Source organism: Meleagris gallopavo, chromosome 1 (assembly GCF_000146605.3).
Source record: "Meleagris gallopavo isolate NT-WF06-2002-E0010 breed Aviagen turkey brand Nicholas breeding stock chromosome 1, Turkey_5.1, whole genome shotgun sequence".
NCBI lineage: Eukaryota > Metazoa > Chordata > Aves > Galliformes > Phasianidae > Meleagris > Meleagris gallopavo.
The window spans coordinates 183,336,600-183,398,990 of record NC_015011.2 but is presented as its reverse complement, the minus strand read 5'-3'; the positions used below and the strand labels follow the sequence as shown (position 1 = coordinate 183,398,990).

The following is a 62,391-nucleotide window of genomic DNA, read 5'->3' as shown; positions in this document are numbered from 1 at the left end:
GCTCCTTTGAGTCTGTGTAGATGCCTGGGATTCCTCCGGCCCAAGTGCAAAACCTTGCACTTTGCCGTGTTGAACCTCATCAGGTTCACCCAGGCCCACCTTTCTAGCCTCTCGAGGTCCCTCTGAATGGCATCCCTTCCTTCCACCGTGTCAACCGCACCATATTTAGAGCACTTTTCAATGAGTAAGGAAAGTTATATTGCCTTAATGAACAAGCTGGGGTCCCAAACTTCTAAAGAAGTCATAAATGGAATCACAGAACGGCTCAGAAGGGACCTTAAAGCCAATCCAGTTTCACCCCCTGCCATGGGCTGATTGCCCCCCACCGGGTCCAGCCTGGCCTTGGGCAGCTCCAGGGATGGGGCACCCACAGCTCCCTGCGCAGCAGCACCAGGGCCTCACTGCCCTTTGAGTAATGAGTTTCTACCTAACATCTAACCTAAATTTCCCCTTTTTTAGTTGAAATCCGATAACTGAAGCGCGCAGACAGCATCTCGGTTACCGTCTTCTGGAACACGTTAACCAACGCCTATTAACCACGTGCAGCACTCACAGAATTAAGGTAACACGAGATAAGCGGCCGAGGGCCCTCGGTTCGTTCGGCCCTGAGCGGAGCGGGCTGAGCCAGGCGGCTGCGGCTCCTCACAGCGCGCGGAGGGGCAGCGCTGAACTCTGCCGTCCCGTGAAGGAGGGTCGGGGGCTGCGAGGAAAGGGCTGCACCCCACACAGCTGCCCCTCAGCGCGCTCCCCGCGGCCTACTGCGATCCCCACAGCCCTCACACCCCAGCGGCCCCGCGCACCTCTCGGCGATGTAGAGCGTGCCGGCGCCCAGGCTGCGCCCCGCCAGCACCGCTTCCGTGTCGGGCTGCCGATGGCGGACACCATCAGCCGGCGGCGGGAACCGCTTGAGAAAACTCATGGCGCCGCCACCCCCTCCTCCTCCCTCCGCCTCCGGAAGCAGTGGCCGCCAGAAGCGGAAGTGCCGGCGTTAGTCGGGCCGCTCTGGATTCGACTCTATGGTGCCGGAGGACCATGCATACGCGTCGCCATCTTGTGGCCGATCCGGAGGGAGGGAGGGAAGGGGAGGGGAGGGGAGGGAAGGGAAGGGAAGGGAAGGAAGGGACCTTCAAAGATCATCTAGTCCAACGGCCTGACCACTTCAGGGCTGGCAGAAAGTTGAAGCATCTTAGTGAGGCCGTTATCCAGACACCTCTTGAATGCTGACAGACTTTTCCATCAAAATACTGAATGCTTTTCCTTCTCTGGATTTTAGTGGTCATAATTTTGGATAGCAAAATGCCCCAGCAGCATAATCTGGAAGAAGAAAATGTATGAAGAAACCAGGGGCAATGAGAACACCAGTGGTTCTTTCTGAGCATTCTGCTACTCCTACCCATTTAGGATTCTAATTAAACAAATAATTACTCTTCATACAAATAACGACCTTGACAGAAATCAAAGCAACTTCAGTTGGTAAGAAATGAGGAAGCTGAAGCTTCTCAACCATCTTCACGTGTGTCGTGCCAAGACAGTACAGAAATCCTTACCCAGAAACAGAACCGAACAATTTGTCCCTGAAACCAGACAGCAGCAGCTGGTGGGGTGAGGTGCAGGTGTATGAAATGCCCATTCACCACACTTGGTGGTCAGAAATCAGCATTTCTGCTCACTCATCCCTCGTTCCCTGACTTGACAGTCCAATCTGCCATGGAGATCTATAGCTCTTCTATTGCCAGCTGAAAATTGTCACAGATCCTTCCAATGGTTTTACATTAATCTTTCGGAATTGCTCGAGTTGAATTAAGCCCCTGTGATGGAGTGATACAGAGTTCATTTCTCCTCCTGCACACAAATGTGTTTTTCGTGTGTCACGGACCACCCTTCCAGAAGAGGACAGGTAAAAGTGTGGTTTAAGCCCAGTTTGGGAAATTGCTTTTGAGGCTAGGAGGAAAAAGCCACATTCTCCTGGTTTACAAGGTCCATCTACTTCATGCCACAGTGCCAAGTCTTGAATCTTAAGGGAGTTTAGCACGAGTAGGCAGACATTCCTCTACGTTCACAAATGAAACAGAACGGCACCATTTGAAAACTCTTTTCCTCAGCTTTAAGAGCTTACAAAGGCAACTTGGGATTCACCCCCACACTGATGAGTGAACGCTGGATGTCCAAAAGGTTTAGAGCAAGGAGGGATCAGCCAGCACCCACCCAGAGTGGCAAAGAGCCATCTTAGGACAGCACACAGGGCTCACCATGCCTGATTCTTTCCACTGCTTGCACAGCAGTTCAGCATTCAGTGCAAGATGATCATCATCACACTCAGTCCGTTGAAAACACAAATGTAAAATTTTGGTATTTCATTTCAAGGAAGAGGATGGAGCTCTCATCACTACAGGAATGTACCGTAGCCTGGCTCTGACCACACCTGCATTGGGAAAAGAAAAAGGATCAACAGGCTTCCATGGTTAACGCTGAAGAAATCACACTTCTCCCAGTTCATGCTTCTCTCCCTGATTTCTTCCAGTTAAGTTACATGCTGTTGTCAGTGTTCATTGCACAGAGCTTCTCTGCCAACATACATTTAGTCTTTATTAAATAAAGGAACCTAGCTCCTCTTCTTAGTACCACATGGAAACCTCACGGATGTCTGCTAGCAAAGCCTAGCAGAGGACTCCACTGGCCATGCCAGGAAGTACTGCCAAGTGGTGGATGTGCCCTCACCTTCAAGAGTTCACCACTGCACTCCTATAATTATGGCACTCCCCTGGCAAATAAAAAACATGTTGTAGTCTCAAGCAAATGCTGAATTCCATCCTCGCTCCTGGATTTTGTCAACTGACTGCAACATTACCCTGAAGTCAGATGTAAAAAACGTGCATTAAAAATCATTAACAACTGCGAGAATAATTCCATCAGGTCTTCCTCACTGTCAGTCAGAGCTGGTCAAGGAGAGGAAAACTTGATTTTAACAAAATTAATGCCAAACATGAATTCTCCATTCCCATGGCAGCCATTGAGCCACTGGTGGAAAATCACAACAGCCATTTCTTGGTGCGTATGTTGAAAGAAATCCCTCCTGCATGGGCACAGGTGACCACCATTAAAGAGCACTCGTTGCTTCAATACACATTATACTTTGTACATCAAGTTCTTTCTTTTTTTTTTTTTTTATTATGACAATTTACATGTCATATTTATATGAAAGAAATGACAGTAGATATTATAACAAAAACATTATGAAAGAAAAGTTACACAATTAGGCCTACAAGCTATAAAATGGCTTCAGGCCCAGCTTATACACAAAGAGTTCTGACCAGACTGTAGTGAGACAACGCTGAACAATTCATTAACAAAAATATTGGCACCAGCCTTAACATTTTTTTTTTTTACTTCATTTACAAGGAATACAGTATTTAAACAGTTGTGTACTGCAAATCTAAAAACATGAGCTGTTATTAAACTGCAGTTAACCCTTTGAGCACTGAGGCCACCATGACTTCCGTTTTAAAAGGTTTTAATGCATCGTGTTTCACATGCATGTGGTATTTCTGGCGAGGGGGGAAGGACAGTGAAAGCACCACCCAATTTATGTGCAACAATGACAATTCCAGTTTTTTCAACATCTCTCTCCCCACCTCCCACACACACAGTGTGCGTCCCCTCGGTCCTTTCCCTTTGATATTGTAGCAAGTCACGATGGAAGAGATTTAAAAATCAAGGTTCAGGACTCTGAAATGCACTGGTTAAGCTCTGCAAAGAGCTCGGCTTGCAGGACTTCTAGAGAAAGAAAAGAAAAACGAGGCCGAGTGTGAACGAGACTGATGTTAAGGAACTCCAGCTTTCTTTGTGAACATACAAACAGCACACAGGAGTAAGACAAGACTGTATTTCGTGTAAGCATATCTGAGATTTTAACCCATCCGGCAACTTCGATCTAATTGTCACAGAAATTGGAGGACAGCCATTCTGCTAGCAATTACCTGGTCTGTGCTGTCTGGGACAGTGAATACACCCAGTGCTTGTCTAGCATCCGCCTAAAACTCTGCTCCTATTTGAGAACCATCATGCATACTGACAACGGTGACATTAAGCGTTTGAATCAGTTGAATGCCATCTCATGGCTGCTGATTCTATCTATGAAGCAGGGCTAGCAACTAGCAACCTGACTGGCATGAAAAACAAATCATGTTAATGCGGGTTAGGGGGAGGAGTACCATTTTAATGAATATAGCATAGGCATAAGATACTGTACAAGATTTTAGAGTCCATATAATGAGTATGAAATGGAAAACTAAACAAGGTATATAGCTGTATGGTTTGATTTCCTTTTCTACCACTAACTTGAGTAGCAGATCTGTTAGGGACTTTTAACTAACAAATGGTGCACTGGTAATGAGGCCTATTGCATGTTTTAGTAAAAGGACTTTATCCCCTCAGGATCATTTAAGTCAAGTTCTGACAGACTAATCTAAGTATCAGTAATCAGTTTAGTCGTGTGGGACATAAGAAGAGGAACAAAGGACAAAGGAACCTGCGTGGACTCCAACCAACATCCCCAAAGGCAAACATTGTCACAGTACTCTACGGACCGATCCTAATCTTCTCCACGTCCATGCTGTGCTGGTGGAACCGCTCCCTCAAGGAAAGAGACCGTGAACAGCTTTTCCTGTTGCTCTGAAGGTCATGATGAGAAAAGGAGGGTGTCAAGATGATTCTCTTACACGGAGACCTTCCATTTGAGATACAGTCTTTAAAGGGCAAATCAGAAACAGTTTTTAGGCCTGTCCGAGACCCATCTTGCAAATTGCAAGGGCTTGCATCCACATTTTTCCATTCCGCTTCCCTCCACCCATTCCCCATCTCCTGTTAATGGAAAGAGCATTCCAACAGCAGGAGAATCCAACTCGGTCTGCACCTGGGGAACCAGTGAGACTGACTATACACAAAGTGCTGCCAAGTGCACAAAGTAAACCAACTGAAGGAATAGAGCAACTCTATCTTTCAGTTTTCCTTAGTAACCTTTGGGGTTATATGCAGCAATAGTAGATCTATTTGCAGACACACCTGCCTTCATTAAGCACGTGTCCTCTCTAACTTCTGTATATCATCATCCCCCTCTCCTGATCACAAGCTCAGGTGCGGAGTGTCAGCATTTACAAAACGATAGTCAAAAACCCAAGCTGTAGGACTTGCTTTTAATCGCAGTTATACCTGGAGCCTTTACACCACATCCTCAATTATAAAAACTTCTTACCTACTTAAGAGTGTCCTATTCTTTCCCCCAGAAGCTGTACACATTTCTTTTTTAAAGTAAGTGTCATAGTAAGCAATATACATCTTCTGCAATATACAAAATAAGTTAAATTATTTCAAAGCATTGGGACAAACAACTCCCAAGCACACGCTTTTGCCATTTGGAACTATCTCATTGAGTTATACCTAACCTAAAATAAGAGCTTGGTAAATGATGCACATTTTCAGAAATGACCAGTAATCCTCAGTACCCCGACTGCTGCGTGTTCAGCTTCAGGGGATAAGTATTTCTGAAGCCAAAGTGTTCCGTGAGGTCCCCAACTCTACAGCATCACAAAGTGGTCACTGAGGATTGTAATTACTTCAATATATGCTGGATAATAAGTACTGTTTCTGTTGTTTTTTTTTTTTCCATTTTCTGTCTTCTGACATATTAAGTGATATAGTCCCTACCCCACTTGTTCTAGAAGGGGAGGAGCCAAAGTAAGATCCCAGGAAACGTGGGCTTCATCCCGCACATTTCAGACAGCAGTCCTAAATGCTCCCATAGATTGTTTAAACACTAGATGAGTTGCAGTGCTGTGCTCTTTTTGCATGAATTCCTGCAGATTTCCCCACCATATTCAACAGATTTAGTTTTCCAGAAAGTTACCATTTGAAGATATTTGATATTTTTACATATATTTATACATGAAAGGATTTTATATACCCAGTGAATTGAAAGCAAATGTAAACACGTATGTAGGTGCACGCTGCATGTTGGATGCTTAACACAAGCTTGTAGCATTCACTGCACACGTACCAAAACCAATTCTCAAGGCCCATTGGCCCCAAGGCGTTGCCATTTTGAACTAGATGATACAAATCCCTTGCCACCAAAATTCCTCATTTACTTCTCATTAAAAAAAAATAAAAAATTGGTGAAAATAAATACTTTGGAACAACTTGCTGAAAGTTTCAACCAGGCCTTCCTACTGCAGAGCATTGAAAACCAAGCTGTAAGCACCTGAAAACAGAGCTCTACAATGGACACCCTGACAATGGACTATTGAAATCATTAAACAGCATCCTGATACCAAACAGTTCAAGTGAGAAACATGAAGACAAATCAGAACAAGGGCACTGCTACCATACAGTTTCTCTTTTCTGAACATACATTTTCACCTCAAGGTTCTTTGAGTGGGACCCCTCAGAGTGCAGGCCAGCATTCAGAAAACAGCAGTGACCAGGAAAGAAGCCCGCTTCAGTCATCAGCTCCCACTGCATGAAGAGCAATCGAGACGTTTCAATCCACAGAAATCTCGAGGTGACATATTTATACATGAGCAATTTAGAGAAAAAGCATCTCTGTTTTTCTTAAGCGCCATTAGAACAGAGCAGTCCTTTCATTAAATAAATCAGGAAGATACAGTAATTTTATAAGGTAATTTGACATGTAGGAAATCTAAGAGCTCAGAGAGTTTGTTGTTCAGTACTCGTGTTTCTACAGGCTTTCAACATTAAGGTTTTTTTTTGGTATCTTAGTGATGCTGTTTTCCATTTTTAAATCGAGGTTTAGAAGATTCAATAACTCAGACAGCAACTGCAATGAAATTTTGCCTTCTTAATTCCCCACCCTTCTGGTTGGATTAACACTCTGCATTCCTTAGTACAGAGCGGCTGTACTTTGCACAGCACATCCTATGCTCATGGCAAAGCCATCCTTCATCTTTGTGGCACCCAAAAACATCCATCTCTCAACACAGTTTATAGTTCCTTCCCTTCTCCAGTGCTTCTTAAGACTCACACAGCCCACAGAAATCAGTTCACTTTCTTCCTCATCAGTTATATTCTGAAGGATCTGCAGTTAAAAAAGACACAGCTTTTGGTGTCAACCTGTGTGCAAAGAACAGCTCAGCCAACAGGTGCTCCTTCTTCTGCTGTCCAGTCCATTGTGTGAGAAACCCCTGGCCAGAATGCATTCTGTTCCTTACACACCCTGAATTTCTGTTAGCCCAAAGCCACACCTGAAGATGAGCAGTCAAGGAGATGTGACTTCTGATCTCACGATGCATACAGAAGAGCACAAGCTGCTAAGGACACCACAACACCTGGAGGATCCCACTCTGGGATCACATACACGTGACGCAACAGCACGAGCCCCACATGGCAGCCAGTCAGCCTTGGTTCTGAAAACATCTTTCCAAACAGATTTACATTTCTGACCATGCTGGAAGCCTTAGACAGGAGAGAAAACGGAAGTTTTAAAATCCTGGGCTCTGTAGAACATCTAGGCAGATTTTCCTTGCACAATATTCCCACTGGGCTAACGGCACCTTGGGATCCCAAGGGATGAAGCCATCCCAGCTACCAAGGGTGACTTCTCAGAAGACAGAGAATTGTTTTGTACAACCGACCAATAGAAAGCAACAACCTCTCTGTCTACATTGGTTAAGCTTGATGCTCTTGACATAAAATTCAGTGCTTCACTTCTGCTTTCTGGTCTTCTACGTCACTCCCGAACACAGTGCTCAATTTCTTCCTGGTTGGTATATTTGTATTTTAACTGCTTTGTATTTTCCTACATTCACAATGACTCACCCACTACATATCCAGCATTTGGGGCTGTCTACAAGCAAGAACGTTTGCTATGGCACTGATCAGACAGGAAAAGGCTCCATGTGGCAGCAAAAAAGGTGATGGCACTGCCAAAATAAATGAGAAGTCACTGGTTGCACAGTGTTGCTGCATGGGAATCAAGACAGTTTGCACTGCAAATATTAAAAATGCTTAGCAATTATTAACATTAGAAAGGGGAAGCCATATGTTCTTGCTTGTTTTAAAACACAAGTATATTAGAAATGTAGAAGCACTACATTTATGCATCACCTAGGCAAAGAAAAACATTGTAGTAGCTAAAATGCTACGTACACTTACAAGAACATTCTAAACCCTGTTTTAATACCTGCTTGTGAAATCTGTTAACATTGATAAGGTGGAAAGATATTTAATCTTTAATGATGTTCAGTTCTCATTTAGAAAGCGCGTGATTTCTCTTTTTTTTTCTTAATCACAAGCTTGCTTAGCACAGCAGGTAATGAACGAGTTCTATCTTTCTTGCAGCTCTGACGATTCTGGTTGTAGATGTGCACTGCTAGAACCCAATCGAGTAACAGTCACGGAGTGGTTCTGATTGAACTCATGCAGAGACAGGTGGGGAAACAAAACCAAGACTTTCCAGGCCAGAAGTAGGTATTTTTGGATCTAGGTATTCTAGAGAGGTATTTAGTAAAGGCCTAATGCCGGTTTTAGTAGAAGAAAACAGAAGTGCTTCATGACTGACTAGGAAATACAATATAATGGAAGGGAATCAGGTGGGGCAGGAAAGGAGAACTCACTCCTCAGTGGCAGCAGCAGTTTCGGTGCATCCATTGCCGGCAATGGACATCAACACCAGTCAAAAATCCAAATCTCGGAGCAAAAGGAGTAACAGATGTGACCTTTTTGGATTTCAACGTTCGGCAGATCTTTTTCAGCTGTGTGCTACAACATGTACAAATGCTACAGCCTGCATCTTAATTCCAAATGAAGAGAAAACTCAACACTACCCAAAGCAAATTTCAGCTCTGCTCTTTCTTATGTGCCCACGTTTGTTGGTTTTGTTTGTAGTCTCCTTTTTTTTTTTATTTTAAATGAAAGCACATATCACTTCAGGCCCACTCCAAAGTTGATGAGACGTCTTGGAGTTGAGTGTTTTCTCTCAGAAATACTGCCTTCTTGAAATCAGTTTGGTCACATGACAATTATTAAAATGTATTTTAAGAAAATTCTAATGGCCAAAGGCCAACACTACATTCAAAACCTGCTAATACATCCAGGCAGATAACTAAAATCAAAACAAAAACACACACAAACCCCAAACAGAAAAACCTCCAAAAGGAAAACTGTTCCATTTGTTTACTTCAATTTGAAGTAGATACTAAGGACATGAATGGACCAGTCACGGTTTATTGGAAAATCCCTCAATCCTCTGATGCGCTGCAATTCTGTGGTCAGTGCAGTCTGTACAGACACATTCCATTCCGAATACTCCAACAGAAGGTGAAACCCAAGTGGCCAGGCAGCTACTGCAGGATTCTTTTGTCTGTAAAAGTTTACAGCACGTCAAGATGCCATCCCGTTTACAGACCAACTTCACATCAATGCGTCCTCCCACTGGACACCGTGTACAGAAGACCATCTGATAGCTTTGTAAATTCATTGCTAGCGTGTTTCAACTGTCAAAAACTTCATTACAGTACACTTTACTGTACAAACACTTTAAAGGATGTTTATTAGGAAAGTCTGCAAGTCATAATGGATAGTAGAGTTCTTGTTTATGGTACCTTCTCGGCCTCTAGTAATTCTGTTTGCCTCCAGTATTAAAATCAAACTGCTTCCATGAAGGTGATTACTAATGAGCTATGGCATGTTAACCTACAACTCACAAAATGCGACAGTACAGACGTTAAATTTGAGACTGTCTGTTAAGTTGTAATCTAAGTTGTGAACATTTAAATATAATATATATCTCATATGAAAAAGCTAAAGCACAAGTGCTTCTGCACCCCGCCCACCCCTTGAGCCAAACCCACCCCAAATTTCGGTTTGGGCCCTGACCGATTTGGAATGCTTTCTTAGGCCACCCATTTCCACAAATTTGTATGCACTCAGGAAATATAAAGCCAAAAATATACAAATCTCTTGTTGTGATAAGGTTTTTGTGAGTGAAATTACCCAGGACCATGGACTTGGAAGGAGAAAGGGGGGTAAGAGAGGGAATTTACAGCAATTCTTCTTCAAAGTTCAAAACTGGTCACTTCACAGAAAGACTGCAGGACTGGTGAAATTCTTGCTTCTAAAAAGTGATACTGTAGTGGAGAGTTTTCTAGGAAAAATAAAACAGCTTTTAATAACTGGCCCGCTGGTATGAGCTACCGTGGAATAAATTAGCACAAAAATGGAAGTCTTATAACTGTTCACTGTTACAGACGTAATCAACAAGGTCAGTCACTCTCAAAAGTTCATCTTCATCTTCCTCTGGCCCTACCACTTCCTGCCCACTCCCCGTCCCATTGGGCGCCAGGCTGGCACTGGCTGTGCTGTCCTTCGGGGCTTGGGTCTTCTCACTAGGTTTGCCAATCAAGTTCTCAATGGTTTTACCTGGGCTCTGTCCGTTGGTGGAAGGCAAGTCCACCAGGCTGTAGTCCAAAGGGCTCTCTACTTTTCCTACGTTATCAAAGTCATCTTCGTCGTCACTTTCTATCCGGTAGCAGTGCTTCTTGGTGTTGTCTTGAGGAGCCTGTGGTGCTGGCAGCTTATTTGCAGGGCTTTCTGCCTCATCGTTAGCATTTTCGCAGTTATCTTCATCGTCTGTTTCAATTCTATTGAGCCGTTTGCGGACAGGCCTCTCTTCATCTTCCTCATCCTCTCCTTCCTCAGAGTAGTCATCCGTACTTCGCCGACGTTTTCGAATCAAACGCTTCGACTCTTTTGTGGAATCGTCATCTTCGGAATTCTTGGATGCGTAGCTCTCTGGAATAAGCAGCAGACTTAAAGCCGTTAGCAAATCTGAGTGCATGCAAAACACTTACAGTCCTATTTTCTAATGACTTACACTCATCAAAACGCCATCTTTCTCTGTTTCTCAACAACACACAGCACACACTTCCTCAGTCCCCCAACCATGTCAAAACGCTTGCATACTTCTCATGTTCTAAAGAAACTGCTCAAATAGCAAAGTCCAGCAATCTGTTGGTATTCTGCTCTCAGCTTGAGCATTAGGGAGGCTTTGGAGGCCTGTGCTAGAAGTTAGAAGTGCTAACTATATCAGGAATAGCACAACTTTACAGCCTTCCAGAAAGTGAGGACCCTCTGCAGAGCCAGGAGTTGGACTCAGTGATCCTCAAGGCTGCATTCCAACATGGGATATTCTATGCTTCTATGAAATAATGGCTGCACTACCTTCAAAAAAATATATATACATACATATACATGCACACAACTTACTATCTTCCCCCCACCAAATTCTACAGGACTTCTTTCAAAGCACATGAACACTGTTTGAATGTGGCTGGAAGGCTGCTGTCCCTCAATGGAAGGCCTTTTCCTTGCAAACTGGCTTAGGTGAAAAAAGACTAACTGAAAAATCAAACACCACTGGCTTTCTCCTTGCTATTTCCACTAGAAATGCATGCAAATTGTCATTTTTAAAGGTATTATCAGTGTAGGTTCAGGTTGCTGGAGACTTTGTCAGAGTTCCAGTATTTTCAACGTAATTACATTTCCAGTAACTGTTACATACTTTTTACATTAGAACCGTGGGAAACTACTGGAATGGTACTAAATGGCATTGGGTTTAGTATGCAAAAAAAGCCAGTACCAAAAATACCTGAAGAAATGGGTTTTCATGTACAAAAGATACCATCAATCAGGCATTGTTTAAAGTCACAAGTGCAGGTAGCAAAGAAAAAGTCAGCCACCATATAGCAGATCGTGAGCAGACAGCCTATATATCCTATTTCTGAGAACAGACTGTATACTGAAGAATGAGATCAAGTTTTCAAGATACCATATGGTTGCAATACATACTTGCTTCCCTTCATGGAAGAGGATCCTGAAACATTCTATAGACTCAGGCCAGCACTTCCAAAACTTACCTTCAGGTGCCCTGACACCCACTGCAACCTGTAAAGCTCAGCACATCTCAGTGCCGAACAGATGGTTCTCATGAGCTGGGCACCAGAATTCAAAGGACCCAAAGCCTTCACAGTGGCTGTGTTTGTACAAGCTAATTTTGTATTTAAATACACATCAGTGGCTCATGGAGTGACTGACAGTACTGCGAGCAGGTTTTCTGTTACATCATACACACCTACACTGATTGCAGCACCTTCAAAAAGGAGACTGCATTGGAAAAGGCTGAACAACCACAAAGGAAGGTAGTAGGGTGGCATACCGATCTATGAAAACAATCAGGGCACCAGAAGGCAAAAAAGAATCTTTGAGCATTCGTGGAGAAGGCTTTGTGGCCTCTTAAACAGAGAAGTGGCAAAACAGTGACATTAATTACAGCTTTGAAATGCCACCACTCATTGCCAGACACAGTAAAGTCAGACCCTGTGAGGCCAGAGCAGGGACAGTGACTCTGAGAAATAACCATAATGGCACATCACACAGTACCTGCGGGCTGCTTCACAAGGAAACAAGATTCTGAGAAACACTAAGGAACTTTAGAAAGAACATTTTCTGGGCATCTCTGAATTATACACAGTTTTCTCCTTAGGCTAATGCAGACATACAGCAGCTCCTGCAAATCAGACTGTGTGTTTTACCTTCACTATCTGAAGTGGAGAGCCTGCGTTTATGAACTCTTCTTAACTCCTTTCCATATCGGACACTTTTCTGAGAGCCATCGCTTTCTGAATCCTCCTTGTAGTTCACTTGCCTCTTCTGATTCCTTCTTGATCTTCTCCTCCTGGTTTCCAGGTAATCATCATCACTGTAATCTGTGTAATCACCACTCTCTGTACAGAAGAAAACAGCCGTGTCTCTTATTCCATTAAGACAAAACTGCACTATTTAGATAAGCTTTAGATCAGCACAGATAAAACCAGGCACATTTCCAGCACAGGAGAGTCTCAGCCATCACACCTCATTAGCCTGACCTATCTAAGGCTCACGCATCAGTTCTCCCTTTCACTGCCAGCAGCGAATTGCTTACTTTTAAAAAACCTTCTCACAAATCCTTTTTCATCAAACTCCCCCAGAGCAGGTTTTCTTCCCATGTTTTTGCTCCCTCATATCTACTGGTGCCAAAGATGCTTCCTCTACAATTCCTGACAGTTGAAGCAACCTGAATCAATGACATACACACTATCATTTCCAGGAAAGCCCCTTCTTTTTTTTTTTTTTTTTAATTTAAATGCATTGCACTCTGCTCAAATAATTCTTAGAACAGGTAGATGAATAGAAACAACAAAACGAGAATCCAGGTAAGATCTGACTTCAGAGTATTAAATCATTTACAACAAATCTAGGCTTAAAAGTTCACTTACAACAAAAACTATGGAGAAGAAACTTACCATTATTTTCAGTTCTTCCTGCACTGGACTACTGCACCTATTGGCTTTGAGAATTGAACGTATTTACATTTTAACAGTTAACATCAGCTCTGAGTCAACTTCTGCTGCTTTTTCACTGAGCTGTGCCAGAGGAATTATCCTGAGATCACAGTACATTCCTATATGCAATCCATATTGTTCTTAAATTACTGACTGACACCAGGGACAGATCAAAGCAGCAATCCTCTTTACCTCCTAAAATGTTACAGAAAGGGTCACAGCCAGGCTTTTTCTGGCCCTCAGAAAAAGCTCCCATCTCTGGAGACTGAAAACAAAGCCACTCACAGGGAACATTACTTCTTTAACTCAAAACAGAGCTCAGGCAGGATCCTGAGGACAGCAATAGGGGTAAAGAAGAACAGTTATGCAGTTATATATCTAAGGAATTACGTTGGAATCAGTGAGGCAAGGCTCTACCAACCAACACTTTGCTGCAAAAGTAAGAAAACTACACTGCATTCAGCGTTTCCTCTTCCTGCTCTTTTTTAAAACAGGATGCTTCTGATGGTACAGAATGGGGTTCTGATCTTCTCGCAGATACGTGTTCACAAAGGAACAGATTTGCTTGTAGGCATTACAGAGTAGATGGCCAAATTCTTTGGATCTTCAAGGTTCTGCAATTATCTTCATTACCAACTGCTCACATTTAGTGCAGTGATGCATTCAGGACAGGAAGACAGCAATTAGTGCAAGTGCATGTGGCTATCTTGATCTGTTCTTGCATTAACCCTCCTTTTGGAAGCCAGTACTTCAAATCAACCTACTACAACATGATCCTGTCTACATTCAATGAAAACATTTACCTACAACTACAATTTGCAACAGATAAAACATTGAAAAGGTAAGCTCTGAAACACTGAATGCCATACAAAACTGACAGCAGCTGAAGGAATTAGTTTTCCACACAAAGTGAGGGAAAATGCTTCTTTCAGAAGAGGCTTTTTCAAAGTTTTTCAGGAGATCTTTAAGTACATAGAAAGAAGAATATTTCTGCCTCCATCCTTTGTATTCCCTGCAATCATGTTCCAAACAGACAGGTACGTGAGAGCTGAAATTGTCCACAAAGGACACGACATAACAGGAGCATACATTTAAATACAGACTGATTTTAAATGCCAAGAACCTAGTACTCAGGAACAGCTTCCTTTAGAACACTCACAGCAGAACAAAGCAGCAAACAGCTTTACAGAAAGGAAGCAAAAATGACATACACATGACCAAAGGAACCAAAACCATTAGCATCCATGTCATGACAGGAAACTGAGACTTCCACTCTTCCTCTCTCCAGCACAAAATATTCCATACATTTAAAAGACCACTTATACTCACCAGTTTCTCTGCTTGAATTGTCCTCGGAATCTTCATCTTCATCATCTTCAGAGTATTTTTTCTTGACTGTTTTCCTTCGTAACCGCCTGCTTTGCCTCATGGGCCTGGAGAGATGTCTCCTGGATATGCGGGCACAGAACTCGGAATCGCTGTCTTCGTTTGATGGTGGATCATCTTCACTTTCGTCCAGATTTTCCTCTGATATAACAAACTCATCCTGAGATCTAAAACAAAGAATCGAAACATTACCTCCATGAGCCTACCTCAGTTAGGTGCAAAGCAGGCACCTAACAGAACTGCACAAATCTCACAGAAATGATGTGTACTAAAGATCCAGAGCGAGCAAACTGCCATCACTGACATGGAGTTTCTGTTTTCTCTTGGAAGACAGCTTTACAATGCATGACATTACACAGCGGGTCAGAACAGTGGGTGGATATGAATGTTACAGCAAAATGTGACCATAGGTGAGATTTAAACTGGATAAATTCTGAAGTGTTCACACTTCAACGTAACACTTGCATAGCAATACCTCTGCATAAGCATCACTTCTGAGGGAGGAAAACATGTTCTTTTTTTTAAAAAAAAACAGTGGAACACTGCAGGTGCACAGCCACTTGCATTTGGTTGCCAGCTGAATGTAAATCCCAGGATAACTTTCAAAAGGTATTCAGCAAAGAACTGAGTTGAAAATGCTTGAGCATAATTTAACAGACCTATGTGCTATTAATTCCAGAAAACTTCCAAACATTCCAATCATAGGTTGGATATTTTTAGCATGTTTTGCTCGTCTATTCACCACGTCATTGAAAATTCCTTAACATGGTCATATGCAAAAAACAAAGCTCTAGAGATATTTACATATGTAAATATATATAGGTGTAGGTCACCTATAAACTTTGTACATTGACTGTTCTACTGGATAAAGCTTTAAAAGCTTTAAAAGCTCAACTATGTTTCTTCATTGAAGCATTAAGAATATCTAAAATTATTATTTTTTAACATTACGTGTTTCCCAGTCTGAAAGATTAGAAATTCCAGGGAAAAATAATTTCAGTGAGCCAAAGCAATATTCATTCAGTCTCTAAAGCTTTGCATAACACACATTTGTTTTCTGCAGTGTAACCCTCTTCTTTGGCTGTGTTCAAACCTTATCTTTTAGAAAGCAAAAGGCAAGAGCTGATTCCAGAACCCAAAAGTCAAGTTTGGTATGCTGGAGAAATGGAGAAATTTTACTTTTCTGATTTCAAAATGGCAACCAGGCCAAATAAAGACCCCACAGAACAGGACATATTTTCAGAAGAACAACCCGCCTCACTTTAGCTACATCTTTGGTAAGGATGGGTTTTGCTTAAGATGGAGGTTGGATGACTGCAGCACGTGGATTTGAAGTATAGTTTTTCCAGCACAACTAAATTCAACTAAGCCAGGAGTATTTTTGCTGGCACTGTACAATGGTGTTCTGGATGCGGACACATTCTCCCAATGACCATTTTAGGGGCACTGCAGAGTCACAGAAACCCGAAGCAGGCAGTGACTCGTGGCAGAAGCTAAACTGGAGACTTACCCATCACTGATCTTAAACTCATCCTCGCTCTCTTCCTCGTCCAGATTACTGTCACTATCCAGGTCGTTTAGTCGCCGTCGTTTCTTGCGCCGTGCTGCAGCAGCCCTTTGGGGTCGCTTATTTTCTTTCCTTTCTTCCTCTAGGATTGTGGAAATGTCTTTTCCACGATGTCCTGTGATATTAGACATGTCTTTGCCTCTGCCAATGCCTGAATCCAGTGATAGAAAGGTGAAAATAAGAACAAGATTATTTTTGTTTAACTTTGCTCGTAACTTTTTTCCATGCCTCTTGCTTCAGATTATTTTTCGTAACTTCATATTTTTTTGATGCTGTCTGAAGCCTTATTCCTGACAAACACAGCCCCAGTTGTGGTCCCTGAGAAACAATGAGATCAACACAGAAAACAGAACGTAAATGTTGGCATTCTGCTACTTAACCACAGAATACATCTTCCCCCAGTGACAGTGTTTTCTGAATAGGGCAGATAGCAGAAAATACATCTTCTTCCTAAGGCCTTCATGTTCTTCTTGGAGTTTTGTTTAGGCTACTGTTTGGCCAATCAGCAGACTTTAAGAAAAGCTGGTTTTCCTGTTGAGGATTTAAGTTACATTTATTAAGGTCTTGTGTAACACACCCACAGACACAGAGTTTCAGATTGTCTGCATACATCCGCTGGCCTTCTGAGAACTGCTGTCTCTATAGAGATGCCGTATAAGGAAGGGATTAAGTTTCACAGCAGTTCTCTCCACACAAGCCAAGGTGATGCAGAAGCACAGATTCATCAGTCTCAGGTACTTTGGAAGATCTCTCTTTTGTTCCCTGTGGTGCCCCACCAAGCATCAACAAGTGCAATTGCACTTCATTTCATGTATAACTGAGAAGTGCTCACAGATCTGCATTAACACTTCAGGACTGTATCTGCAGACCCAGCCTTCAAAGGGTCCAAACGTGGACCAGATTCTGAGCCCAATATTTACAGGTGTCAGATGTCAGTGGTGCTAACTGCCACTCTCAAATTCAAAATATAGTGAATTAATCTTAAAAACTGTCTTGTCATGATTATTTACTGTATTCACATATTAAAACATGTACAAGTGGAATTTAACTATCAACATCAAGTGCTTTTTGGCATCTTCTGGCAGCTTGGCATGGCTATTTCCAAGGGAAATTATTTAGTGTGAGCCTAAAAGTGCAATAGTAAGAACTGTAAATTACACGGTGTGAGGGAGAGGACTCCATTCGTTGCCTGTCACACCAAAAGAAATTTGGTCTCAATCTTCATACCACCATTGGAATGAAAAACAAATATGAGAAACATACCTCCTCCATCAGCTTCCTTGATGTCATCTTCAATTGCCTCATCAATTGCCTCATCAAATTCATCAAACCTAAAAGTAACAGTTTTCATTTATGATTTTATGACATTACAGAAACATACCCCAACATCTAAAACTGCTTTAACCAACCATGCTGCATAGGTAATGGGCTGCATAAATGACAAAATAACATAGACAAAGGGGCAGACATGTGAGAAAACAGCCATTTTCTAAAAGATATGTTTATTATTTCTATTTACAAAGTATTTATCACTGACAGACCTTTTGGTACAGAGTTACACGAACAGAAAAGCACTTTAGTTTTACACAACACACTGCTGAATTTCATTTTTAATTTACGATACATAATTTGAAAATTATTTGCAATGGTATCAGTGGCACATTTCACACCAAACATTAGCAATGCCCTCACACCTTTTATAGGGATGACATACACACTGCCAATTTGCAAAACAGGATTCCAGGAAAGCACCTATTAAAGTCAGGGGATAATTATTCACCCTGTTGAAATTTGCCTTAAGAATTTGTAGCTTCATTTCTCCTCGGAGTAATTACACCTAATGGATTGGCAGCACTCTAAGCTGAACAGAGGAGATGTACTGTACAGAGCTCTTCACAGCAAAACACAAATAAACCATAAGGTAACGTTACATAACTAAATAGGAAAAAGAGAAACATTTTGCTTTTGTAAGCCTGCCTCAATCCCTGTACACGGAGTGGCTCATTGAAGGGGAATGGCAAATGGAGGAGAAAGAAGCCAGTCCTCCTACACAAAAGATGACTTCTTTAGATGGTTTCTGCAGTTAGGAATTGCAGTTTTGCAACAAGGGACTATTATCCGTATTACCCAAACTCTGCCTTGAGAAATTACATGCAAAAAGTACAACTTGTATTATCTTTGTAGGAAAGACATTTTGTTCAGATTATTTTCTTCTCATTTTTCTGTTTTTAAAATAGAAATGACTGTGCATGGGACAATACTTTCTTCAAAGATTTGGCTTGCCAGGCACTAAAGAAAGATTACAGGTTTATCTCCGTCCTCTATTGTAACCTCTAGCAGAAGAAGACAAGAACAGATCTGGTATTACTCTGTAACCCAACAGCAGCCATAAAACGCCTTTTAAAGTGAGGTGACTGATTGCTGGTCTTCCTGTATATCCCGAGAACAGCTGTATGTCATGTTTAAGGCAGCTTTGCACAGTAAGGAAGTAAGTCTGAAATTATTCCATCAATAAGACTTGTCCCACATTACTCAAACACTATTTTCCCTCTGGAGTGCTAACAAAAAAAACACCTTTAAAATGTGAGAAATCACTTAATGCTCTCAAATCACAAATAACCTGAAATCCAACATGGGCTGACAACTGCTTGTCAATTAACTGTAATGGCACATCATTTCTACTGCTGCTGCTTTATTCAGGAAGCAGGTTTTTGCTAACCTTCTCACAAAAGGAAAGCACAGATGACAAAAAAAGGAACTAACCTGTCTTCAGAGAACCAGAATGCTACACAATACAGATTTGTCTGTAAGCAGAATGAGACATTTAGCATTTATTTTCCCCCTCGGAAGGAAAGCACGCACAGTTCTCACTGACACTAATAGGACTTCACTGCAGACATATAGATTTGAAGTGACACACTGACATGTGCAATACTTTCACCAGCTCAAAGTTACGTGCGTGATGCAGTCTGTGAGACAGACTGTCATTTTCTATCAAAGACTGATTTTCAGAAGCAACATTACGATAAACATTATTTCCAACAACAGTCACTGCCTCTCTATAATGTGTGTCCTGCTGAAGTCATGCCAGATATCCTACAGGTAAGACTCCTGGCCAGATGCTGCCTGACCTGTCACAGACATAGCAGCAAATCTATCTAACTGTGTCCCTGGCATCACATTCCTTAATTTTAAAAGTTACAGAAACTCAACAGCTAAGTAAGATCAGAATGAGTTTGCTGAGTAGGCTGAAAATCCAACACAAAGGTCATATCTCTCCTCAATGGCACAACCAGACTGAGTTTATCCATGGTTATCTGCTGGAAAATTTTGGAAGTTGTAATGTTCTTGTTTATTATGATAAGGGTCTACAAAGAACAAGCACTGTGGGAAAGGCAAGACTCCTTATATTCTTAATGCAGCCAGGACAAAAAACACGAGCTCTCAGGCAGCAGTTCTCTTCTCCAGTCCCCACAGAGGAAAAAAAGAGAGATGGGAACTTCAGGCCTTTAGAGAGAAGCAAAAGTTTTCTCTTCCAATAGAAAGCAGGAGTATAATCCACTTGCTTTAACATACAGCAGGAGCTGCAACAACACCTTTTTTTTCTCCAGCATTGCTGAACAAAGTACCACTTTTTATGTTTTAACTTCTTATGCATCCAATTTTCAATATACAAAGTAATAAGCACCTCTGTTTCACAAACATCCAGCATAACTGGTATTCAGAGGAAACAATTTGGCCTCTCTTTTAAATGTGAAAGTATGCATGAGAAGCAGGAGGTTGAATGAGAAGGAAAATGATGGTATGGTTTATTTTTGCTTTATAAGCTATTTAAACAAACCTGCCTACCTGTAGCTTATGCATTTCCGGGTTCTGGTAGATCTCCTTTCAAGCAGCTTTGATTTGTGCTTTTTGGAATCTTTCTTTTTTTCTTCTTGACCTTCAGGGATTTCTGGCTCCTGTTGACATAAGACAGAAGTGTCAAGAAGTTCTCTTCACTCCCTCCAGATTTCTCATGCCTGTGCTCACGCCACACACAAACACATCACTCAAAGGTTCCACTGTACCACTGTGTTAATGCTACAGCAGCCAGGTGATGCTCCCAGCACCTGTAAATGCAGCAAGCTGAACAAACTGATCAGTTAAGTCTCTGTGCACAGTGACTCTGCCCCTGTGCCACCAGACTGTTCTTTGACCCATACAGCCAACAGCATGGGTGGCTTGTGCAGGGGCTGGCTTTGGTTTGAGCCACTACAAATGCTTTTACATGGCGCAGCTTTGATGAAATCCACACAGTTTAATTTTATGACGTTCTTTCCAATTTAGTCATTTTTTAAAAATCTGTGCCTGGGCTGAGTTTCAGACTCTCAGCCAGAGAGTCTCTTGCAAGTCTGCAAAATCTGTTATCATTTATCTGCTATCCAGAGACAGAGCGAGAAAGCTGGCTTTATTACTGTCAGCGTGGAAAGTCTATACCTAAACAGAAGTTTTGTTTTAAACTCTCATGGAAGAAGAGATGACATAATTTTGGATGAAGGCATCTGACTATGACATGAAGAAATTCACTTGAAAATGTATTCAAGAAGAGAGAAAAGGACAATCTCCACATGAATGAAAAGATTTATTTTTTCCTTTCCTGTAAAGTGAAATCACATAGGAGCATTTGTTACTAAAACACAAAATGTTGATAGTTTTTCATCAAATGTAACTTCAGTATGCATTCTTGGGAGGGAAATGTTATGCTTCTAATAGATACTATCTCCCACCCCTGTCAAAAAGCCAGAAAACACTCATCTCCCTCCATCTCTCCTAAAGGAAGGCTGGGACACTGGCTCAGACATAGATACCAGAGTTAATGAAACTGAATACCTACCCTTATAACTCAAAGAACGGCAATGGATTCTACTGACATCCCAATTTTAATGGGAGAAGTTGATAGTGAGATTCCTCACTGATGGAGGGTCCCAAAGCCCCTCCACTAAACTCAAGTTCAGACTAAAAGGAAGAACCTGGAATTGTTTCTGTCCTACATATACACACATCTTTCTTTCCAAGATACTCCTAGCTCTTCCAACACACCATTCAGAACCTTCTTCCTTAAGAAGTGTGGAAAATAAAAGAATCATACAACACAGATACAGTAACTTACCTGTGGTGGAATGATGTTCTCAATGCTGATACCCACGTACACCAGTCGCTCTTTTCTTTAGGAGAGAAAAAAGAAAATAAGCTCATAGAAAGACTGCAGATAATCAAAACAACACTGCAATTAGCACCATAACCATCCCACAAGGATGTACCAGCTGAAAAGTTGGAATTACATATTAAATCCCATGTGACTGCATTTTCCTGTATGAATAATGTAAGTGATTTCCAAAGAGTTCTCACAAACAATGGAGTTTGAAGATGCATGGTGGTTGAAGGGATGCATGGACAAGAGAACAACCTGCAGGATAATGAAGACATTCTATGCCTGAGCTGGTAGGAATTACTGGAGTGCAGGAAAAGCTAAAGAAGCATGGACACCTGATCCAGAGAACCAGGAGAGAGAACAGTGCTCAAATATAGCAAAAACTACTGTAAGGAAAAGTAGGCTGCCCTTATGGTCCACAGCAGGTAGGATTCAATCAATGTAAAATTGAGATCAGGCAGTAGCATCAAGCTTAGTTTAGCAAGCATCCACTGCCACCTGAATTGCCATGTCTGGCTCCTGGCCTCTGCTTGCTGCTCCAGTGGAACATCTGTCTGCCCCAAGATGCCTCAGACATCCTAGCACCTCTCCAACAGCACTAGGTTCTGATCTTTGTGCTAAGTAGGCAATCTATAACCTTTTCCATGAACATGAGAGATAATTTAAATAAATGAAAGTAACTCAGAAAGCTGGTGAGCCTGCAAGGACTCTGAAAGTGTGTGATACCTCTATAGATTTTAACATTATTTTGAATAAAGTGATTTAGAACACAGCTGCTGCAGGGACAAGGTATGATATTTGCCAGAAGACCTCCAGCTTTCAAGATCTGGTGAAGCATCACCATGGTTGAAATGAAATCATGCAAGAACCAATGCTTTCTGATTTTTTTGAGATAAAGATTCTGCATTAATCAACTTCTGCAGTTACACTGCGTAGCTGCACTGAGCACACACCCAATTACAATGGACTTGCAACAGGACGCATCACGTACACAAGTCATCCACACTTTTACCCAATCATCCTTCATCCCTGGAGGTGTTAATGGACAGATTAGATGGGGCCCTGGGTAACCTCATCTAGTGACTGGGCAACCTGATCAACGCAGCCTGCAGCAAGGTTTTGGAACCATGATCTTGGAGGGCCCTTCCAAGCCAAGCCATTCTAGGATTCTATGACCCAACACCTCTACTTCAAATGTGCATCATTTTGTGCAAATAGTTACAGGCATCTAAGAGTAAAAATTTGGTTTCCAATACTTTGATTAATTTGGAAAGAATCTATGTCAATTTGAAAGTAGTTTTCTCATTAGCCTTCTGCATTATACATTTTTATGCAACAATCTTCTGAGAACTATCTACTAAAAGAATGTAACATCATATTTTTTTATTAAATAACCCAAATACATATAGTTCCTAAAGTAATGCCAACAAGGAGTACAAACGGATTTTAGGTTATTTTAAAGCCAAAAAGGTCATAAGCTTTGGCAACTCCGTATCATATCAAAATAGAAAATGTTGGTTTTCTATTAAAGTAATTGTTTCTGCCTCCTAATATCAACTCTCCAAACTGACAGACCAAAAGAAACGTCCACCCTGAGCACCATGAGATTGGTTGGATGAGGAGGAAATTTTACCCTTTGCAAAGTCACTGTGTTCTAGAAATGTGATTAAGTAGCACCTTAAGGAAAGGAATACAACTCCTAAAATCAGAAAGGAACTAAAAATAAAAACATTTTAATGTACAGTGAATGTCTTTGATGGTCTCTTCCATTTCTCATTTCTTTTAATGCAAAGCATGAAGAAATGGGAGGTATGAAAACAATGCAGCTGTTTTAAGCATGATCCATGAAGGTTCTGAGATCTGCTTTACCTCCCCCAGCTTAGGCACTCACTAACACTTCAGTAACACTAACCAATAGCGTAAACATCTTCACCAACAGGTTTGGAACTGTGGGATGCTGATGGGCCCCAGCTAGTTACGAACACATACTATAAGAATCTAGAAAACACTGCTACAGGGAAGTTAGGAGTACATGAAAGGAAGTGCTCCGCCTGATGTGGCCTGCAAGAAGTAGAGAATCCCCAGTGGGATTTTCTATAAAGAAGTCTGAGAGTCTCTTGTAAGATTAAAAGTGGCATCCAGAACAGCTCTGATGCCCACTCCTGGCTTGTCATAGCACATGATTACGGGAGTTTGAGTGTAGACACCTGAAATTCAGCCACCTCAAATTCAGGAAGGGGAGAAAAATAAGGGTATGACTTTGGTGTATGTATTTGTCAGAGTTGTCAGAGAACTGAAAAGTTTTCACTGAACATCTGTGGCACTTTGGGGATGTGTAAGAACACAGCTGAACAGCTGAATCAATTTTAATCAGATTCCTGAAAGGTTGGCAATAACTGCACAAGCACAACAGTGTCACCAGTTCAAAAACCAACACTGAATCTGATAACAATACAAGAAGCTGTTACGTGTGAGTGCCCATGATGAGACATTTTGCCCCAGCAAAACAGACAAGAGATACTCTGTGATCTTATAGAAACATTAATGTTTCTGTGCCCCAAACAACCAACTGTAATTTAAACAGCAGTAAAAAAGAACAGACTATCATTTCCTCTAGCATCACAACTCTTGCTCTCTTCAGCCTTCTCACCTGGCAATTTACTAAAATATACCACCATTAAGTTGAAAAACTTCTATATTCAATTACTGTATCACAAAATCTTTATAACCTAAACTCACTTCTCTCTTTCTAAAAGAAACCTTTACAACAGAAAACATTAGGTTAATTTGGAATGAGGATCAGATTGCAAAATGGTTGTGAAACATCTGTTTCAGACACTGAAGACTGCTACTGTATTGATTGTGTGCCCTCCTGTAACAGTTAGAAAGCCATATTCCTATGCAATACTACTGAGTTCAAAGAAGTACCACAGGATGGAAAAAAAACTGCATTGCAAGTAATGGTTGCCTGCAGAATATTTACCAAAGTAAGACCAAAAATATTGTTCATTAGCAATGAGACTTCCCACCATAAAACAGAGCAGCAGATACAGTTCTGTGTTCCGCACTCCTGCACAGATGGAGGTTGTTTGTAAGCTGAGCTCACTCACAAAAAAAGCTAATTGCTTTGTTCTCACAGCTACAAATTCACTAATTGGCAAACCAAGGGTAATTTCTCTATAGTGTATTTTACTAGATCCACTCTGAGCAGAAGCTGAGAACAGTTGGTACCTGATCTGCCACTGTCACTGTTGCTGCTACAACAGCAATCACAGGCAGGAGGTCTGAAAGAGCCTGAACACGAACATGGATTCTGCTCCACTCTCCCAAGCACCAAATCACTGTATCTCATGTGGTGTCAGTGTCATGCTACAAATAAAAACCTGCCCAGTTACTGCATTTAAAGAGGTCTCATCTTCAGGTGAATTTTGCCTTTTAAGATACAATTAATGCAAAATTGTGCTTAATAATTGTACAGATGTCACTAAATGTTAAAGAGCGCTCAATATACAAGCCATGTATTATGTAAATTCTGTTTCATGTCCCTCTTTACCAGATCTGAAAACTGCAGATAGGATGTTCGAGCAGTAAGGATGCTGCCCACAAACACAGCAGACTGGTTTGCACTGAGCCTTTGGAAATGGCTGGAGTGAATGCAAAATGTCAGCCAAAGCTGTGACTCAGATGCACTATGGCAACTGCACCATCTTGTAAAACAGGTAAAGTTTAACAGAATCTAAAGCAACACGACTCAGAAACCACATTAATCTGGATTACCTTTATACCAAAGGCAGAGGTTAATCTTGCTGTCAGCAGGATATTTACACGTGGATGACAGTATTAATAACATGCAGCTGAACCAGTGCTGAACACCATTTAAGTACAGCTGTGGGAAAGCCAAAATCACCTCCTGACACCTTGACCCAAGTTCAATGCAAGTTATTTATCTTTTCTAATTATCGGACTTTTTCACCTTTCTTGTAAGCCCTCCCAGCACTGCACCACCAGTAACATCTAATCAGTGTGAAGAGGAAACTGGGCTGGTCTCCAGTTTCCTTTTAATGCATGTACAGTCACAGTTTGCTGTGAACACAGCCATACAGCAGTACCTGCGTTCTGCACGCTCCTTCTTTTTTAAGACGACATCCAAATCTTGTAATTGTTCTTCTAATTTCTCACAGAGTAATTTCTAAGGGAATGAAAAACAGGATTAGTTTCTTTCAGAACTGTTTCCATCTCCTGTTCAGACACTTCGTGCACTATTAATTCATGTCAACATACATACATGAAGCTGTGTTAGCAGTGCTATCTGTATTTATCTTAACCTTTGGAGAGATGTGTGTCTATGGACACCACAGATAAAAGGCATAGGCACGTTCCAGCACCATTTTTAGCCAAATATTCCATATCTTAGAATGCCATTTAATAATCCAGGAGCCATGTGTAACAATGACTCTTTATGGACAAGCTGTGCCTTGTTTCATGTCCATACCTCATCACACTATTTCCAAGGATGATCATCACACTTTCACAAATCTGTTATTTTTCATGTTGAAAATTACTAAACAGCAACCAAGCAAGGAGATGACTTAACTGCAAGCAGCAATATGAAATTCTTTAAGGAAGAAAACATTCTTGAACATTCTTGTGATTCAAGATCATGACTACTTAACCCAAACTACTTCTCAGAAGACAACTGAAAACCAATGCACAATACAGCTGTGTCATGCCATGGTCAAGGTGGCAAGCATTTTGCAGAGCTACAGCCATTTTGACAAAGGATTTTTCAAAAAGAAAGGTAGATCAGAGATCTTCAGGCAGACTATTCTGAAAACGTGCATAGGGTGGTTCCCCATTCAGTTAACAGGAACAGCACTGCACTCTCTCTGGCTTATCCTTCCAAGTATCACCACTGCAATTCCTGCTATTTAGATATACTTAAAATTAAACAAGACATATGCACAACATTTTTTAACTTTTTTTTTTTTAAGAAGCAGCTCATAACCTTTGAAAAAGTGCTCATACTTGTCTGTTACTCAGCAGGGAAAACACTGGGTTTTCTAGGAGATGCTAACCAGAAATGGCAGCTTTCTCTACCAGCTTCTGAGCAAATGTCTCTGAAGGAGGAACAGTACTTCAGAAACAGCTGCTTGCTTTGATCCCTGATTATTCCTTGCTGGACTTGATCCTTAAGGCTCCCTTCCAACTCAGGAAATTCTGATTCTATGCTTCTCCCTTCTGGATGACAATGTGATGCTTCTTTGGATAAAATTATGATTTTATACTCCTAATACTATGTTATTCTTTAAGTTGCTAAACATAAGAAAAAAACCCAGCAACATGCAGTATTTATCACTAACAGAAGAAAAAAAGGGAAAGGAAAACCACCTCATAAAACAGTTTTACTAATGGCTACGGGGAAGACCAGCATCTCTACAATGCATCACGGTCTGCTTTGTAACAGAAAAAAAAAAGATGAAAGAAAGAAACTGTTAAAGCCCCAACAAATCTCCACAACCACAATGCTGAAAGTGAAGCGGAACAGGAACCATACGTGCTGGCAAGGTGGGCAGAACCATTCTCCATCAGGGATTATCATCAAAGGAGGGCGAAGGCAAGCTGTATGGTATCCACTGTCACAGGAATCACATAACAAAATCTGTTGAAACAAAACAAATCATGAATATCTTTTGGCATTCGCAACGTGTAACAAGCTCCAGAACTATTTTCCCTGCCAACACAGAAGCACTTCATAAATACTTTGGACTGTGCCAAAGTAAAAAAAATCCTGTATCACTTATCACTGGATGTTTCCAAGGCCACGGGTGATTTTTATGAGCAAGTTTATGTATCACAGTTTTCCACTTTAGCACCGGATTTCATCTTGTGTTGTATTCTCAGGCAACTCAGCACTACTGGATTACACAGACTGCATACACATACTATGGAATCCTGTAATGCTTTCCAGACCCTGGACTAAGTAGAAAACTACATCTGGACAAGATGTGGTGGGAACTGTTTTCCCTGAGCACTTACATCCACATGAAGGAAACCTGGCCATACAGGCCAGAAGGGAACCACAGCAATCTTAGGTAGTTTCCTCAGCTGGGGTGTTCTTATGTCCAGGGTGGTAAAGAGAGACTCACAGACTCTCTGGGGTATGCAGAACCAGGCAACTACTGGGATTCCTCCTTAGCTGGGTAAAGCTATTTCCATTAAAACTGAGCAATAATGCTCACATAAACTGTGTGACCGTCCAGTGGAATACTCATCTTTAGCATCCTAACATTCTAACTGTCTCAACCATGCTGGGATATCTTTCACACACCTGAGAATATGCTCATTGTGTGGACTCACAGCATTTCCCACATAATCAGAAGAATCTATGACAGTATGTACTACTGATGAACCAGCACCATAAACATCAGAAGCACTGAAAGCTTGTTGGGCTTCTACACACTGCCACCCCACAGAATGGTGTACCTTCAGACACTCCTCTGATCTACCAGAACTGCCCGAATCACTCAGAAGGTTTCCCCCAAAGCCTACCAGCTCAGGGTGGTTGGGAAGGCCACACTTCTTGCATGGTTCATCATCGTCAGCAGGTGCAGCTTCTTCTTCCTCCTCTTCTTCCTCTTCCTCCTCTTCATCAGAGTTTTTTTCACTCTCTGAGTCTTCACTTTCTTCATTGCTTGAGTATTTCCACCTGCCACGTGTTCGTGTACCCGTCCACCGAACTTTGCTTCTCTGAGTGATACCAGTTCAAAGAGAAAACACAAAGGAAACTTACAGTTTCTTTCCAGATCCTAAAAGATATTTTTCTCTACAGTAAAGTGATCCATCTCAATCAGAACAGTTGCAATAATTTCACAAGAGAACATTTCAAGGAACAGACACCTTCAATGAGCCCTGAAGTTCAACAGGATACTAAAGGCAGAAAACTATTGTATCTACCTGCAGAGAAATTTTCAAATGAGATCTCAGACCAAAAAGACAGACCAGTGACTGAGGCCCTTCTTCTGAACATGGTGAATTCCACATTTGAAGTTTTTTTATGATAGTTCTCCACAATCCAAACAGAATATATGTATACGTATAGTTGGCTTTTTTTCTTTTTTAACATACACTTCATCTCTTTCATTTTGCTTTAGGAAACATGCTTACACTCTAACAGGTACATTAATTTCAGTGTTTTAGAAGCTCCCTTTTATGATAGGCAGAGTTTTATGAAACAAAATCAGTGCACCATGTAAGGGCACAGTCTGCTTTCACATTTATATTTTTCCATTCTCTTTCATAAGTAAAAAAACGATTCATTAGATGCTAGTTGAAAAGGGCATTCACCCCTTTATATCATACCCACCTTAATAAAATAACCACATGTCTTACCAGTGAGTTATTTGGACATTTATTTATTTTAAGGACTGGAAAAATGACTTCTCTCATCTACTACATGAAGTGTTAAGTTTTATCAGAGATTTGCTTAAAATATATTTTGGATGAAAAACAGAATTCCAATTACAATTCAGAATCCCATTTTGCATTAGTTAAAACTACTTCCTACAATCAGAAGGATATTTTAACTTCACAATAATATACCAAAAATTCAAGTTCTCACAAATATTTTTTACCCTCCAGAAACTGAAAAAGGAAAATATCCTCCCTAGGTTTTTCAGCTCAAAACACTTTTCATTTATGACTAGGTTACTCGCTGTTCTGAACCAGCTAACAAAACCAAAATGTACAAAATATTCTGCAGGACACACTCACACCACAGCAATACATCATACTGGTAAAATTTCATTCAGGTTCTTATCGTTAACTTCTGTCTCTTTAGTGATGTCATTGTTCACTAAAATTTAGTAGAAAACTGTACTTTAAATCCATGAGAGAATTAATTTAATTTGAGGCCTCATCATACGTCATCTTTATTTTGAATCTATCTTTAAAGAACCTCTTCAACAAGAAAAAAAAAAAGATGAAATATTCAGTAAAACTGTTCATTTTATGAAGGTTATTCAGAACTTGCTGAATATGAGCGTGTGTTGGTAAAACTACAGGAACAATAAGGAAATACACAGCAGTGAAATATTAAGAGGATTTCAAGTTGATAGAAAAGAGTGTACTTAAAAATACAGACTGCTTTTTCCTCCTTGCTTTTCTTTGGCATTGCACATCCAAAAACATAAAGAAGTTAAATGAATAAAGCTGTTGATAATTACATTATTTTACAAGCACTATGTAAAGATGCACATTTAACTTTTTGTATGAAAAAGACCCTCTGCCCAGAGCAAATTGTGTATCCCATACGTAAGAAGCCATAATATTTGTTTCTTTGCTTATGCTCATTCTCAAACTGGCCACCCAGACACCAGCAAGTGTCCACCTAGAAAATCCACAGGATTTTCTCCATTGGAAGAATGGAAGTCTCCATTCAGCCACAAAGTTAGACTGACTCAGGTCTGATTATGTCATGTTTTAAAAGTACTCACTTGGATTGATTTGGTCTTTGTTTCACTTACAAGAAAAATGTTAGAAGCTGCTAAGTCAACAGATATTAGCACTCTCTTAGGGGGTGGTTTTAAGTTGGCTGAATCCACTAACCAGACTGCAAATCTAGCTCCACGCAAAGGCTGCCCAAAGGGAAGTAATCCTTAATATTCTTATGTAAATGCATGTACTCCTATTAGGAAAGACTGTGGCAACCCCAAACAGTAAAACTATATTACCTTGTTAACCTTAGAATTTGACTCCTTCTCTTGTTTTTTTGCATCTTCTTTTCTTTCCTGCTTATGAGCAGGTTTCTCCTCTTCCTCTTCAGATCGTTTTTTGTCAGATTTCTGATCCCGAGTCTCCACAACTTTTGGAGTAGGCTTAGATATTCTTGGGGATCTCCTTAACGTGCGGCCAGCAGTGACGTCTTCTGGTGGTGTTTCTGCCTTTCTCTTCCTACTGGAGATCCTGATAGTTAATTTAATCCCTTCTTTCTGTCTTTCAGAAGTTATTTCTTTATTATCTGTTGTGCAGCTTTCTTCTTCAGAAACTAGTTTATACTTAAATTTGCTTTTAGGTGTTGGGGAATCCTTTTTACTCTCGGAGGAGTTCTCTAGATTGGACGCGTGGGCATCATCTAATCCCTCTGGCTCCGGCTTGTCAGCTTCAGGCTCTTCCTCTGGTTTTTCAGGGCTGGATTTTTCTGCTACTTGGCTCTCCTCAAGGAGAGCAGGTTTAGCATCAGAGCCCTCCGCTTCCAAAACAGTCTTCTCTAAAGTAACAGGAGAAGAAGATGGAGGGGGTGTCTCAGCAGCTTTGGGAGAATCAGGTTTCTCCTCAGGCTCGTTTCTGCTTTTCAAGGTCTCTTCCTCAGATGCTGCAGGCTTGGGCAGTTCTGCAGGAGCAGATGCATCTGTGGGCTTCTCCAGCTTCTCTAAACATTCTTTGGGTGGCGGCAGTCTGTCCTTTTTGATTATCGTGGCTAGTTTCTCTTCAGATTTTTTGGCACAGTCTTCAGAGTTTGAAGATTCTTCCGCTACCATTTCAGTAGCTGGACTGTCAAGGTTCTCTTTCTCCACAGGACTAGATTCCTCCTTTGAAGGCACTTTCTGATTTGAAACCTCAGAGACCACAGCTCCTAGCTCTTTCACCACAGTTACCGCATTTTTCTCAACCTCACCTGCTTTTATAATTTTACTAACAGAATTTAGGGAGTCTGATACCTTTTCCCCACTTTTACCATTTTTCTCTTTTAATGAGCTGCTGTCTTCCTTTGTACCAACGGAGTGCTCCGACCTATTATTCTGTATGACACTTGGGGTTATTTTCTCACTGCTAACCTCTCCATTTACCAGCACTTTCCCATCGGGACATAAAGCAGTAATTGTAGGGACTCTCTTAAAAGTTTCCTCTTCTGGTTTCCCCTCTTCCTTCAAGACATCCTTCGTTGGAGTCACACATTTACACAGGGACCCCTTTATAGGACTGTCATAGTCATCTGTCAGCTTGATCTCTCTCTTTTTAAGGGGTATTTTTGCCTGCTGGTCATTTTTAAGTTTCTCGCTTTCTTCTACAGATTTCTCCACAATTTCCTGGGGAGTTTTGACATTAACACAAAATTCTAACCTCTCGGGCTCATGAACTGCTATTTTGTCAGTAGAACTTTTTACTTCTTTTAGGTCTTTTGGTTCTATTTTGTTTTCCTTCACCTCTGCTTTAACAGGCTTGACATTTTCTTTAAAGGAGTCACTTTCCTCTTTGACAGTTTGTTTCTCTTCGTTGTATTCCGAAGGCTTCTCTAATTTTACTATTACTGGCAATTTTATAATTTCTTTTTCTTCAGCCTTCTCTATTTTCATCATGTTTTCATCCTCTTTAACCACAGGAAGAGGAAGATTTTCCAGTTCCTTTGACTGTTCCTCCACCTCGTCTTTTTCTTCTTTGATTTTTAATTGGTTTTCTGTTGACAGAGAAAAATAACGATGTAACAACCAGGGGACCTATAGAATTACAAACAGTATCCATCAAAATGAAGGCCTATCTAAAAAAATCAACAACCCAAAGCTCCCTGCAAATAAATATTCTCTCCTGGAATTATTAGGAGCCTGGCTTGTCTCAAGCTATCATTAAGCAAGGAGGTTGCCAATTTTTAGCTAGAGAATCACCATTTGACTTAATTACACGCCAAGATAAACCTAAATTTCAGATGCTTTTAGCAGAATTCTATACTTATCCTCCTTCGTACATCTCAATTCCCTCTTCAGTTGTAATACAATACCTTCAAAGAACAGATACAGAAAACCTAAGCACAGCGTGCAAGAAGCATCAACTTTCAAGAAATCTCTCTTGAGTGTCTGAGTTTTTTTCACAAAGCAGACCATGCTGCAAGATCCCATGCTCTTCAAGTCAAATCCTACACACAGAACCATAAGGTGGAAGGGATCACAAAGATCACAGAGTCCCAATCCCCTGCCATGGGCAGGGTTGCCACCCACTAGGTCAGGCTGTTCAGGAGACTCAGAGCTCTTCCCATAATCTGGTATTCACATGAATCGGTTCCCTGTTTGTAGACACTTTTATTTCAAGAAACATCTAACTGTTGTATTTCAACATTTCGGGGGGGAGGAAACAACCAACAGAAAATTCACCTGGATTCTATTCCTGGGCAGTGGCTACATCTTCTATATACAATCAAAATGCATTGAACAGATCGTATTCTACATTCACTTCATTTGCCATTTCTAAGACAAACATACACCAAGAAAATCCCGCAGAGCTTAAAAAATTAGATCATGCCTGCTTTGCTTAAGCAATTGTGAATCACTGGGGCGCAAAATACAGTTACAGCATTCAGAAGAATCCATACATTTATTCTGTTGCTCTGCATTTCATACAATTACTTATCATTACTGACGCTACTTAACATCTCAGGTGTTTTATTTTGCCATGCTTTTTGAGTCAGGTAGGGACAGAGCTAATTAGAAAAAGCAAAGATGATACAGTACAGATAGTGTAACAGCATCTTCTGCCATCTGGAAGATGCTACAGAACAGGTGCCGTAACTCCCAACAAAGCCATGTTTTCTTTCTTCTACCTCATCCCTCTCCCTCCACACCGGTGTGACTCTTTTCCAAGCTGAGAGCTCCCCAAAGTGATTACCAACATGAAAGGCAAGAACGTTAAGATGTTAATTACATTTAGAGAAAATAAACATTTTACAAAAGAAAAGAGCGGTGAAGAAGCAAGTCATATATTTTTGAATGGTTCTAAATACAAAGAACATACCCAAATAAGCCTCAGCAAGTAGCAAAGGGTGCAAGATGCATCTCCAGATGCAAGAGATGCAACCAGAAGCAATAACAGTTTGAAGGCTGAAGGATGCTTGTTTCTCCCTTCATAGAGGTAATCACCACTCTGAGCTCTTGTAACATTAAAGCCACCTCTCTAAAGACATTTGTCAGTAATTGACAGTGACACATTCAGTGTGCATGTATCCTTCCACTTTCTCTTCACATCTTTCTGGATTGACTTATTTGAACCATTTCTTCCTATCATCAACTGCTTTTTCCCAACTAACATCACCAGAATCCCAAATCTCTTCCTGCACTAATAAAGCAATGGCTGTTCTAAGATCTACTTTTTAACTCTCCCAGCTGCTGAAAAAGCACTTGATATGCCATAATGACTCAGCAGATGCACAAATTGTCTTAAAGCTATTCAAGTCGAGAAGGCTAGGTAAAAAAAAAGCAAGAACTGGATCCATTTATTTTTGAATGAACGATTTTAATGCTACTTGGAAAGCTGTCAAAGCAGCTTTCAGTCCTTCTGATAAATTTTCATAGAACCTTTGAAGGGCTTTTATATATTCCTAGAATTTGAGGATAGTTTGATGACTAATAGGAAGAATTATTAAACTTAACTGATCAAAGTGCTGCTCTGTGAGTATATTGGCTGCAATTAAATCAGAGCATATATAAATAATGTCTTTAATCATTAGGTCTGCGGGACTAGCGCCTAGGAGTGATCCTGCATGGCAGCAGAGCCAGTGACTTTGGTGACACAGGAGTGTGGAAAAGGACTTTGGGACTTGTCTACAGCGGAGACTTCAGTTAAGATGTTATAAAATGAATTGTTCTGACTTCAGTAAAATCATATTCAAAAAGGAGGTCTTGATTATGTTATTTAAGCTGACCTGACTAATTCTTAGTCAGACAAAAGGAAGATCAGTACTCTAGAATGAATTCTGCAGTATCAGTAACCACATAGATTCTGTTGTCAGATGCATGCAAAGGTAGATACTGGTCTTAGATGGAGACAATTCTCACAGTGTTTGTCACAATTTACTGCGATTTCTGCACTTGTTTTTTAACACTCCCAAACCCAATTTATACTTATCTAAATGTTTCATTTATTTCTTCCATTCTACAATGTTTGTTGAGAAGAACACAAATGAGAAGCATTTCTCTTTGATACTGAGAACCAGGACAGGTCTCGCTAATGTTGTATATCCAGTTAACTGCAGAACCGCAGAATGGCATGGGTTGGAAGGGACCTCAAGAGGTCATTGAGTCCATCCCCCTGCTAAAGCAAATTCCCTACAATAGGTGGCAATGGTAGGTGTCCATATGGGTCTTGAATATCTCCATAAAAGGAGACTCCAACATCTCTCTGGACAATCTGTTCCAGGGCTCCATCACCCTTACTGTAAAGAACCTCTTCCATATGTTAGTATGGAACTTCTTATGTTCAAGTTTTAGGCCATTACTCCTTGTCCTATCCAAGAAGAGCCTGACCTCATCTACTTACCTCCCACCTCCCTTCAGATACTTATAAACATTTATCAGATCTCCTCTCAGTCATCTTCTGAACATACCCAGGTTACTTTCCTCATACGAGCGGAGCTCCAGGCCCTCTATTGTCTTTGTGGCCCTCCTCTGGACTCCTTCCAGGAGATCCCTGACTTTTGAACTGGGGAGCCCAGAACTGGATACAGCAGTCTAACTGTGGCTTCAACAGGGCAGAGTAGAGGGGGAAGATCACCTCCCCTGACCTGCTGGCCACACTCTTTTTAATGCACCCCAGGATCCCACTGGCCTTCTTGGCCACAAAGGTTACACTGCTGGCTCACGGCCAACCTGCTGTCCACCAGGACCCCTGGGTCCTTCTGTGTAGAGCTCCTCTCTGGTAGGTAACAGATTAATTACACAGATTTGAAGAAGCACACATTAACACATCGGAATCTTAAATCTTGTTTCTGATTGAGCAACTCCTCTCCTGTAGTTTAACCAAATGTTAAAGTTAGGTAGTAACCAGGGTAAAATTACTTGGGATAACAAGCTTTTAGCTTCTCATAACCTAAGAAAAATCTTGTAAGAAAATATTTCAGGCTGATACTAAGTAAAACCAATGCACAAACCACCAAGTCAGGCAAGATATTTAATATGTGCAATGACATGATAGTAAGGAAGGAAAATGGGTTCTTTACTAGCAAAAATAACATGGTGGAGGCAGCTCACGACCACTTCATGTATAAATATTTTTGTATTTCAAATTGTTTCAACATTAGCTCATGCCTTCTTCAAGATTGTGAGGAGAAAGCCTGTATTTTTGATTCAAACTTAAAAGTAAAAATAAATAACATACACATATTTGTATTGACTTCAATCATGGCATTGCACAAAGTTTTTGTTTTTTTTCTTTTTGAAATTTTAATGTTAAAAGAACAGGAAAAGTTGGGCAACAGTTGGATACTCCACAAAAACGTACAATGACATATTTACAACACTATACAAAATGTACAGCATAAATAAAATTAATTGGAAAACAATTTATACATATCTCTCTTTTTATAAATAATTTGCATCTAAATATGCAACTAAAAAAAAAAAGTAATATTTATCAGTGTTCACTTGATTTACTATGAACAGAAATGGTCTTTTGTTTGTTTTAAAGAGTCCTAATCTAAAACAGTAACTTTTAATCAAGTTGAAAATTCTGACACCGCCACAGCACAACATTTAAAATGTGAGAAAAGGCAGAAAACCTTGTGTAGATGCTTCTTCACCCTTTTTGGTGTCTTCATCTTCTATACTTGGGCTTTCACGTGATGAATTCTCCTGCTGAGAATTGTTTTTCAGCAGGGCAGGATCAATTTGTGCTTTCAGGAGCTCAAGGGTCTCGGCAAGCTCATTTCGGTTTCTGGATGATGGAAGAAAAACATATTGTCTGATAAGCCACTTACTCGCTCACCCCAGAGGGATTCATTAAAAATAAACAAACACCATCTGTTTAAATGAACACTGCCCTGAAAACCTTATACACGAGCATAGTGAAATGCCCGTCCTACCAGAGTGGCTACAATTTTGCATTCAGAAATCTTCCAACTCATCCATACCACAATAAAATCACTTTGTTTTGAACGGCATTATCTATCCAGACTCAAGTCCTGTTGGTCTGGATCCAAGCTGCTACCATTTATTATTTTTTTATTTATCCTTTTTTTACCAGTTCTCATTGGCTTCTCTTTGCAATTTCTTCTTAATGTGTTTAGAAAACAATATAAAGATGTCCAGAGGGCTCTGGCTATTTGTGTATCTCTATGTGTTTGAACATCAGTGCATTTTAACTCCTTACACTGGATATCTAACTAGAAAAACCAAAACCTTAATAGATAATGAGTTTGAGTGTTGATTAAACAGGTTCTTTATTTTCAAAACAGACTAGAATTACAAGACTCTCACATTTCCTTTTCCAAAGTCAACATTCAACAACTAGATTCAAAGAAAAAAAAAGAAAAAAAAGGCTGGAAGTGCATCAAGCCTGACACACAGAATTACACAGGTTTAAAAGGATTTCAGAAGTCATCATGCATTACTGTGTTTTTCTGCAGTGTCAGAACTTGCCCAGAGGAAGTCCCATTTCCTCTGCTTTTGGCATTGATCCCTGGAGTCCAGAATGTAGGAAAATGATAAATGCTGTTCAGCAATTGGTTGGCTTGTTTAGATGCATTTCCTTTATTCACCCACAACAGCTGTCTCAATTTCAATGGTGGTAAGGCTTATCACTTTACGGCCCATTGACAGTGGTTTAAAACATTCTGTATGCTAACCTGGTTACTAAGCTTTGGATATTTAAGTAAGCTATACAAATTAAATTTATATTTATTTATAATCATAAAAATTAAAAAATATATTGAAATTATGGAAATTAAAACGTACAAACAGAAAAATAAAAATAATATACATTACTCCTTAAGATCTATTCTTACATCTCTGTGTATTAATTTAGTCAGAGTTGATGCTGCTGGGCCCACTTTAAAATCCTCTTGCAATTAATTAGTCAAAAGAAAAATAAGTTTACATGGAGATGAACTAAAAACAGACAACTGCTAGATAAAAAAAATATGTATATATGTAGAACTAATTATTTTCCTATTAATGTTCATGCATCCTGTGCATAAAGAGGGATACAACAAAGTATGTAACCAAAATCACAAAAATCCATAAGTCTGAGGCTAAAATATCACTAAAATATTATCAGACCAAATATGAAGCAACAGAGACCCAGGGGCACTGAGTCATGCACATGTCGCTCTGTATCACCATCATGTACCTCAACTTCAGTTATCTATGAGCTGAATTCTGCTCAGGAAGGGCTCTGTACCCGTTCGGATGGTCAGCAATGCTTTTAGTTCCATGAAGTTCAAATTGCAACGTAATCTACATAAGAACAAAACTGTCCTCTTGTAACTGTCTTCTTAGGACAGAAGCTAAAGAAGGAACAGTTCCCCTCCATCTCCAAAGGGAAAAAGCATGTCAGGTGGCAACATGGAAGCACTGTCCTCAAAAGAATTTTCTCTCGGTATCCTTTCCATATATCCTTTGTAGCTTAATTGAGCATAGAAGTCATTAGCTATTATGTACAAATCTGAGATATTTCTGGACTATTTTTTCATTAAATCACACATTTGCAGGCAGAAAATCTCACTGTAGGACAACTGTGAGAAATGGAGATTGAGTGAAATGAATTTCCGAACACCAGTCACACACAGCCACAAGAATCCCACCCTACAGAACATTGGGAAAAAAAGGGACAAAAAAAAAAAAAGAATACCTAACAATGCACTTCCATGTGGATCCATCCTGGTCATCCTGTTCTTCTATGTACATCCTGACATTATGCTCCTGATCCAGCTGATACCAATACATCAGTCCATCCTTGTCTCGCCCAATAGGCTGAAGGCGCATGGCATCGGCATCCTCCTCATTAATTATATTTTTGAACTTCAGATTGTCATCAAATTGACATTCACAGAGATACTGAAAAAATTGAGAAAGTGGAAAGAATGTTAAAACATAAAAACATAAAGAGAAATAATACGTGGAAGTACGAGTAAGAAAAGTAAGCACGTAAAGCATGACGTTGTTTGCTTTGTCCCACTACACTACAACTGTCCCACTACAAAGAACAACACTCCTGCTCCAAGATCAGCTCCAGATTTAATACATCCAGGTATGGTCAGCCAAGTGAAATTTGCAAGATGCTTCAGTGAGTGAGAAAGTCCAATCTCTAAGATATTCAAGCGAGTAAGGAAAAAGACAATTAGAAACTTAGTTGAATGCATACCTTCAGAATCCCCAGTTTGCATTCGACACTCATTTCTAGGTATCCTTTTTTTTCCATCTCCCAAGCCCAAGTGCTGTTGAATTCTTGGCATATCTGTCACAAAGAAAACAATGAGATTAGTAGGGTTAGTGAATAAAAGTAACTTTAAACTTTTATGTTAATAGCACCTCACTGCACTAAAATTATACGTGATGCTGTCAGGATTCTAAGTCAAAAAATCTTGAACAAAAAAAAATAAAACTAGGATAGGTCAGAAAGCACTGGCAAAACTCCATGGAAGAATATATCACTAAGACCCTGATACCAGCTGCTTTAAAACTCTTACATTTGGCAGCACAGCTCTGATCTGTGAAGTTATTTTCATCTTTGCTATGCAAAAACTTCCATTTTTCTGTATATTTAGAAAATAAATTCTCTTGAGTAGATGTGATTTCTTAGCATATCTTTACAGCACTTAGCACATCAGTTGCTGAGCCCCCCTGGGATCCTCCTGTCCTACAACTGTACTGCAGATAAATGAGACTTACACTCTGTGTTGTGGAATTATTGGGCATAATAGCTTGGCCCTCGAGTCATTTGATAAATATTTTAAAATATTTTAAGTGCAGCCAGCCTCAATTTACTAAAAGCAAATAAGTTCAATGCATTCAAGAGGAAAAAAGCAAAGAACATGAAAAAAGCAGCAAGAAAGGACGAAGACTGAATCACAGGAACCTCCAATAAGAGCAGTGCAGAAGGAATTCCCTCTCCTCCCTGAAGGAGTCAAATGTGCTTAAAAGAACTCATGGAAAGGCAAAACACAGCAGGAGCTCTCAGTCAAAGCTGCAGCACTGAGAACTCCAACCTGTTGAGGTGGGAATACCCATCAGAAGGAGGCAGGAGTTTAGCACAGCCACATCTCCAGTTAAGAATATTTTGAAGTGCCACCCCTGAATCACAGCTATCCAAATCAGCACATCCTCTGCACTCCAGTCCACAAGGAGCCTAATCTCTGCCGAGCAAACTCAATCAGAACTCAATAGTCTCCCACTCACCGAATTATCAAATGCATGATGTTATCACTAAGCTACTGAACAACTTGGAAATCACATATGAAAGCAGCTTTCTCTGGAAACAGAAGGAAAAATGACACTAAATTTCCCCACTAAATGTACTGTACAACTCAGTGTGGGCTACAACCAAAAGAGGTGTTCTCCCTTCTCCGTCCCCACGGCCACGCTACCCCCAGTACTGACACGAGTTCTTTACTGGCCTAAGTGTAAGCTAGTTAAGGCAGGTAAAATAGCAGAAAGCTACTTCTTTTTGTTACGAAGAGCTGCTTTTCTGTTGGCTCTGTTGCCTAAACTGGCTCACTCTGAGGTCAGGTAAGCTTCAAGAGCACCAAGAAAGGGAAACGTGGGACCATGCTTGTTGGCATCAGCTTGCAATTAGATTGGCTCAGCCACACCATAAATCAGACTCTGACTCTGTAACCTATGGGAGTGGTGAAGACGTGCTCCGATAACAAGGAATTCTGCTGAGGAGCAGTTTTTCCTAATGTGAGGCTAAGGCATTAACACAAGTTTTCCTCTGGCACAAAGCTCACGGCAAGAGAAGCAATTGTTCCTCAAGCACTAAATGAGTTTAGTCTCCTTTCTTCTTTATTTTCAATTCTGGAACACAAAGAACTCTGAGCAACTGTACATCAAACCCCTGCTCAGGGCAGGTGCCAGTCACTGCTCATTGCTTGCTCATTAAGTATGAAAGCAATAATGAGAAGTTTCATGTGCTTCAGAAGTGTATGACTGTCAAAGCAACAACTCAAGAGACATAAGAGCTGATGAAGCATCTGTTCAGACTGAAATGACTACATTTTGACAATCAAAAACCAGATGATCACGCTTTCTACTGACAAGGACTGTCACAGCCCTGAACTATAGATCCCACTGACATGGGCCCTGTCTCAATATCAGTCTCTGACTTCACAGAAGGGACTTTTGACACCAAACAAAAACCTGCTGCTCATGGGAACAGCTGCTTTCTCCACACTGAAGAGCAGTCAGTAGCTCCCTACCCTGCGAAAAAGATGTCAGGACGTCTCTCAAACATTTTGAAAGCAGCTACAGCAGCATCCAACACTTCCTATAAGCTCACCCCACGCTTTCACTTAAACCAGTGAAAAGAGGAAGGTGACAAACACAGCAGAGGAGTCTGCCTAGGTGGGACTACTGAGCCCTCAACTCTTAACAACTGGGGCAGAACGGTGTGGTCAGGGCTGCAGGTTTTGAATTCACCAGCCAGAGAAATTCTATCTGTACAAAAACACAAAATATGTTTGACAAGAGTCAGTGAAAGCATTCTGTTGGGAGACACAGCAGTCTGAATGAATTCAGTTACACGTTTCCCAAAGCAGCTAAGCTGGCCTGCTCCTCTCAGCTGTTAAAACATGCAGGACAAACCCTTTCTTCACTTCACTCATACACAACCATGTAGGTGCTTCATGCTGGAGAAATTCAGACCCTGAAGCCCTACAGCCATTTGCTTCCAAAAAGAACAGTGTGTAGGCTAGTGTAGGCTGGTTCACCACCAGGACATACAAGGGAAAAAGCTCTCAACTGCAGTGTTCACTTCCTAGTTAAGAACACTGCAGATATCTCCCAAGAACACTCTCAATGGTTCCACATGCTTTCCTTTTTTCCTGGCTTTTGGGACATTTCCCAGAGCTCTTCCTTGTTTTTCTAAACTAATTATACCCTTTTGAAATGGGGGCAATATTAGCATACCTCTCTCATTAGTTATATTCAAATTCCTTTGTTCTTGAGATTCCTTTCAACCACTGGCTAGAATAAGTATCAAGTTAAATGAAGTAGAAGTTATTGGTGCTTGCTAGGTCTTAACAGGGGCAGGTGGAAAGGTTTCCTCAGCACTCTCCCTCCATGCTGAAGGAAGATTTTCCAGACTATTTCCTCATGCACTTGTTTTCTCCCTGTTTTCTGCTTACCATACAACTGCTTCAGAGGGATTTATATGCCCCCTTCTCAGGGTTAGTTTCCACAGCTTGCTGGAATGGCTTTTGGGTATGTTAATGGATTTAATACAATGCAGTAATCACAGTACTTTGCAATACATGAACATGTAGAAGGTGCATACATCACATTATTAGCTCAAAACAGCATCATAAATGCTTTACAGCTGGTAAAGAGGTCAGATCTCACCTTGGGCCCTTCAGCAGGCTATTTCTTGACACAGCCCTGGTGGTCTCACACACCTCATTATTTTAAGACTATTTTACACAAACCTCAAGGCAAATTCCTACCCCAGTAAATTTGATAGATAGCACTAAGAGGGCCAAACTGTGACTGGATCTGCTAACATCATTATTTGTTTTGCTGCTATCACCACAATGCTGTATATATTCTAGGAAAGATGCAATCATGGTTGTGCAGACAATACTGAGGCCAGGTTGGATGGGATCCTGGGGAACCTGACCTAATGCTGGCAACACCGCTCATGGCAGCAGGGTTGGAACCAGATAATCTCAGAGGTCTCTTCCATCCCAACCCATTCAGTGATTCTGTGATGACTCTAAAACTACATTTTGGCACGTGGAATAAGGTATCCAAATAAGGCATTGTCTGTTTTTATTTTCTGAAGCAGTGTATGTTGTTTGAAATAAAAACTATTCGCACATAAGGTAGCAACAAAGGCACAGCCATATCTAATATCCAAGACAGAATTAGGTAAAACAATGGGATGTTCTATTTTTACTGATGTTATACTGATTTTATCTTAGCTGTACCATTGTGAGCATGCTGATCTAAATCACTGCAATGTTCTCATTTAATATTAGCACACGGTACAAGAGCTCTGTATGGTTACTCTCAACCAACTTATTTTAAAATGAACAGTTACCATGTTAATTTCTCTGCTCAATGTAGTCTGTTTGCAGGCTACTAAATCTGCTTCTATACTGAAAGTCTTAATGCTCAGAAAGTTTGTTTCTAGCAAACATGGTGTACACTCTTATACATGCAGGAGATAATGTTTATTTTTAGAGATTTTTGTACAAGTCTAGGCAGCCTGAAAGTTAAGCTGGGATCTTATGCAACTGAAGTCTGGGCACGCACATCGGTGTTGGCCACAGCAGAGCCCAAGGCTCACTATAATTCATACCAGGGATTGCTGACACAACAGCTCATCATAAGCATATTCCAGCAGTGCAGAATAATACAACATGCATATTGTACCTTGATCAAATATTTTTCCCATCTGTCTGCTGTGACAGACTTCCCAATCTTTCTCATCAGTTTCAAGTGAAGCTCCACCAATTCTTTTGGAACTGCAGCATTGAGAGAGAGAAAAAAAAAAAAAAAACAAGTTATGAAGCCTGGTGCAAATACACTTCAATGCTAAACACTGATAACACTGTGAAAAACAGAAATTTTAATAAAACATAGTAACTTCAAGTCTGCTAAGAGCAGCTCTGTAACTCTCAGGCACAGGAATGGGCTGCCCAGGGAGGTGGTGGAGTCACCGAGCCTGAAGGTGTTCAAGGAACATTTGGAGGTTGTGTTTTGGGATATGGCTTAGCGAGAACTATTGGTGGTTGGTTGGACTGGATGATCTTGTAGGTCTTTTCCAACCTTGGTGATTCTGTTATTCTGTGATAAAATAACAACAGCAGGATGAAAGTAGCTCTTTTTGTTTAGATTTACATCTACAATGATAACTGCCCTTCCTGTGTTGAGCCAGGAAGGCTCCAACCAACAATCACTGTCCTCCATTGAACCAGGAATTACACCCCAATGACAAATATCCCAAACTCTTGGCAGTGTTAACCTAAAAACTGCACAGGACCCATGTCAGTCAAACATCTACGGACACAACACCTCCTGACTGCCAGCAGCACACCTGCAGCTGCCTCCAGAAATCCAGAAGTTGTCTGTGCCATGCCTGGAATATCGCTGAATCCCAACTATTTTTGGCTGGGTGCAAGCTACGGGAGAAATGTTCTAGAAACTCTATCCTCATGGATACAACCTTGCTATCTATTTAAACTCTTTTGTGCTGGACGGACCGAGAGATGAACCCAAGATTTGAAGGGTGAGGGATGGAGGCCAGAAGTGCTGTTGAGCACAGCTGCATGAGTGCAGGCACAAAATCAATGTTTCCCACCTGAATTATAGCTTACTGCACACTTCTCAACCACAGCTTCGACACCTCGCCTCACATCCGTGATTTGTAAATCAATCTGGCACCACCAAGTGGCAAATGTGCAGAACATCAATTTTATCAGTGGGAAACTTTTCTAACTTGAGAAAAAAAATAGGTGAATGATAATTATGAAAGCAACTACACACGCCCAATGGAGAGAGCTGTCTCACAGTCTGTTGAGAAGAGCTTAAAGAAGTGAAATTTTTACTCCTTTCTTTTAGATGCTGTTTGCACACCCCTTTATTTTCTGAAAGCATTTTCGTTCAGCTCTACACATGCATCTAAAAAGCTGAATTAAGAACTCTTATGATCGTTACTTATGTTCTTCTGCTCATTCAGTAGTATTCTTTGACACATGATAAATAGCTGAGACATGAAACACCTTCATTCTAAAGCAGACGTTACTGAGATACTTCTTCTTCTCCTGGTCTATTCAATGTTTGAGTCTCTTTGTGAATCCTTCCATTATTTGACTTGATTTCACCTCACTGGTGCCTATCTTTCAAATGTCTGTTTTCAGGTGAGTGTGAGTTGGTAAAACATCAGTTTGTTTAAGATGCTTGCTTTATTTCAGAAGATCATCGCTGCTGGTTTGCAGCCAGCAAGTTAATACACAACCACAGTTCCCATTAAATACAGAAAGAATCAGCTCGGTAGCCATAAAGAGAACTCCTTTAAACCTAAGCAATTCTCAGGCAACAACTCCAGGCCAGTCCAGACATCTTCTCTTTCACTCAGTTACTATTGTTTCCATTACCACCGCATATTGAAGAAACTTCATACATCTCCTCCTTGATTCTCCCCAAAATTGGTGCATTTTACAACTTTCAACCACCACATATCTTAAAAAGAATGAGATCAAAAGGTCTTAACCCCAATGGATGCTGAGCACTTGGCACCAACAAAATTAAGCCCAAAGCACTTTATACACATGAGCAATTCTATCAAAGGCAACTCATACAATTAAACCTCAGCTTGTGTTTGTGTAACGTGGAACTGAGCCAGAATATTCAAAACCTTGCTGGATCAAAGCTTCTGTTCTGCTTTTTTTTTCCTTCTTCTTTTCTTCTTTTTAATCAAATCTCTCTTCATAGGTACATATTGATTGGAATCCTGGCTGAAGGAAGCACGACTGATTTGTTCTGAATAATCAAATTCCCAGTCACCAGAAAGTCTTTGCCTTAGAAGAAATGGGAAATTCAGACCCTGGAAAGTAATTTGGTACATTCATCCTTGGGCAGCACCCAGGGATGTGGCAGCACCTACTGACACCTCATTTCTTTCCCAAGGTTTTAGCATTTCAGGTCCTGCACTTCTGGGATCTTGGTGATGTACTAACACAGTTACTTTCACAAAGAAACTTCACAGCATTTTGAACCCTTTCTACATTTATTTATCATCACTTTTGTTTTTTTAATGCACTGTAACTGTCTTCATGGAGAGAGGGGGTGTTAGGAAGGCTGAAGAGTGATGGAAGATCCATCCTTAGGCAAGAGCACCCAGTTGGAAACAAGGGGAAGTGCACCAGCAAACCAGACCATCTCAGCAACTGGACCTGCATAACTTTCAACTTGCTTGCTTCTGCTTAGAAGATGAAGTTCCATGAAGAGAGACATTGATAAGGATCATTTTTACAATACTCCTCTGATCCTACTTGGAATAGATTCAAAATAATGAAGGTAAGATGCAATTACTCCTGGGTAATCACTCATTCGCTTTTCTTAAGTTTCACATAAGGAAGGAAAAATTCATGCAATCTTCCTTGAATAACAGTCATTTTTGGTAAAGCTATTGCCAAAATAGTGTGACGATATACACCAAAATGTGAACGACATACCCAAATGTTCAAAAAGCACTGGTTTCTCTGCAAAGCAATATAGTAGCTCTCTAAAACCATGAGGCCCAATGAGATAGAGTATATTTCAGTGGTAGAGAAGACTTCAGGACTCCATGTGCAAGGCTAACAAAAAACTGACTGTGCTATTTTAAAAGAAAAAATGCCTCTTTTAGGAAAACTAGTAAAATTAAGCCATGGCCATCTGCTAGATTTTCAAAAATATAGATTTATCATGGGAAGAAGAAATGAGTCAGAAAGAATGAGTCATTGGGTATAGAATTTTTGGGCTTCTGGTGCAGTTCAGGCAATTCTGTCAAGTCCTGCACTTTCCTGGAAGGCATGCTCCTATCTGGGCATCAACAAACATCTTCTGAACATCATCCATCCCAGCATTTCAGGGAGCGTTCCCTCCATCAATTATTGCTAATAAATTTGGAAAAGACAAAAAAAAACCTCAATGGAGGAGAAGAAATAGGAACACAGGGAAGACCTGTCACCTGCTTAGAAAAGCCTTAGCTTCTGCACCAGCAAAGAGCTGGCTGTGGCTACCCATCAACACCTCCCCACACAACCAGAACCTCACCTGACCTCCTGTCATTTTCCCTGCCAAAATTAACCCACTCCTAGCTGAATGAAACCAGAAATAATGGAGGAAAACAGAAAAAGCAGCACAAGGCCCTGGGGCTGGAGGAAAGATGATTACAAATAAGGACCCTTGTATCAGAGCAGATCTACAACACAGTGAGGAGGATGGGAATAATGGTGCACTCAGAGCCCCTAGCTCTGAATTCAGTTGCAAAGCCTGTGCCCCTGTCTTCCTCCAAGGAGGAAAGGAAAAGCACAAGGAACCCCTGCACTCAGGGAGTAGGGGGAAGGGAGCAAGAAGCAACATTTTGGGATGCAAACGCAGCTGGCAGTTTGCATGCTTTGCAAATACAAACAGGTCCTCCCAGTTATACTAGTAAACCCTTTTACTATGCTAACTTGCTGTGGTATGCAAAAGAAAAAAAAGTGAATCCAAAGATAAACTGGGCAGGTATTTCCATTAACAGATTGCACCTTTCTGTCTTTCTCTTTTGACTGATTTCAAATGACACAACCGCTGTGACCTCAGCACGGTAGGACTTCACTGTCAAATAAAACCATGCCAAGCATGCGGGTAGTTGAGATCAATGGAATATCTCCCACCTCTTCTTCTACTAGCTCACCACATTCAATTATATAAAACTGATATGTGTTATCTACTAGCACCCTATGTTAGCATTTTAATGGCAAGCAAATATCAGACAACTACCATCTTGAAGGCTGAGCAGTTCTATGATTCTGTGATGTTCCAATCTCCTCCAATGCCAGCTGGAGGGATCAGGACCAGGGCACCCAAAGAGACAAGTGACAACATTTCAAACAACTTCAGTATTTTCTATTTTTGTGTGCACAAATCTGAAGGCCCATGAGCAGTTTGAGGTGGCAAGCACCACGACATCTATGTTAGTTGCAAGCAAAGATAAGTTCTCTGTTGGATTGGTTGGAATGGTTGGATATTAGGAAAAAAATATTCTCAGAAAGAGTGGTGATGCATTGGAAAGGCTGCCCAGGGAGCTGGGGGAGTCACTGTTCCTGGAGGTGTTCAAGAAAAGGGTAAATGTGGACATGGACTGAGGGCTATGGCTGGTGGGCATGATGGAGATGGATTGAACAGTTGAACTAGATGATCTCAGTGGTCTTTTCCAACCTTAAGGATCCTAGGATTCTATGGGAAGTGAAATACTGAGGAGAAAAAAAGGGGCTAGGATCTTCAGCAGCAGCACTGGTTTATGCCAACATAAATATTCCCCCTAGGAACTACCTCACTTGTTTCTTACCCCAACTGTTAGAAGAAGCACACAAGATCCCTGCAGTTGGGATGTGTAATTAAAAACTTCATGGATGAGACAGAAAAATGATGATCTTGTCATGAATGTGCTATGCTAAGTATCTGAAAGCACAGAAAACATCTAGAGTGAACCAGGCAAGGAGTTACAGTGAACATCTAAAAAATGGCTAATGATAATGGGATTTATGGAGAACATTGTGAGCTCCACTCATGTGCTCATTCAAGCCTGGCATAAAAAAGAAATTGATGTATTTGATGCCTATATCATTTCCTAAGATAAACAAAGTAGTTTCGGTTCCAAAGGACAACCTAAATATCTTATCCTCCAGTTGATTCACTTGATGAGTATTTCCATCCTACCTCCAAGCTGTGTGCCCATTAAAAAAAGAGAGATGCAGGAAAGGGGGGAAAACGTACTCCATCTTCCTAGTGAGAGCAAAAGAGCAATCAAACAAGCTGTAATTAAACAGAAAATCCAAACAGAAAGAACAAGTCACCAAGCAGGTTTTTTTTATATCCTGTTCCTAGAAAGATTTTGGCAGGAATGAACAACAAACAAACCACGCTCACATTTAAATGACACTGCTATCCTAGCAAAGCCCTTTGAAATGCGGATGCTCAGCAGTTAGATCATTTCAGACACAGCAAGTACCTTTCTATCTCTATTCTGTACAAACACCCATTGGAGAAGTCTCTGCTTCCCTGGGCTATGCAGACTATGTGCCATTCTGACACCTGCTGACTCCCACCCACCCCAGGACAGCCCAGGTCCCAGGACACACTGTCTCTTTCACCACCACGCACAGCTGAATCACAACCCACAGGGACAGTGCTCTGAACGGACCCAAAAGCCTTTCCCGCTCCCAAGATCTTCGACTAAGCTGTGTCACCAGCCTACAAGGCCTTGCTGTCACAGCCAACCAGGTTATGACCTTAAAATTCAGCTCTACTTTTAGCGATGAGATTATTTTCAAATATTTAGAATTTATGACCCATTTGCCCAATTTGTTACTAAGCACCTTCCCCTCCCATGTTTTTCTTCCTATCCTCTCCAACTGCCTGCAAATCAATCTCTTGTGCTCCCTAATGCCCACAATACCATCGGTCACGCATCAGAAGACACATAACTCTGGAAGCTGAAGAAGTGGACTCAGTACTCAGCCACGAGCTGGAACTATCAGAGAACAGAGGATTAAGGAAGAAAAGCACATTGCACTACACAGAGAAAATGAAATGGAGATAGAAAAAGAAGAAAGGAAAATGACTTTGAAAACAACACAAGAGAAAATAGCACACCGTTTATTTTAGAAACTGGAAATTGCCCAGGAGAGGAAAGACAACAAATAAAAGCCCTGCTTACTGTCTCAAAAAAATGTACTGAATCAAAAATGGGCCCAAGCCCACACACTGGATACGGGAAGAGAGAATAAGAAAAATGAGACTGTGGCAGCAGCGTGCATGCAAGCTGACCACAAGGAAACACAGGTACTGAAAGCAAATGGAAACTGTAACAAATTGCTGTTGTTCAATGGGGAATCGCTTCCAATGACCACCTTGTGCACTTGAGCAAGTCAAGTGGTCTTGATTTGAAATAACTGATCGTTAATTCATGCACAGGCAAAAACTTGACTCTCTGAAGCTGCTGGGAGCACAGCCTGTAAATGTGAAGACATGGCAAAACAAGCAACTTTTATTCTGGCTAGTGAAAATCAGCAGGTAAGGGCCTCTCTGGGAGGATATTCCCTGCTGAGGCACCTGGGTCTCCATTGTAAGAGTAGTAACTATCCAAGACTTTCAGACCATGAACAAAAAAATCTCTTTGTTTCCTTACCACTCGATACTTCTATAATAAAGAGAATCCATGATAAATGTGAAAGGAAAAAGACTGTTGTGCACAAGAACCACAAGGAACCAGCCACGTAAGGGCAGCGGATCTGGCCTCAAACCAACTGATAAAGAAGTGGGTGTGAATCCTGGTGGGAGATGTCACAGAGTGCTGAGCTACTTTGGGTCAACCCATAGACAGCACATGGACAAAAGGACACTCCTAGAGAGTCAGCTCATCATATAGCAGGCATCTGACATCAGCCAGAGGGGCTGCGCTCAATAAATGTGGGGAGGTTCATTCTGTTGGCATCAGGCAACCAATGCATGTAAGGTCTTGGGGGCTACAAGAGCCTTAAAGCTAATGAGGTGGATTAGTCTCAGTCAACTAAACTCTTACACTCCCCTTCAGACACTGAATTATCACTGCAAATGCGGTCTTAGTTCATGAGATTTACCTGTGCACAGAAATTTCTGCTAGACAAAAATCAATTCTCTAAGCATGGCAGCATTTAACTTTCAGAATAAGCTCATACAGCCTGTTATATTAAATGGAATTGTAGTATTCTCAGCGCAGGGAAGAAAATCAGGATGAAAGACATGAACAGAAAACTGTATATTCAGTAGCTGAGAAGCCTCTGGTTTTGTTTTAGAGTCCCCTTTATGCACATGACAAATGTAACAAGTTTATGTACATACTGTTAGAGAATAAGTTGAATGCAAGTCATCTTTTAGTTCATTATAAGAAAACAAGAACAAATTTAAATGGTTTTTAAATCTGGACTTTGTTTAGTTATTAGAAATATCTGTCTGGTGGCAGTTCTGCTAAATTTCTCAGGTATTGGCTGATAGTTTTCTTCATCATTAACAGAAGGATGCTGATTGCACTAAAATCCAACCTTTGCAAACACCTCTCACCTGAACAGCAAGGCAACATTAAGAGATGCAGAGCAGGCTGAATAAAACCACTTTTCTACATCAAGTTTCATGGCCCAGGTTATGTCACCACTCCTCAGTCTTCAGTGAAAAACACAGAAAACGTTTGGAATGTTTTAGTTTGTTTTTCCATATATCAGACGAGTTCTACCAGACAGCTACTTCTGTCCTTTTGGGGGTTCAGAATGGAGGTGTTCAAGAACCATGTGGATGTGGCACTGAGGGATGTGGTAGGTGGGCAGGGGCTGATCATTGGACTAGATGACCTTCGAGGTCCTGGCAAGCCCACTGATTTTATGATTTAGAAAGGCAAGTATTTTCTCTTGTCATTGTTGACCTCACCTGTATTTATAAGAGTATTTATATGCTGGGATTCACCTTTGGGCTTAATTTTTTCTGTATTGCACTTTCTATCAAGTCTTGTAGTTAATTAGAAAACTTGCACCATCTCATCCTTCAATTACACAGCAACTTTACAGAGATAATGTTTCTTGGCAGTTTCAACTCTTTGACAAGGTAGATTATAGCAGGACAAGGGAAAACGGTTTGAAGTTGAAGCAGGGAAGATTGAGGTTGGATGTCAGGGGGAAGTTCTGTACAGAGAGTGGTGAGGTGCTGGAACAGCTGCCCAGAGAGGCTGCGGATGCCCCATCCATCCCTGGAGGTGTTCAAGGCCAGATTGGATGGGGCCATGGGCAGCCTGGTCTGGTATTAAATGGGGAGGTTGGCAGCCCTGCCTGATTCTGTGACTGTCAAATATTGCAGATACCACTTCTGGCAAACTCAGGTGCCGTGAATTTATGATGAATACATATGATGAATTTATATAGAAAAGGGAGGACTGTGACTAAGCATTTGGTATTTTACAAACAGTAGCATTATGTGAGACTTCTTTAAGGATCTGCAGAAGCAAAACATGAGGGTGAGACCAAGGCAAGTCATCCTGCTGCACAGAGCACACTTCCCTGTCAGCTGGCAGGGAGCAACTGCACATTTGTTCTGCTCTAAGGTAATGTCAGCTCCTGACTTTATCAGCAGTTCAATTGAAAATTTCTAACGTTTTACAGAAACACAGAGATCCAGAAAAAGATGCGGCACATGTTGGAGGTTTGGGCAAAACACTTACAGAAGTGCAATGTTTGCAGCAGCTGACAAGGAAGGCAGCCATACAGCCGGATGAAAGTCATTCTGAAGATGAAATCACAAGCATAACATTTTATGAGTTTTATCCAATTAACACAGAATTTGAGGCTTTTTTAACAATTCTTTCACAGCTAGTAGCAACTTTTCTCCATTATTTCTTAGGAAACCTAGGGAGCAAGTGAGAACAGAAATGTTTAGAAGTAAAACTGAGATAATTGCCTGACAAAGTGCTAGTAGTAAATAGAAAACAGGTGCAGGGTTTGACCAACTTTCTTAAGCTTAGGTCTAAAGAAAATACAATTTTTCAGACATACAGAACAAGCAAACTGTACGTGAGCTGCTAACTGAATCCCAGACAAAGTGAGAATTCACAGAAGGTTCGATCCTTGAAACATAAAGATGTGAAGTCAGAACTTCTGCAGGCAAACTCAAGTTTTCACTTGCTAATAACATTAAAATATCTACCCCGATAATGTAATTAATTGCAAGGAGCAGTTATAAGTTTGGGGCTTTTGCAGCTTCACGCAGGACTGCCAGCTTTGGGGTCAGTGTTATCCCCCATCCACTCAGGCAGACTTGAAGCTACAAAGCTAGAAGGAAAGATGGTTACACCCTGAAGGGATACTGGGTTTCATTCTAATATGCTGCCATTACTCAGAAGTCAGGTTTGAGATACAAAGCCATAACACAGCCAAGCACACAGAGACACTATCAGGAACTGGGAAGAGCTGAGCAGGCTGTGCTGCAGCTCCAAGGAAGGTGCTGCAGTTTAACAGTCTCCCTAAATCTTTCCCTCCTACACAGGCAGATAGCAAGGGGAACAAACCCTGGCAGTGGAAGCTGTGTTTACACACAGCACTTGGAAAAGAGAATGATGAAACACATCAGAGCCACAGTGAACACAACCCAGGTCTTGGGCAGTGACCACCATCTGCTGCTTCAGAATGTGGGCAAAGAAACCTCAAAGCACAAGGCTGAGAATGCCTACCCCCAGGCACCTTTAAATACTCCTTTTAGACAATGCTTGGTTTAACTTAGAAGCAAGAAACTTCACATTCTTGCTTTATTTTTCAATATTTTTACTACAACTTATTATCTCAGCACAGAATCACAGAATGACCAGGGTTGGAAGGGACCTCAAGGACCATGAAGCTCCAACCCTCCTACCACATGCAGAGCCACCAACCTCCACATTTAGTAGCAGACCAGGCTGCCCAGGGCCCCATACAATCTGGCCTTGAACACCTTTAGGGATGGGGCATCCGCAGCCTCTCTGGGCAGCTGTTCCAGCACCTCACCACTCTGTCTGTACAGAACTTCCCCCTGACATCCAATATGCACCTAAATCTTGTTTGCTCTGGCCTCAGTAATAACTTGCAACAATCAATTGCAATTATGCCACATGTGAAAGATATTTCAATTTTAATCACCTTTAAATTTTATTCAATACTCCACTTTGCTGTTCTATAAGGCCAGAACAACACCAATCTCTGGGAGCCATAGCACACATCTCTGAAGCCATCAGCATCCACTCATCTCATCTCCTTCTGTTTTCTTAGCAAGTACGGTTAAGTACCCATGCAATAGAAAATAATAATGATAAAAATATTAAATTCCTCTTTACTTCCTCTTTAGTTCTACCACAACAAGAACTCCCTTTTCTCCAGCCTGCTTCCTGTTGGTTAATTAGTTTGTGCTTGGGCGATTACCACTTTCAGTGCTGACACATGTTCAGTGCTTGTTGGCTACAAGGGCTGAGTGCCCCACCATGCCTCTTCCTCTGCCAGGGAGGGTTATGAGCAGAGTGGAGGAAGCAGAGACCGCTGGCAACATCAGTGTGCATTACCACGTCAGGCTGCAAACTGCGTGGGCAAACTGTACGCTCCATGGCTCACCTGATTCCTCCTGCCACAAGGAATCACATCAAGGATGGGCATGATAGTTCCTATTTTGGACACATCAGGTAAAGTTGCAGCAGAACACATGTCAACCAGTGACCTCCTTGAAAGACTTTCTGCATATATACCTAAGTATTCCATCAGCTGTAACCCGTATATCCATGCTTAAAAGAAGTCAGAAAAAAAAGAGTATATCATCTTTTTCTCTGGAGAAAAACTAACGTAACATCAGAAGTATGAAACCACAACTTCATAAAGCTTATCAAAAACAGATGTAAAAGCTTCTTGTGTTTGATCCCCTCAATCTTTGTTAGGCTCCTTGCTAGTTGCTCTGTTTTTCACTTCTGCACTCTGATTTCGAGCCTTTATATTTTTACTAGTTGTATTTCTAAACTCTTGCAGAAAGCCAGACGACTATTTGAGCCTGGCAAAGCAGCCCGCTTTCATACTATTAGCATGTACATCATTTCCTAACACATCAGTTTTATCGTATTTCATCTTTATTGCCAGAAACGCAGCAGAACTAGAACGAGGATATCACAAATTAGCCTAATAATACATTATGCAAATAGGTTACTTAAGTTCTCAGCAGTGTCCTTATTTTAATTATTGTAGTTAACGATTTCAGACATCCGTTTCCCAGCCTGCTTTCTTTTTCTCTACGCCTTTTCTCTCTCCAAACCCACCTCAGATTTGCTAGCTTCCTTCTCACCACTGCCAGCTCCCACTACATCCTCCTGGGCTTTGTCAGGATTCGATTTCCACCCCTCAAACAGCTTCTGCTTGGCATCAAAACATCCCGCTCTGAAGCTTATCTTCACTTATCCTGCTTCCATTTTGGCAGACACGAATTCAGAGATCTCCTTTAGCTTTGCAAGCAGGCTGTTCCTAGGATACATTCACCATTTTTCCTCCTTGACTTCTGACCACTTTGGGGCTCACTTACCTCTTCCAAAAGCTATCTTCTACTGTGTCAATTTTTTCCTACCCACTGTAACCTTTCTGAATCAAAGCAGAACCAATGCTCTGAACCAATGCTACTGTGTCTCTGAGGGGTCAGCAGTTACCTGCAGAATGTCTTTAAAAATGTGTTTTAAAGGACGGTTTTGCCCCTTAGTGGCAGCTCCTCCAGCAATGGAGGAATATTTCCCCTGCCAGTTCCCTTCCAGCAAGACCTGCAGACAGCCCTGCTCTTCAGCCAGTGCAGGGGAAGCTTTCCAGATGAACACCCAACATACAGTCCTTCACCTTGGATGCTTCCTTGGGACGTGTTAACAACATCACATCACAAGCTCTGGGGCCAAACTAGGATTTTATACACTTCTACCATCCACAAATTCATACGGCTTTTGTGAACCATCGTCATTTTTCTCAGGAGGAAACCACTATAATCCTGGTAGTCATTAACACTAAAAGGCAACGAAGGTGCCCTGGCACTTCTGTTACCAGATAGCTGTAGATGAGCTAGAAAACAGCCAGGTGTACCAGAGGGACACAGAACTGAAGAGGAAATGAAGTGATTATTTGTGTCCAAGTTCCGTTTAATAACCAACTTCATTCAACACAGCACTGCTTCAGGACTTGGCCAACTAGGACTGACTGCAAGGTGAGACAAGTGGCACAGCCTAATACAATCAAAAGGCAAAATATTTTTTCTACAAGGTCCAACTGATCGCGTTGGAAAGAAATCTCACACTATGGTGCAGCTGCTGAAGCATAAAAATCTTTAGAAATGGGCCCTCCCTCGCTTTGAGAAACAGTTTGTTTTTTCCCCTGACTATTACAGGCCTCAACAAGGTCACAGTTTCTCCTGTACTTCTTTGAAATCTTCCAGCACCTGAGCTGTAAGAACTCTGTGTCACTCCTGGGGAAGAGAAATGACTGCATCAGGCTGATGGCAAACTGCAAATGGGAGACTGACAAATGCTACGGGCTACTAAGAAAACTTGTTAATGCCAACGTGTTTGTGGAGCTTTGTAGAACAACCAGAGCAAAGGAGAGTTCATTGATTGGGGAAGAAGAGTGGGGATGAAAGGAGAAAAAATGAAATTAAGTAGGCTGGAAAGAACATCACAGTGTTATCAACAGCCACAGACCCAGCTGTGTTCTACAGCTGAAACAAAACCTATGCTGTTTTTGCAAGGCTGGAAGGAAGCACAAAAATACACACTTCTATCCAGACTTTATTATTTATTTCCCAGCAATTTTATTATCTGGATCAAAATAGATAATTTTATTAAGCTCCAAAGCCACAGACACAGAGCTCTGTCCCACCACTGGCATCCAATTAGGGACTGGTCATAGCAGAGGGCAAGCACTGAGGAACACCACCAAGCCCACTTGTCCCTCTGGTGCACAGTCACAAAGTGCTGAGTAAGTCCAAACATCACAAACCAGAGGAATACAGCCATAGCTCACAAGTGCTGCAAGGTCCTAAAAAGATCTTCAGGTTGACTTGGATCCTTCCAGAGAACCCCAAGACAGCTAGCTTTGAGGAACCAGTGAGCACACTGCCCCAGTACTCTTTTTAGGACCATATGTATTCCTCTTCCCATCACTTCTTGCCAACTCGATGGCTCTGGTCCCTCCCTTGCATCACCAAAAGGAAACCTTGCTGTCCCTCCTGCCTTCTGCCTCCAGTGGGATATTACTACCAAGCCACAAAGCACTGAGACCTGCCAGGTACCCAGGCATATTTCTTCCTGGGAGCTGTCATCTATCAGACGCTGCAGAGCACGGGGACACCACAAATAGATATTCTGTTTTAATCTTCGTATCAACAACACCATGAAATTTCTAGAAGTTCCCCTGGGTTTCTCAGTTTAGCAGGGGCCATCAACAAGCTAATCTAAATGCAACCTTCAGAATAGGCTCAGAAGTGGGGGTGGTACCAGGCAGGGAGCACAAATATTGGCACACGGCTGACCGTTCTCACATTTTATAGTACTACCATGAACTAATCCCAGAGAAAAAAAATAAAGCCCTGTTCAAGTACACTGGGAAGGAAAAAAAGAAAAATAGATTTAAAAAATAAGAAGAGAAAAAAACCTCTGGGCTATAAGCTACCAGATGAAGGAAAAATACTTGAAAAAACTCTTACAGCTTTTGTCAATCTCTGCATTTGACCAGTGCCAAGGACACAAGACTGATGGATGGCTGATTCCATCTGGAAGGGTTTTCCTGATGCTGTCAAAACACATTCTGTAGCTGTTTTCCCACAACACACCCAACTGGGACCAGCAGCACCTACCTCTAACACACGATACAAAACAGGTGCCAAATATGATATGCTCTGAATTCTGTATTCCTGAAGATTAGGATGAAGTACAGTTTAGACTCCTTTAGCCACCTGGCTGTTTAGTAGCTCTCAGCATCTTCTGGCAGGAAAGAACCTTGTTGAAGCTTAAGTTTCCCAGTGGGGATACTATTTTGAATGTGCCAAAATAAGGCCAAGGACTTGGCAATACGTAACTCCTAGCTTCCATGTGATGGTGTCATTGAAAACTAGTTTGATGTTTGTGAAGCTCTTTGATGCAGATATCCGAAAGCAGAGCCCATGAGCTTCTTTCAGTAAACAATTTCACACCACTTGCATTCCTGAATCTCACACACTTGCTTAGAAGTAAGCAATCCTTGAGATTCTGTGGCTTAGGAGTACTATCGCCTTCTCTGAAAAGCTTTTCTCCAGCTCTGCACCATCTGAAGCGTGTCTGAATTGAACAAAGCCACCCACCAGAAGCACATCACCCTTCCTCAAGGGAGGCATAAAAACCTGAGCGAAGTCCTGGTAGGGCTGAGTTTTAGCAGGGGGACTCTGGTGTTCTGTCAGGGCAGAAATCCGTGCTCTGAGTTCCTTTTCTTCATTCAGTGTGGTATTTTGTGATTTTCTTCCCACGAGCAGTGTTACTGACAGAAACTGGACCTGCTCATTTACCCACAAGTACTGCGTTTGTCCATCTTCCATACAGGATCTGAAGAAACGTGGAGCCCAGCTGGAACTCACAGTGGTGTTCCCAGCCCAAGTTCCAGGTGAGATGACACACCAGATGAATCTACAATAATGACAGGAAGTCTTGCCATGGAAAACTAGCAAAATAGGAATAGTTAGAACAGAGATAGGCATCCATACTCTGTCATGAAGCAATTAATTCCAAGATAAACTTAATTCATAAAGGAAGAAATTAAAAGCGCATGCTGGTAAGACACACTGATCTTAAAGTCACACTAATGACCAAAATGACTGAAATGTAGACAAGAAAAGTTTATTATATAATACGGAGAACAATTATTTTTGGTTCCTACTGCCTCCAAATGTAGCCCTGACAGGTGGATTAATGGCTTTGACACTGTTTAAAGTTTGGTTCAGTCCCTCAGAACAGCAGCCATCTACTTCATATATATATATTTATATATGCATACAAGTTTGACCTGTGTTTAGGTGATAGCTAACTGATTTAAAACAGCAGTTACATGTATCTTATTGTGCCCTGTGTGAATAATACAAGCAGAGCCCCACAAAGCTGATAAGAGTAACTTCTGACTACCTGACAGATCCTCACAGCAGCAGCAACCCTAAGATATTGTTATACCCACAATTAATGTCTGCTGATGAATATCCAGCATTACCTGATGTGTGAACAAACTCCTCCCACCCAGCAAAATGAACATAACCAATAGTAGATGCCAGAATTTCATCCTCTACACGAGAGGACAGTGTATGAATACATCTTTCTGCATTGAAACCAGACAGAAGGTTCTAAGCACCATATTAGTCACTCAATTAGCATTTGATTACTTCTGTATCACATTTGCTTTCTCTTTTAAACACTAAGCAGTCCTCCGTGGATTTTGAAGGCTATGCAGTCTATCATGACTTCTGCCTGAAGTCACATCAAACCTCGTAACTTCTGATCAGCACTGTACAAACAGGTTTGGTCTCAACTATTAAAAACCAACAGAAACACACCAATGGAACGTTTTCCTCTTCATAATGAAGATTCCTACTCTTGAGTATGAAAGTCTGTCAGACTCCTTGTCATCAGACCTTGTTGGCTTTTGTTTGCTATATCCAGGTATGCTTCTCCCATACAAGTATTCAACAGTCATATAAATCATTGTTAATTTCTTCAGAGGATGGTGAGAACCCTTAAGCTTAAAGCAGTAAAGCTTTCCAAAGGTATTGGGATGACAATAGGAAAACTGACATAATCCACTGAAACAAAGGGCTTCAGTCTCCAATATCCTTAGAAAAAAAGATGTGAGGGGTCTAGAAGATGTAGAAAAATAAAGCAGCTTATAAAACTTAACTAACTGATCTGAAGCGTGGTAGCTCCAAAGAAAACATACTTTCAGTTCCACAATGTGGTATCAGGTATACTTCAAAAAATTTAAAGAAACCATAAATGACTTGCACGGGTTTCCCACTGCCTCTAACCTCAGCTCCCATTACAAAGCTAAATAGAGGGAGGAAAGATTTACAAAAAAGAACCTACTGTGGGGCACCTGCATCTCATTGCACCTCTCTTTACACCACTGAAATCTGAGCCAGCACACAAAGAGCGCCGTTATTATCAAACTCCAAACTCAACACACTTGGTTGGTAACGAAGAGACAAACATCAAGGCTGGCTCAACCTGTCAGGAGGAGACTGTTGAGGATCTAAGGAGATCCAAGACATCCTCTTTTTGCTGTTCTCAAGATCACCTTTAGCTTGATCATTGCTGGGAAGACTCTGATGCTGCTTTGCTGGAATACACAGAGCATGCAGACTCGTTACCATTCCATCAAGAACAACTGAAAGCCCACAGTGCTAAGAAAAGCCTGCAAAAATTGGGGAGCTAACAGAGCCTACGAGGCTTTGGGAAAAGCCATTCACCTCAGTGAGAAGTTCTCCCATTCATGTGCTAGGGAACCTGGCACACCAGCAAGCCTTTTGAGTAGTCATGTGTAAAATTACATCTCTGTTGTGCAAGCTAACGTTCTACTAATATTTCCATTCACAAGAGACAAAGTGCTTAATTAACATTTATACCAATTCTCAAGCTATTTACAAACACAAAGGAGGTGGTGATTTGATATCATGGTTCCTTAAACACAGCCCCAAATGCAGATATAGTTCTTACTCCCCTTCATCATATATATTAAAATATTAAACTGGTAACTGTTCTTCTGTTACAATTAAAGATCTTTGTAAAACGTCCTAAGTACGTTCATGAGAACAACTATTGTTTTACTGCCATTATTTGTTCCAATGTGCACAGTTTTGCTCCTGCGAGCAAGCAGATACAGAGATAAGGTACCACCCCACATCACAGAATCACCTTATTAGTATTAGCTCTGCATCTAAAAGTACTGTAACACGGGGGGTAACGACAGCTCAGTCCTCCTAATTCAGAGTTAAAATAATATACTGAATCCCCTACTAAATCGTAAGAAACAATTTACCGTGAGGCATGTTAATTAGCAAGCATTTAAGCTAGCACTGCCACAAAATGAAGAAACAATCAACTTTCTTCATTTCCAAAGAAGCTGAAGACTGTTGTAACTGCAACCAAAGCCTTGATATTATACACAAAGCAAGAACCACGATTTTTAAAGGCAAGATCATTATTCTTCCTACAACAAATTATTCACTAAATGACCATAGGTCTCATTACTTTAATTGAACATTTACGTCCTACAAATGAACCACCAGCATTAGTTGAGCTCTTGTATTGTCCAGACTTCTGAAGGCTGCTTCCACAAGCACACATTTATCCCATCCCATAAGACCACCCAATGACGACCAGCAAAACCAACGCCATGTTAACATTCTGCTATTCAGGCACGATTTCTGTTGCCCACCAGATCCCAAAGCACATCTTTTAAGTTGGTTTGCACGCTTTGACAAGACCACACCTCTTAATATCCTTAATATCCAAGCAAGCCGAACAACTGAGGAACTCCATTCATCCTCCAGCGCTGCTGTCACTGTAGCAGAGGTAATATGGCGCAGCTCTAACAGTGGGAGTGAATGAGATCTCAGAGTCCTACCAGAAATATCTGCTCTCTTCCTAGCTGTAATGCCAGCTCTACATCCACGCAGCATCCCTTCCTGCAGAAGTTTATAGCTTGTTTCTTTAGCAATTAGAACAAAGAGCTTGTTCATTATTAACAGGAAAATGTAAGGCTGTTATACAACTAATGAACAATGTTCAAACTTGAGCTCCTTGAGGAGCATGGTTAGACATCTGACATCTTCCAACATTAACTCTGCAGACATGAACTACAAAAGAATCAGTCACAAACTTATGGAGCTGTTGACCATCAGAAAACCATGAGCTCTAACTAACGTGCTCCCCAAACTATTCACTTCTCTCCTTCATCACAAAATGAACATGGAGAGAAGCTCCTCAGAGACATTACCTGCCAGTTAGGATTTAAAAGCCATTCTAGATTCTAAGCTCAGAAGAAAAAAAACACTCTGAAGTTTTGTGGCTCTTTGTTTAGGTTTTTTAATACATATATTTCTGTCAATGTAAGTCCACTGCCCACTTGGTATCAAAAGTGAAATTGTATGCAATTTGCACTGTATGAAATCCAAACCTCTTTTGTTCTCCAAAGAAAAACTACACACTGTTGGTGCGACGGATGCTCAGAAGAACGTTTCTTCAGTTTTCAAACAACGCTTAACAACTTTCTGACTTACACACATCAGAGAAAAGCACTTGGGGAACTAAGGTGTGTCAAAATCACACAGAGAAACACAGTCTCTGCAACTGTTTTTCCAAAAGCTTAAAATACTGTGGCCAGCAGCTACCAGCACCGCAGCCCTTTGCCATGGTCCCCCATTCAAGAGAAAAGCAAAGAGTTTAAGAACTTGGCACCCATAACATTTGTAACTCACCCCTACCATGAACTTCATTCAGCAGCTACTCAAGAGTTGTGTTGTTTTTCTATTGATACCACCCCCAATCACATCAGGAATTGAAATATTTTTATCAAATATATACATTTAGAACACAGCTCACTACCTCAGCCTTTAATTTTACTTTATTCTGCAGTCCACACACAAGAAAAATTACATGATAATTGACATTTTTTTTCCACACACTAAGCTTAGTTATCTTTACAGACATTATTTAAAATTGGTATTTTCATTACATATTCAAACTTTAAGCATGACAGCGGCTTTTATTCATAAGTTCAGCAAAACTTGAACAGAACAATACTTTTGTGAATTACCTTTTATGTAACAGGCAGAGGAATGCAAGGGAAATTTAAAATAAACATCTACGTTTCCATAAGTTAACCCTATTTTTGGATCCCACTTTCTCTTTTCATATTCATTAGGAACAGGACAGCATAAGGAGCAGTAAATGAACCGTATTACGTTTTGGCTGGGGTGAACTCACAGATAGGATGTTTGCACTTTACAAAAAAACAAAAACAAAAAACACCCAACGATTTCATTCCATGGGGAAGCACCCCCACATTGAATTATCCCCAAGCCCCTACAATGAGGGGTGTTTGACAAGGAAGGAGTCAGATCCGGGGGGAAAGGCGTGCTTTTTGGCCCCAAAGCAGCCCTGGGCTGGGATTCTCCAGCAGCAGGAAGTTTCTATGGGGCCTGCCGAGCATGCGCTGTGAGCCCAGCAGTCTCCCTATGTGGCAAGAGTGCAGAGGCAACAAGCAAACCAATAATCGAGGCAGAGAGCAACAAGCACCTTCCCCTCTGAATCCCTGCTGGCATCTCTCCCCTAGGCCCCCGCGCTGCTGCCCAAGGCCCTCCTGCAGCCATCACAGGGAGATCAGGGTCTGGCATCTTAACCCTTGATGCGCTGAAGGGAGAGGAGAGGAGAAGCAGGCAAGACATCCTCTGTCTCTGCCAGCTCAGGGGGTGTCACTGGGAGTGAGCAAGGAAGAAGCTCAGAGCCCCCATCCCTGCTGTGAGAGGAGGAGGAGGAAAGGGGGGGGGAGGAAAGGATGGAGCACAGCACAATGGCTGTGTGTGGGGGGGTGGGAGGAGATCACCCACAATAGCAGTGCTGGGGGG

At 41.2% G+C, this 62,391-nt stretch overlaps 1 protein-coding gene across 1 annotated transcript; it reads right to left on the bottom strand.

The window, feature by feature from the left end:
* Positions 1-5,649: 5,649 nt before the first annotated feature.
* Positions 5,650-43,583, bottom strand: RSF1 (remodeling and spacing factor 1). The gene is made up of 16 exons (XM_010706155.2): positions 43,544-43,583; positions 42,880-42,971; positions 38,654-38,746; positions 38,141-38,346; positions 36,072-36,226; positions 30,265-31,988; positions 28,085-28,282; positions 27,090-27,194; positions 25,645-25,724; positions 21,494-21,548; positions 20,194-20,303; positions 17,608-17,675; positions 16,288-16,495; positions 14,721-14,944; positions 12,603-12,794; positions 5,650-10,803 (listed from the first exon to the last, which is right to left on the bottom strand). The coding sequence occupies exons 1-16, from the start codon at positions 43,581-43,583 to the stop codon at positions 10,238-10,240; spliced, it is 4,116 nt and encodes a 1,371-aa protein (XP_010704457.2). The 3' UTR covers positions 5,650-10,237.
* Positions 43,584-62,391: the final 18,808 nt, after the last annotated feature.

Excerpts from the sequence above, each read along its gene's own strand:
- RSF1 (XM_010706155.2), bottom strand. The coding sequence starts at position 43,583 with ATGGCACAGACAACTTCTGGATTTCTGGAGGCAGCTGCAG. Across the intron at positions 38,747-42,879 it reads GGGAAAAATATTTGATCAAG|ATATGCCAAGAATTCAACAG; the intron begins GTACAATATGCA and ends TCTTTGTGACAG. Across the intron at positions 20,304-21,493 it reads AGAACATCATTCCACCACAG|GAGCCAGAAATCCCTGAAGG; the intron begins GTAAGTTACTGT and ends TTATGTCAACAG.